This window comes from Dermacentor silvarum, chromosome 1 (assembly GCF_013339745.2).
Source record: "Dermacentor silvarum isolate Dsil-2018 chromosome 1, BIME_Dsil_1.4, whole genome shotgun sequence".
Taxonomy (NCBI): Eukaryota; Metazoa; Arthropoda; class Arachnida; order Ixodida; family Ixodidae; genus Dermacentor; species Dermacentor silvarum.
Window position 1 is genome coordinate 204,955,443 of NC_051154.1, and position 72,089 is coordinate 205,027,531.

General features: G+C 46.4%; 2 protein-coding genes across 3 annotated transcripts in view; one reads left to right on the top strand and one right to left on the bottom strand.

The window, feature by feature from the left end:
• The first annotated feature begins 6,689 nt into the window (after positions 1–6,689).
• Positions 6,690–49,707, top strand: LOC119436580 (cytochrome P450 4c3-like). Of its 2 annotated transcripts, none has more exons than XM_037703468.2 (10): positions 6,690–6,958; positions 9,195–9,280; positions 17,693–17,886; positions 20,813–20,882; positions 39,025–39,151; positions 43,466–43,660; positions 45,210–45,383; positions 45,485–45,551; positions 45,661–45,840; positions 48,634–49,707. In XM_037703468.2, the coding sequence occupies exons 1-10, from the start codon at positions 6,896–6,898 to the stop codon at positions 48,789–48,791; spliced, it is 1,314 nt and encodes a 437-aa protein (XP_037559396.2). In that variant the 5' UTR covers positions 6,690–6,895; the 3' UTR covers positions 48,792–49,707. The 2 variants fall into 2 exon arrangements, with proteins under 2 accessions (XP_037559396.2, XP_049515595.1); XM_049659638.1 differs by having other exon boundaries at positions 6,938–6,958; positions 17,698–17,886; positions 48,634–49,706.
• A 12,717-nt stretch (positions 49,708–62,424) lies between these two features.
• LOC119436678 (cytochrome P450 4c3-like) overlaps positions 62,425–72,089 on the bottom strand; it is a 12,300-nt gene continuing 2,635 nt past the window's right edge. The window contains exons 2-10 of the mRNA XM_037703640.2: positions 70,021–70,106; positions 67,760–67,950; positions 67,615–67,684; positions 67,171–67,297; positions 66,865–67,059; positions 66,115–66,288; positions 65,692–65,758; positions 65,393–65,572; positions 62,425–63,597 (exon numbers count right to left, since the gene is read on the bottom strand). Coding sequence (XP_037559568.2) covers positions 63,434–63,597; positions 65,393–65,572; positions 65,692–65,758; positions 66,115–66,288; positions 66,865–67,059; positions 67,171–67,297; positions 67,615–67,684; positions 67,760–67,950; positions 70,021–70,106 — 1,254 coding nt within the window. The 3' untranslated portion in view covers positions 62,425–63,433. The remainder of the gene's footprint in view (positions 63,598–65,392; positions 65,573–65,691; positions 65,759–66,114; positions 66,289–66,864; positions 67,060–67,170; positions 67,298–67,614; positions 67,685–67,759; positions 67,951–70,020; positions 70,107–72,089) is intronic.

A 72,089-nucleotide genomic window follows, 5' to 3' on the forward strand; every position in this document is an offset into this window, starting at 1 on the left:
CAAGCGATTAGGAGTACTGGGCGTCGATCTGCAATGCTGCATGCTATTTTTACCCCGATTCCCAAACCTCCAAGCGCGCACGTTATTTTCAGATGCCTGAACGGCTGAAAATTATGATAGAGAAAAAGTCCATAACAAAGCTGTAGCCATGGTGACGCAAAGTTTCCAACCACGTTCAGAAAGGCAAACTCTTAACCCGCATCCTACTTCTGTTCCCTCAATAGTGTTCACAGAGCAAGCAGTATTTTGTTTAGTTTTCTACCCTACCTTTGACGGTAAGTACTTCTGTATAAAACTTATAGTTAGCATATTCTTATCTCCGCCGAACAGCACCCTCGCCTCACGGGTCACGAGCATGTTTGGATGCACCATGTTTTCGGGAGGTTGCTTATAGCATTTGTTATCCCCATCATATATACTACTAAGAATATCAGTACAATCCCCGCGTTAGTGTAGTACACGATGCTTATTCTTCAGCACGCTTCGGAGGTGAAACGTGACAGTCCAAGGGGTCGCAAGGACTTCGTGGATTAATGCATGCAGCTAAGAATTAAAATAGGCAGCTCACCCTAGCAATTGCGGAAATAAATATCGGGCTGTGCCTTGCTTCGCCGTTTGACTCCCACGTTAAATAGTGCACTTTCTTCTAGTCAATAAACGAAAACAAGCAAATAAAGGCGGCAGGTGCGGTGGTCCCACGCGAGCATTGCGGACGGCTTAATCTTTAGGTTTAGTCAATGCCCCTATAAACAAAGCAATGGGGCAGGCTTCTACAATTGAAATGGCACGACAAGCGTTCATATTTGTAAACTGAGCCCACCGGACGAGCAAATGGCTTGTTCTAAATTATAGCAAACCGAAGGTGAGAGAAGGCCTGGTACGTGATAGCCTTTTCAACGTGAGGGTAAATATTTTGTGGTAAGGGAGGGTAAACTTTTTATATGTGAGTGCGAGGGAGGGCGGGCAATTTTTTTGAAGTGACGGTGAGGTGAGAACGGGACTTGCGTCGTGAGTATAACGGAGGAAAACAAAAATGAGGGCATTTGTGCACGTCTGATTCTAGCGCCACAAAATTGCCGACAAACCAAAACACTTTTACTACACGTGAGGTTTCTGCACACGTGCATGAAATTTGGTCCGTTTTTGCAAAGTAGAAGGCACTAAGCCTCTGTCCGTGTACCTAATACATTTTTAAACGAGTCTACTGCAATCCTTAATGTACGGAATGAACACAACATCCAGATTGCCGGCGTGCTCCTGACCGGCGCGGCCTTGACAAGACGCGTCTGGCATTATATGGCTGGACGTTTACGCATTCTACACTTTCCTTACCCGCGCACTGCGCCTTCGATTACACACCCGTTTTCGCTCTCGCTTGGCGCTCGCTCTCCGCGCACGTGACCGGCAACGGCTTCTTCAAGGCCGATAGAGGGTCCGCCGTCGCGGTCGGTTAACGCCGCCTGCGGAGGAGGTGCTGCCTTCGCTCGATGCTGAAAAAATCGTCGAGCTGTGTGCCCGCGACTACGGCGAGCCGAGCTGATAGCGTGGCCCCAGTCGCGCTACGTAACACGAAAAGGCAGAGACAATTCCTGGTACGAGGCTGCAGACTTTCTTTACGTTGGTGACTCACGGCGGTTCATTCAGCGCTACTGCACTGCGTCGTGTCGGAAAGGTAGGTGCGAATGTACGGGCTGAGAACCCGTCTTCACTCTCTCTATTCCCCCGACCCCCTGTATTGCCCAACTATGTCAGTCGCCATCTACGATATGTGGCTGGCATGAGAGGCGCTCGCTTATGGCGAATTCCATTGGGAGAACAGGAGCACTCAATATCACGCTGAAAGTGCTCTTTCCAGAGGCGGCGTGTTTCAGTGGTCGAACAGGAGTGGGAGCGCCGTCATCCAGTGGTAGACCGTGAGCAGTTTCGCTGCGCCGGGAGCAGTCCGAACTGCTCTCGCCTGAAAAGCGGAGTACGGAGAAAGTCACGTGACTTAAACGTCATATTCTCATTTGCTTTTATTTTGCTTCAGCCGGCAAGCGCGGCGGCATTGGCGGCAGCCAAGCGTAGTTGGTGTTTTGGCCCGGTGATTTTGACGTCGGTGATACAAGCGAGCTTCGCAGCGATTCAGCAACATTGCCTAACATTTCTATAGTCCGCCTTGCTTCTCGTCGGATGCGCGGGGGACAGTGGAAGCAAAGCGTCTTCACCTTGCTGAAGTGCTTGAGACGCTCGACAGTGAGAGCAGCGAAAGCTGCTGGAGCTCAACTTCAGATTCAAGTTGCAGTTTCAGATAATCTTCGCAGGTGGAAACGTTGTGGGGTGCGTCGTCTTTGCACAAAAGTATGTAGTACGCCTGCAAATTTCCTAACTTCATCACTCCACCAAGTTGTCTGCAGTCCACGACTGCGCTTCCCTTCTCTTGGTATACATTTTGTAACTCTAATGGTCCACCTGTTATCCATCCTACGCATTACATGACTCCATTTTCTCCTCTTAATGTCAATCAGAATATCAGCTATCCCCGTTTGCTCTCTGATCCACACCGCTCTCTTCCTGTCTCTTAACGTTAGGTCTTATCAATTTTTGTTCTATCGCTCTTTGTGCGGTCCTTAATTTGTTGTCGAGCTTCTTTGTTAACCTCCAAGTTAATCTCCAAGGCGCAAGTTGGAATCAGCTAGCACAAGACACGGATGATTGGAGATCGCAGGGAGAGGCCTTCGTCCTGCAGTGGCCATAAATATAGGATGATGATGAAGATGATGATGTAATACGTGGCCGCAAACGGTGACAGCGTTCCGCCCGAAAGATCACAACACGATCACTCGTGTTTTGCCGCTCTGCCGAAGATATTGCTCGGACATCGGCTGCTTTAGTCACATGGTGCATTTCTTCTCGCACGTCCCCCTCCCACCTGCTCTCCGGATGCACCCCGCATTCCAGTGGCAGTTCGAGTGTCCCTGCTCTCACTGCGCTGCCATCCGACTCCGCACTGCGCGGCGCACTGCTCCTGTACTCCCAGTGGAATTCGCCATTAGTGTAAACGATTCGAGTAGCGGAGAAAGTAACTGTTACAGGTGGCTGCATGTGGAGCTGGCAGGCATGAGGTGGCTTACTAAATTATTATTGCCGTTGCAATGCAAGCGTATAAGAGCGCCCACGAGCATCCATAGCAACTTGGGCCTCGTTTCTCTAATCACTAAACGCTGCCAAACATGTAACTGCGTGCCCGTGCACACTTGTCTGAGAGGATTTCTTTCGGAAGAGTGTGACAGAAAGGGAAATGAAATTGCTCCGGGTGCATCTCCAGATTGTTTTAGCTTATAATGAAGGTCTCTGCAAAAATAAATTATGGAATGTGTGTGGCTACTACTTATGTGTTCTGCTTTCTTTTTTGATTCCGGAAATTAGAGTTACGACTTAAATTGGGTTACTAACCTTGGCCAGTATTTACAAAGCAGTTCGTAGCCTAGAACCGTTCGCAAAGACATGCACCGACCGGCAAAACATGGTAGCATACTCGAAGGCAGCCTGTCAATGACAAGCACTTCTTAGAAACAAACACTTCTTACGAACGGAAACCTTCCGGAATGCGGCCGGTAATTATCTAGGCGTCAATTCAAAAGTTGTCGGGTGCATTGAAAAACACCGAAGCCCATTTGACCTGTTAACATTGGCAAGGTGCTTGTTTTTTTTTTTTTTCAGCTTTTTATGCCAGCAAAGTAAGCAATACTTGATCATACATTAACCATTCGGAATAAGTTCATGGTGGCCGATCTTTTAGGCCATGCTGGTGCACTAGCTGCCAGTTCGGAAAGTTGCCTAGCACGTGGTGCATGAACCTGAGGTCCTGCTCTCCCTCTCTGCTTCCTGTCTGATGAGGAAAGGCAGACACTGGCGCCCATTTGTCGACGTGTTTGGAAGCAGAAGCCCCATAACATCCTGCATCCTAGGGGATGCAGGAGAACAGAAGCTTAGAACGACTGAAAGTTGAGCAAGTGGGTATTAAGGATTGATGTCACTGAAATTGACAGGCGTGCAGACACGGACACAAGTATAGAACGAAAAGGACAACGCGAACGCCGTTTTTGTTCCCTTATCGTTTCTCCTTGCGTACGTGTTTGCACGCCTGCCTTTCTGTACCATAAGATGTGCATAAACTTGCGCTGGCCAAACGTCAAAAATCTGGCTTCGTTTTAAGGTATGGTAGTAAGTATTCAAAGCCCTGAGAGGAATTTGATATTTCGTATGCGACCGCGGGCCGTCAGCGACTGACTACGTGAAGCGGTGCATTGTTGAGGGACTATAAACCTTTAGTAAGGTTATAAGCTGAGCAAGAAATGCATGTAAGATTAAAACTGTTGTTTCCAACAGCTTTGAAATGCGCGGGCTCTGTCTAGCTGCCATATGATGACTATGTTGCCCTTGACCCCTGCTTTTTATTTGTGTGAAAGGAATACCCAAGGCTGTTTTTTTTTTCTTACAGCACCTGTGACAACACCTACAAATGTCGTCTTCCGTGACGTATCACTCTTCTGGCTTCCTGAGCTTGAACGGTGTGGCTGGAGCGGCATCGTTCTTCGCTTTGGCTCTTGCATGGTGCATCTCACTAGTGGTCTCAGCAGTCGTGGCTGTCCTATTTATAGTGAAGTTGATTCAGTTGAGAAAGCTCCGCAACCTGAAGGGTGTACCATGCAGACGTGAACCTCTGCCTTACGTGAACCTGTTGTCGTTGTGCAAAAGCTGCTCACAAGGAGGACCAACAGTGGTTCAGCGCATGTGAGTGCACATGTCCTGCAAGTATTTTTTTTTTATATTGTGGGTGCCTAAACCGAATAATGCTTTCATTCTGTGACCACTTCATGCAGCGCAAAGACGCGGTACACGATCTGTGTTTTGGGTGATCGCGGGATAAGACAACCATTCGAAAACTGTGTTATTAACTGTTTTGTAAGAGGCTCCAAGTTGTACCCATAGGCTAGGTGCACTGGGAGCTTCCACCGTAAAACATCTGTTACCAGCTAAGTACGTCACCTATTCGAGACCAGTGGTTCTGGAGCACCAGTTGGTATCTCCACCACAATGCGTGTGCGTTGGAGGTTGTGAGTGACATCGACACCCGTTTATCCAACCGGCGGGAGTGCATGAACATACAGCACAATACGAGAAGCAGTTGTCGAAAAGTGGCGTGTTTCTGTCACTTGCATAAACAGACGAATCGAAAAAAAAATCTAAGCCCTTCTTTAAAGAAATATGGTTGAACGCGAAGCTTTCTCTCATGCAAACTGAATCAAAGTCCAAGTCCAAAGCCAACGACCACGCAACGAACCCAAGAAATGCTGAGCGACCCGATGCGATGCATATGTGATTTGATTGCTTTTTTAGGATTGTATTTTTTGAACGTTGAAGTTGTATGAAGACACATTTCGTTAAGTTGCATAGCCTTTATTTTATATCATGTAGCCGTGGATTACACGCACACACTGACACTTTCACGGACGACTCTACCCTAGCACAGTATTACGTTGTGATCGCTATGGTAGACGGTCAGAGGCTCTGCCGTTGGCGATACACGGAATCAGCCTTACGGGCACCATCGCGCTCGCGCTTATGTTCGCGTTCCGCAGGCTGTACTGCCGTGCGCTGCACTCGCGGCCTATCCGTGGTGACGGCCGGGAATGCATTGCGTGACGCGTGTAATGCAATGCATATATATACAGTTCGTCTGGGTTGCGGGGCGTTGCAGTTCTTATTGTTCTTATCGGTACAACTGCGAATGTAAACTGTAGCGTTCTGCGATACGTATGTCGTGCGCCGTTGTTCTATTGTGTGCGCAGATGCGCAAATAGTTCCATTGTGTAAGTTGGCTTTCCTGCAGTGCGTTTTCGGCGCTCACGGGTGAATCTGTGAGACATAGAAAGCTTCTCTTTAATAAAATGCGGTACATCAAGTACCAATATACTACCTTAATGTAAAGCAAGCCCTACTGGTTTAATACAACAATTTGTGGAAGCTTACGCCGACGCAGTTTCTATCACGCTATCAGCTTATCTGGTTAAAAACCCGAGATTATCTTTTTGCATCAGCAGGACTTCAACAACCTCATGGTTATCTGTGAGGTATTATCACATTATGATATACTGCTGTCTACCTGCTGCTCCCTACGATCCTACGTCATCTACGGTTAACAAAAACACTACAGCACTATGACTGCTTTTTTGTTGTTGTTGCACTTAAACACGATGTATACGTACACCTCACAGCTATCGCTATATAGTATAACATAACATGCTGGCATCCCTGTAGATCTTACTAAACACTGACCGTACCTATCGTTACATAACCACGCGAACATACATATAGGTATACTCATGCGGACCAAAGGTGCCGCTTTATTACAACCACCTTGACAGAGCCGCAGTTCGGTGGAAAGCTTAACGAAATCAAGCTCACCGGCCGCTCCTCCATTTACCTGCCGTTCTAAGTCACACCATTCTGTTCCTCCTACCGCTCCCCGCCCCATCGCTCTCACCACGCTAGTTGCTTTGCCGGGGACATACCTACATCGCCGATGATCGCGTTATCCTGTATACTGCTATCGCATTAGAACCCTTGCAACGACGCATATCGTGCACTGATATCAGTTTCGACCTACCCTCGCCTTTGAACACACTGCGTCCGAGTTTGGCCTGTGTTACAAACCCGGGTAGAATGCTTCATCTTTGTAATATACTGTTGCATTAAAACGGAATTTATTCTTAGAGCGTATCAATGCAAACATTGAGTGTGCAAGGTGCTCCCAATTTATGTTGCATCTTTAGCTCCCTATCTCGCTTTTATCTTTCCAGCTCTGTTTTCTGCTGTCGTTGGTTTCCACCATGTTTATAGAAAGCACGGGATGCATATGTTTTTTATTGGGACCACGCCATCAGTTAGCCTCCAGAAAGCAGAGTTTGTAGAGGTATGTGCCATTTCTCACTTATTCAGATAGCCACTATTCGCTAAAAATTGTGCAAACAATTGCTTGATGCTTAGCGCTAAACACAATTCTGGGTAGTCCGCGCCATCTGCTACATAATTTACCGTGCAAGTAGCATTTTCCAGGATACAAACATTTAAACGTGTATAGTCCAGATTTGCAGAGCGGGGTCCTCCATTCCATTCCCACTCCATTTCGGAGAATAGAGATCCCTCGCAATTTCATTCCGTGTAACTCCGTAATGGTGAGAGTTGGGCCACTAACACTCTTGGAGTGAATGAGCTAGCCTATTCCGTTCTCCCGGTTCCAGGAAATGAAACGCTGGCTTTAAATTTTTTACGACTTGCGCTTGCGTGCCTAACAATTAAAACATATTTGCGAAGTCTTAACAAAATTCCAAATAGTGTTAAATATACTTATTTTCCACACAAGAACAAACCTGTACGATTTGTGGGATCTTATCTCCGCATTGCCTTTTGCCTGTAACCTCTCCAATATCTACTGTTCTTCTATCCTTTTCTCAAACTTAGTTTTGGCAAATATCTCTCTGCCTAAAACTTTAGGAGAAACCCTTAAAAGAAGCGTTGCACGAACACTCAGATGGTGGGCACATGAATTTTTCGAGTAGAGCACATGCCTAGTTAATACATGACCCATAATTTAGGGACTTTGCTTCAATAACACGTATATAAGATAAGTACTTCACTTTTCATGAAGTTTTCGCTCTACAGGATGTGTAATTTATTTTTCCATGAAGTCTTCTAGTTACATCTGACACTCCTACTGCCTTGACCATCAAATAGCATAAACAAACATGTCTTAGCGGCATGCTTTAGAAATCACGAATGTATGACGAAATTGCAAACTATGAATTTTTATTCAGTTTTTGCCATAAAAAAATCTACGTGATGTGTCAATTTGGGGTAGGTAGCAGCCTGTCATGTGGTCCCATCTTCTGAATCTCCTCTCTAGTCCTTACATGCATAAAAGCGAAGAGATAGAGGAAGGACTCAGTTACGCGCTTGGCTTCTTTAACATCATATTGAGGCGAAAAAAGGTCTTTAATGGTTGGTGCTTTCATATGCGAAATTTCACCTCATCGTGTTTACGCAATCTTGCTTCAATATAAGGATAGGTCTGTTTATTTTTTATTGTATTTTTTACACCCAAACGTGACGCTAATACCAGTCAGCAGAATGCACCGATTTTGGAAATACTATAGCCTACAGCTGCCCGCTCGTAACCATTGAAATTGGGTTCACTTTAGCTGCACAAGTGTTAGGCTATGCAAGACCAAATCGCCCACGGCGATACAAGCTTGCCCCTTTCTAAAAAAAAAAACTTCACAATTTCTGAAATATGCAATTCTTGCGTAACTATTTTTATTCGCGTATAGCAAAGGGGAAAATAATATAGAATTGTGCATGTGATGCATGCAGCTGGAATATTCTGTCACTTTGATGACGAATATAGATGCGAAATGCTTTGACACGCTTTGCAAAATCGTCTTTTGTTTTACTTTTAGTGGTATATTAAAGCGCACAATTTTTTTTCAACACACCTCTCTGACAACTTTTTATCGCTTATTGATACTCCACAGTGTTCGAAAAAACATGGCGCTCGTTTTAAATCACTGTGGGCTCTTGCAAGGTGCAGCCGTTTGCAAAGTCGTTTTGGCCCCCATCCTTGTATCGTAAAGCACGTTCTCGCCAAACAGAATCATTCTTAATGACTAAAAGTTTCTCTCTTGACATGCACTTGAACTTTGTAGCTCATGAATGTTTACCGGACTTCAAAAGCATAAAGGGGTAGCATACCCTGTTGTAGTCGCATGTAGGTATATACTGAAACAGCCAGGATTGAATAAAATTTGAGAAATACATGTAATACATTAGCCAAATCTAATTTATTCCAATTGGAAATTTTACCGGTTTTGTAGACTCGCTTAAAATAACCATTAACTGCTCCAGGACTATGTGCCCATTCCATTCCAACTCCATTCCGGAAATTTGGGTTCCTATTCCATTCCGCAAGTTTAAAATTGTGGAATGATTCCGAAATCATTCCAACTCCGGAGTTGCCACTCCGCAACTATGGTATACTCCACACGCCCAACATCGTTGTCTTAGAAAATATGATTATATGGAGAACTTACGAGATCCTAAATAATACAACACTAAGGAAAAAAAAGTCATTCGTGCATCTTTTTTCATCGTAGGAAGTGCTCTCGAGCCATTCACTTCTTGCAAAGGGGTCGGAGTACGGACTACTGCACAACTGGTTGGGAACTGGCCTACTTACAAGGTGTGTAATACTACCACTCAGCACATTGCATGAATACGTATATCTGACGTAGAGGTTTACATACTCGTATCCTTGTAATAGGCAATGCATTCTCTCGTTTAGATGGTCATGCAGCTTGTACATTAATTTATGCTGTAGTTTTGAAGAGAATTAACTAGCAACTAGTCGATCAAACACAACAGCTTCATCACTGTTGTGTTTCAATATTTATTTTTTTGGCTATAGTTATCAGCGAAAGAAAACCACAGCGCGAATTCATTAAACTTTTTTTTTACGTAACAGCGTTTTCTTATTCACCAGAAATAGGGCGCTCGCAACTCATGAGCGCGATCGGTGTGATAACCACGCGACCGCGTCGGCGATGACCAATCATGCACGGGTCTTGTACGAAAGAGAGGTTTTGCAAATACGGGGCCCTGTTTTGCATAACCCTCTTAAAAGATTAGACCTTGAAATGTGGCAATCAAGTTTGAACCACACAGTAAAATTACTAATGTTGAAGTTTTAGGCTCCTACATCAACATTGCTTTTGTTGGCTTCGAGGAAAGCTTTTGTACGCGTGTGTGTGCGCGCGTTTAGGTGGCGAGGAAGGGGGGGGGGGGGGGGCTGGAGATAAGTGCGGTAGACTGTTTTTCTTGTGACAGTCGTGACAAATGTATATATAGTGGCGGAAGTGCTTTTTATGCTTAAAGAGAAAAATGAGCTAGGCTGTTAAGGGACCTCTTTTCTGAGGTTCCTTAACAGCTATATAATCGTACAAAAATTAGGACGTCACAGCCGAGAAACATGTTGGGCAGGCTCCTGCATATGACTTTCAGTGAAGCACTGGAGCATACAGTCAGAACAATACAAGGTAATGTGGATGTGTTTAAAGCCCGCAGGGTTTTATCTATATTATCTGCTTTCGTTAAAAGCATGTGATTCCATAAAGTCAGTGCTCCGTCACTGCAGTTAATTATAATGTGAGAGGACAATAAATAACGAGCTAGCTGGTATGCGCAGACCTTGAGTCCGACGCGATGCCCAGCTGCAGGCCCATGAACGAAGTTGCTACCTCACCCTTTCAAAGGACTTTGCTACCTACAAACATTTTTATCGGGCGAGGAGATAAGGGAGCGCGGCGAGCCTTTCCTCCTCTCTGGCTTGTGCTAGCCGGCGCTATCGGCGCGGCGCTTCTTGAATGTGTTGCAGTCGCGTCCTGCGGAACGATTTGGAGATGCTTTAGCTCGTTCTCCGTGAAACTTACGGGATGTCGGTTCATACAAGACTGTCGAAGAACTAGTGTGAAGAATTTCGGTGCAGCGGTAACTACAGTATGCGGAAATTTCTCTTAGCTGCGCAAACGTGCGACGTGCATCATCAGCCGCGGTGTGTGCATGGGTTTGTCAGATGTCTTGGCTGTATCTTTGTTCACTCGTTGAAAAGAACCGACGTCTGTGAATTGCGAGCGTACGTGTACGGCCAACCCAATACAACCCCGAAACATCTAAGCGAAAATCGCTATAATACATTTGCGTTACCCATCAGTATCGTTCTCACACATTCCAAGTCTAGTATACTTGAAATCGCTACGCTAGGTCTACGTTAACTTTCTGTATGAGGCCGATGGCGTTGCTCAACACAGCTATCATTGCAGCTGGTAAACCAGCATGATACATATAAGGTTTGTACTTTGGCATTGTTTTTTTATCCTTTAAAGCTGTAATATTCAAAGGGAAAGGTATCAAAAGAATCTGCGAATATTATTTATGAGGACACAAGTTCCGTAAGACGGTTGAGTGCGTCGTTGAGGATGGGACGAAAAAGACCGCACAAAAAAATAATTGGGCTAGAACCTCTCCTGTCGCGAAAAAAAAAAAAGACGGGCTAATGTCGCAGTAAGACCTCCCATGATCACGCCGCATGCTTGGACCATGCGATATAAAACACAAACAGGTCTATAAACCAACATCTACCACTGCTTCGGACGTTCGCGCAGTCCGCAGCCGTTCGCTCGCCCACTCGACAGGTGTGATTCACACTGTAGAGTAAGCTGTTATTGCTAACTAAAGCTATTTTATTCGTAGGCGACAACCTCGTCCAACAAACGAGGTATTCTCGCAATGCATGTGCAGGCAACAGCTTGCAAAAGTAAACAGCACAACTTATTCCAAAGCCGAACGGTACCCACGCTGTTAGGATCGTCATATGTTTCGTAACTACTCATTGGTGCTAAATAACAGCTTAGAGCTACAGTGAGAATGCTGCAGTAAGGTCGCATAAGTGAAAGAAATTTTCAGGAATACACAACTGATCTCCGAGGCTGATTGTATGCTCAAACATGCACGCACACATCGCACTGAGTGCTCCGTCCACCTCAACGCCACCAGAAACTCCAGCCATGCCGACTTGAATCACTTCAGTATGGTTTGTAGAACCGTTTCCAACCTATAGAAGACGCCAAGTCATGCTAAATAGACGACGCGAGCGCGAAAACAACCACCAGAAACTGCCGCCGAGCGTATACCTAGCATACAACTGGGAGCGCGTGCGCAAGCCAGCATGCCGACTGCCCATAGATGGTGCCACTGCCTACGCAATATGACGGCGCCCATGACAAAAAGAAGAAATCTCTTGCATATGAAATTGACCGCTATTCAGAATTAGCGCAAGACTTCCGCGACGCATATCGACATTAATGCTAACATTGTTCTAGCGAAAGAAGACACGGTCGAGGGAAGAGAGGAAAGGACAGACGTTCGTAATATGTAAGACAAAAGTATGTCTTCAGGGCGCGTGGCTCAACTTCCTCTGTGGGCTGCTCTGTACACGAGAATGAAAACCCTAACTGCGTCCTCCTTGAGCGCCCAGAATACTTTGCAGAAAGGGCATCAGAGACTAAACTAGAAAGATTTGACAAGTGATCATTATCTGTAACGAAATACTTGAACCATGGACTAGGAGTCAACTGCACCGAAAGGTTCAGGACCTTTTAAGAGATCCTTTAGCGGACACAGGTGTAGATAAGCTACTGTGATAGCTGATACCGTATATCGGTGTATGCTGTTGTGGCGTTTCCCTAAGAACAACCCCGCCTTAAACGCCCGTGTGCTGGGCGAAGCCAGCGATAAACCAACACTCTTTATTGCAGCTTGACAAGTATATTTACACAACAGGTACGTCACACATGCGGCCGGCATCACCGGAGTACATAAAATAAAAAGACGTTAAATAATAAAATAACACGCGGAATAACACTGCCACAACTGTTGCAAATTTTAATTTGTTGCTGTAAACGACATTTGAAATAGGCTAGTGTGTCGTTGGCATTTGATTGCGACTACAGTGGTACATCCTATACTCGTATTCGTCAGGTGCAATGCGGGCGTGCAGATGGTCTCTTATGTTTGCGTGGTACAGTGAATATAACTGCTTATTATTTTTGGAGCTATCTTTGTAGCGAGTTGTTTCTTTTCTCTTTTCTTTATCTTTCTTTTCTTTTTTCTTTTGCTGTTGAAGGAAGACCGCGGAAGTAGTAGAGTTTTTGTTTCCGCCCCAGTTTCTACAATTCATATATTTAATCAGAACAGTACTGTTAGGGCACCATTATAGAATCCAAAATTTAAATAAAGAGCGATGTGACACCACACGGACATGGCTGGCCGTGGTTGTATTTATATAGCAGGATACATGCGTGCACAACTTTGCTTAGACTACGCTCGCTGCACGAAGATCCGAGGCGATGAATATACATCTAATTTAATTCAAAACTGTAGCAAGACCGGCTACGCAAGGCTCATATTATACAATTGATGGCTCTCGAAATGTGCCTGGTGCCCTGAAGGTGAATTCACAATAATATAAAAATTATCGCGAACGTTGTCATCGAGGACACGGTGAAGTGCTGAAAATACGAAGCTCCTCGTTCCAAAAGCAGCGACAACGGTCGCGTGAGCGGCGATGGGCGTGTGGGCGAAAAACCCATATCTGGCACATGCGAGAGAGGTGCGCCTTGTTGGAACGCCTGGGCGACGGAAGCACTTATCACAGCGTAGATGAATACCCTTCCGTCACCACGGTCGTTCTCATCAACGCATCGTCCTTGGAGCCAGTGCTGACGACGAGGCCGCGAAAGGAACGCGTTCTCCTGTCGTCGCGTACGTGATCAATCGCGCACCACTGCGGCCCTCATCGTTGCAGGACAATGACATCTTTTGACGGCCGCGCGCCGAGTTAACTCTCGAACCATCGATGTCTCCTCTACAAGCCACAAATACCCACAGAGGCAAACCATTAGGGACCTAGCACCACTCCTGCGCTGTAGGCCACCGTCACGGGGGAGGCGCAATACAAAGTCTTTAGCGTGAAAGTTTTGAGGTAAACGCAAGTGGACTGGGCGTCATACCGGATTAGCGGAGGCGCAAAAGCCAATGGCCTGCACGGTGCAACCATCTAGTGGGGCAGAGCTCAACCAGACAAACACAGCTAATATTGCAGTAACCAAGTGTATTTTACTATGCTGCTGGTATGTAGGTTCAGCAGGAGCACGATTACGTCGCTGCCGAAAATTTACATCAGCAGCAAAGTAAAAATACCTCGCAATGTGAGCTGTGTCGGTCTGGTTGAGCTCTGCGCCACTAGGTGGCTGGGCACCGTGCTCTGCCATTCACATTTACGCCTCCGATCATCCGGTAAAGCGCCCAGTCCGCTTGCGTTTACCCGAATATTGGACACTCTAAAACTCTCGGAATCCACACTACACCGGACTCGCTCGTTTTAGCTATGGACGGATGGATGGATAAGGCAGAACCCTTTGAAATCAGGCGGCGGCTCAGGCCACCTAGCTGTGACTAGTAATATATTTGTACTTATCGGAGGGTGAAATTTCACTCTTGCCTTGATTTTAGCCACCAATCAGATAATCTCCGTTTGGTTACTTATACCCGCCTAAAGTCTATATCGCCTCCACTGTCCCTAAACCCCGGAGTGAAAGATTCAGCAACGACCAACGCCACCTGGTGGACTGCGTCCACCCGCGGTGGTGGCGTAGTGGCTTTGGCGTTGCGATGCTAAGCCCGAGGGAGTGGGATCAAATCGCGGCCACGGGGGCCACATTTCCATGGGCGCAAAATGCACAAACGCCCCTGTACTGTGCATTGGGTGCACTTTATAAAACCCCAGGTGGTAAGATTGAATCCTGAGTCCCCAACAATGGCGTGTCTCATAATCGTATCGTGATTTTTGCACGTAAATCCCCAGAGATTAATTTGGTGGACTAGGTCCAGAAGTGCCTGGAAAAATTCATCGGCGGAGCTCAGGACTGAGGGGTAATGTCATCTTGGGGAGAAAAGGGCATGAAAATAGTTCCCACTAGAAAAATACTTGCGTGTGCAGTTCAGCTTTTCTATTCAGGTAAAAAAAAAAAATCACATATCACATATGCCAAGAAGTAGAATCGAATTAGGGAAGCTTACGAATAGGCAAAAATGTATAAAACGCATGAAACAATAGTCGTAGATGGAAAAAGAACAGAATAACTGGAGTTCAGCGTTCAGCAACAAAGAAAATAAAAACATGAGAAATGTTTTCTCCCCGGAATTCGGTTTCAGCTGAAAATAGCACGTGAAAGCAAATTTACCAGACTGCAATTGGTGCACATGCACGCGCTTTGATGCAAAGAGCCGAAGTAACGCGTCAGCGTGCTTCTCAAGCGATCTCTACCTTTTTGCGTTCGTTTTTTCTACCACTGCGATGAAAGCGAAAAGCGTGGAGGGAATGTACGCAGAGGAGTTGGGGGAGCCCCGGTGCTTGTAGCCTTCGCGTAGCGCACAGAGCGGCGAATGAACTGAACTAGTTGATTTATGCTAACGTGTGGTCTTATATACCTGGTATTTTTTTTTCTGTGTTATTCGTTGGAGTTTTGTACCCGCCCGCCGTGATGTTACTACGAAAGTCTTATTCTATTTGTTCGATATCAAATGCACTCACTCTTGATTCCTGCATCGTCACATCGCCATATGGCGTTGTGCCTGCTTAAGACTGCTTCTCAAAAGCATGGTTATTCTATGCACTCGATAAAACTACAGTGGTAAAGAGCAGAATCTACAGTCATATAGCTCGTTTCAGAGTTAAATAAGATTAGTGAACTAGACATATTCAAAAAAGAATAACCAGTAAGTTTACCGCGAGGAAATTATCCACCGAAATAAGCCGGTGAAAGTCCTTGTGAAAACATGTATAGCCGAAAAAACAGAATTTTTAGGTGGAAATAAAATTTGAAAAGTATTAAGCGATGTTTTTTGTTTTCTTTAGGCTTAATTATACTGGTATTTATTTATTTATTTATTTATTTATTTATTTATTTATTTATTTATTTATTTATTCATTGTGCCTTCGGGGCACACAATGCGTGAGGTATACTGATACGAATAACTGTTAACTGTCGCTGATAAGCGAAAGCAATGAAACAAACTATGGCCATTGCGGAAGCGTGTAAAGCGTAATATGCACTGGATGTGAAGTTCCGTCTGACATAAATTATATACCAATTAGCCCTCACTTTCAATAATGTATATATTATGCTAGATATGTGTCAGCGCGTGTAGTAGTTTGTGTAGAAGTGTTTTACACACGCCTCAGAACAAAATATCGTAACCAGCAAATATGAATGAAGCCTCGTCGTAATATTGCACAGCCCAACAAAACCATACATCGACAGCAGAACAATATTGACACAAATTTACTCAAAAGGACAGCGGCTGTTAAACGCTTGTGGGCATTATTTTCAGATGCCACCTTGCTTTTGCATCTCGTTTCTGTCGAAACACTGAGGTGAAATTAATTCCCGTGGCTAGTAAAAGAAAGAAACCTGGTGCGGTTGTTTCTACATGACCTCCAAGCGCATCAGGAAAGGCGGCCTGATACTATAATCGTAATTGATAACGGTGCAACGCCATCCCTTCAAAAGGAAACTATTAAGTTAATAAACAGCATTTACATTTGCCTAATTAATTCATTGCTGTTAATTTTCAATTTGTTTAAACAGAAGTATGACCCGATGTTCCGTATTTTTTTATTGAACAAGTATTCTATGCACATTGATGTGCAATATATGCTACATTTACACCTCATCTTTTCAAATCCACCCGTAATATTAAATTAGACATCTGATTATCAGACTCAAGCCTTCCAGCAACATGCATACAATGTTTAGGTATGAGTACTTAAAAACATGATTAGGAAAGAAATGTGCAATGGGAAATAAAATCCAGGAACGATGACACACTTCTCAATGACCTCAAATTATTTGGTGAGCTTGATGCGTGCCTGATGAGCAAACCGAAATCAAGTGCGGCCTGTACTATTTGGATCTCCATCTGCTAATAATTCCCTCTGATAACACTGCCAGGAGAAATACAGGCAATGCTTGGAAGTTGTAGTGCTTAGGAGTAAGGCTGAAAGCGCCAGACTGTTTTTTTTTTTTGCAATATTACAAATTAAATGAAATTCTGTGGCTTTGCGTGCTAAATCTACGATATGATCGATTATGAAGCACGCCGTAGTGGGAGACTCCGGACCACCTGTGGTTCTTTACCGTCCAGCCAATAAACGGTACAAGGGCATTTTTGCATTTCGCCCACGTCGAAATGCGGCCGCTGTGGCCGGGATTCGATCCCGCGTGCAACGACTTTAGCAGGGCAAATACTTTTGTAAAATAAAGCACGCTTTCTTGATTTGCAGTTCGGACATGGAGACAATCATCCCGCCCACTGAAATTCGAAACCGTTAAGAGCTACAGCACAAAACAATACGATACAGTTTGTATCGCTCGAATGATTCGGCTAAACCAGAGCTGAGACCCTTGTCGTGAAGCACTATGTCAAGCTGCATATACATATATATATATATATATATATATATATATATATATATATATATGTACTACCAAATAAAGGAAAATAATGGTTCAAGCAAGCGTCTGCTCAGGTGATTTATCTTTATTTCTTGCTTTCGCGTTTCATATATCGCACACAATCATGATTAGAGTGATTGCCCTTCGGAGCCGGGCAACTTAGAGATGAGTTCAGTTTAAAAGAGAAGAGAAGTCAATTGGATTCCTTCTATAAAAATAACATCACAAGACTCAGAAGTTAGAACATGTGTCAGAGGCAGCTGTTTTGATCGAAAGGCCTAATCCTAAAACGAGCGAGTTTCGTTTATTGAGTGTCCATTGCAATTTCGTTTCAGTTTTTTATTTCAATCACAGCGCGATTGAAATAACTAGGTCTTATCGAATCACGGAACAACATTCTAGCAGTGGTACTGTCCGGGGGTTAATAGTGTAAGTTGTAAATGATACCTATTGAAACGCGGAAGAGCGCATTTTATGAATTAATACTTTCACAGCACACGAATGTTTTATGTGTTTCCCAGTGCAGGTAACAAGTGGAGAGCAAGGAGGCGAATGTTTACTCCAGCATTCCATTTTCGCATTCTCGAAGATTTCAGCTCGACCATAAACACTCAGTCAACTGTACTTGCCGACAAGCTTGGGAAAATGTGTTCACCTGGCAAGCGCACCGACATCGTACCGTTGGTCACGCTGTGCACCTTAGACATCATTTGCGGTAAGGTTCCAGATATTATTCCTTCCTTCAGTAAAGGCCTAACCATGCCCACAATAAAAACAGCCTGTGACCCGAATTCACCGAAGCTTGTGCCCAAGTATAGTTCCTGAGAACGTCAATTGGCTAATGGCAAGCAGTTTCTACAAATACAAAGCTTTGATTTCAGTCCTATATTTTCTAGACTGCTGTCATACTATATAATGCGGCTGTCTGAACTACTGTCTCATTCTTGCTTCATTCACCGTCGCGTTTACCGGTCACTCACAACTGACCTCCAGTGTAGCATAAGGTCCAGGTTATTTGTCTGGGTGTCCTAGGTGGGCAAACCAGCTTGCCTTTTCGTAAAGTCGTTGCCGACGATGCAAGAGAGAGCCGGAAACCACTCAGACATGATGTCCTCCCCTGTTACCAGTCTACTTGATGTATTCGTTTTCAGAAGCCCCAGATTTTTTTTTCTGTCTCTAAAGGTACAATTCTCAGGAAATTATTTCGTGTTGAAGTTGGTATACAGAGTCACCTATTGTCATCCAGAAATCGTTTCTAGATACTTGTAATGATAAACACAATTATTCTGTTCAGCCTTAACATCAAAACTGGATTTGGTTTGTCCTTCCGTCCGTCCATTTTCTTACGCTGACGACAAACACTGTTGTCATCTATGTTATTATCTCGTTGTCAGGCCGCCTTCTCATCTCCGCCTTCATCATGGGTGAAGAAGAAAAAAAAAGCTTTGTCTTCCACCGGTACTACATTAATCGAGCTGCAGACGATGCAAGCTCCAATACGGTGGCTTGTATAGATCAGGAGTTCGAGCTACACAGTGGTTCCAGTGATCGCATGTCTGTTCTGTGTATTCAAACAATACACCATGACATAATCCAGCGTGATTGATAGTCAGGTCATAGGGATCTCTAAAGCACACACACAGAGATAGGAAGGAGAGGAAAGGCAGGGAGGGCAACGAGACGAGCGTCCGGTTTGCTACCCTACAGTGGGGGTAAAGGAAATGGGAAATAGAGCAAAAGGGGGAGAGGCAACATTGTGGGCACGCGGGAGGATTCAAAGAACTATATTAAACGGTCTTTCAAGCCAGTGAAGGACTGCACCAGTGCACGAATAGCGTTTTGTGTCACCGATGGTTGTGGCCACGGTCTGAGTATCTTTGAGTCAGAAAACGATCTCGACTCGAACTGGTTTAATGTTGTCTGGAGGAAACGGCGTTGGACGTCCTGACAAGGCAGATACACAACAGGCCCTCAGTCGTCTCCTCACACTTACAGGAGTCTCACGTCGGGCTATAATCCATTCTAAAACGGTAAGGGTAAGTCTTCGTAAACGCCACTACCAGTACTAAGCGGTACAACATGCAGCGTTCCTAAGCAGCAGGAAAGGGTAACACTTTTAGCAGTAGCAAGGTGGTTTAACTGTCCACAGTTAAAGACTCCTTTTGTCGCAGTAATAGGGTTCAGTACTAGAGGAGCCGCTTAAGTCTTATTTTTTATAAGGTTGTGCAGGCTGCACCATGGCCAAGGCATGACCATTGTGGTAGCGGCAGAGACGCACGGGCTCGAGCTGCGGTGCGTTCGCGCAGGTGTTGGCCGGCGCTCCGGGCACCTGCTGACGTAACGATAAAAAAAGAAGCAAAAAATATCTGCTCGTTTTGGTTTGAGATTGACGCCTCTTGTGTACGTCCATGGCCCTACAAGGTCATTATCATTAAAACAAAGGAAGATATACCGTGTGCTTCAGGTAAATCGAACCAAACTTCAAAAATAAAGTAGTACACTTTAGACGAATGAGTCCTGAGTTACTCGGACTATTTGTGAAGTGAGATTAGTTAGCTAATTATTACGTTTAATTATGCAAGATTTTTTTTATATTTGATTCAGGGCATAATTCTTGTTTGAAAAGTGGTAGAGCGTGCTGAGAAGCAACTAATTAAGTTGTTTCCAACTTTCCACTGCGTTATCAATACGTGGCTCTTTCTGGACTCTGAAGAAAGCCGACGAATAATTAAAGAAATGACGTCCCTGCGGGCTTGCTGGTCTGGATTGCAGCGTACTCAATCGGAGCTTCAAAAGGACGAAGCCCACATGCCTATCGAAATTTGACGACTCTCTTTACATTAGTGTTTAGCAGTGGCTCACCGCTAATCATTTAGGACCGTGGCAGAGTTCTATCTTCACAACGAGAGTGGGGAGTACGTTGAACGTCGTGGCCGGTCGCTTTCTTACTTTTTAAATTGGCGTGCAAGCTTCGTTCTTTGGAAACCCGAATCCACGGGCGCAAGCGCGCAGTAACGCTTTTGTTGTCGCCTTTTCCAGGCTTTCCTCATTGCCTGGAAAAAATAACCATGTAAACGATAACGACATGGAAACAAATTTATAAAGTGTTTCTGAGCACGCTCTGTAACTTTTCAAACCCGACTTATGCCCTTAAATGAATATTTAGAATTTGACATAAATAACCGTCACAAATCAGCTGACTAATCGCGCGTCAAAACAATTTTGGTAACTCAAGACGACTACAAACAATATGCTGTTGCTCGGATCCGTCTAAAGTGTACCCCTTGTTGCGGCTCGAGGTGGCGGTTGGGCCAGGAATCCACCAAGCCCATTGATGAATACATCCAGTAGTAGGAAATAGGAAAATTGTTTAATTTACATTATTTACACTGGCCCCTGGTTAGGAAGCCCACTCCATCAGGAGCATATTCAACGTCTCAGTTCGTATCAGGTCACGTCAGCACCCACCCCCACTGCACCACCGGTCTCCGCTTTTAATCCCTTGGTCTTCCCTAGGAGACTCGACTGGGGAATTAGAACATCTGAACCATACGCAATAAAACTAATTTATAATTAAACTCTCATCTACGCGTATTAACTTGAAATGCGCGACATACTTTAATAGATTTCTCCCGTTTCAGAGACTATAATGGGGACATCAATTCGTGCGCAACATGATGAGCATTCTCCGTACGTAAAGGCCGTGAACAGGTGGGTTTTGCTTTGTTTATTCTTTGGCGGCGCATGTTGCTACTAGTCTTCGTCTGTATCCCACTGCTTACGTGAGTCTTGAGTAGTCACACGCAACGTCTTCTTTTCTTCACATCTGGTCTGCCGGTCTTAAGCTGGTAAATTTAAGTGGTGGCGCTCAGGCGAAGCAGCGGTTGCACGACTAGGACCATTACCAACTGGCAGCCTCTTCAGCTCCTCTCAAATCTTTGTTTAGTGTAACACTGACGTACGTATTTTCTGGGCTAAATGAAATGCGGCTGTCTAAAGAGCACACTGTTTAAAGTCCCAGATGCTAGGGAAGGTGTGTCGAGAGTCGATATATCCGTAACTTGTTCATAGCCATGAAGAGATGCTATGGCTGTTCCCTTCGCCACGTGTTGTGCCTCATTGCCAAAGTTAGTCAAGAGGACAGCCGCACATCCGTTACGCAGGTGAACAAGGCCCCTTGCCACACATATTTGCTTTTCCAGTAGCAGCCCGATATTTCCGTCTACAAGTCCCTCATAGTCTCGAAATGCGTCGCTCCTTACAGTCATCTGCACCTTGCCGGCACCGTCACGTGTTCATCCACAATACGCAGAGAGGCAACACGTGGATGTTCCACATCAGAAAAGGCGACAGCATTTTCCGTAGTAAACAACACGCGAGATTCTTGCAAGTCGATTATGGCACCGTTTGCTTGCAAAAAGTCCATGCCCAGGGTCAGATCACGGGAACACTCGGGTAGAACAATAAAGCTGCTGACGTACATAAAGCCACTAATTCTGATCCTTGCTGTGCACATTCCTACAGGCTCGACTAAGTGTCCCCCGGCTGTACGTATCGGAGATCCGGTCCAATGGGTCAATACCTTTTTCAATTTTCTGGCGAGTACACTACTATTAACTGAATAGTCAGCACCAGTGTCTATCAACGCGGTCATTTCGAAGTCGTCAATGATGACACGCAACTCGGAAGTAGCGTCGCCATCACTGCATTTGTTCGTCGCGGTGTCACTGCCGTCGTCTCGTCGGGTTAGCAATGGAGGGCCTTCGGTTTCCTGGGCGTCAGCGGCCTTGCCTCCACAGGTCGCTGGCTCTAGTTTTCCCGTCGCGGACTTGGTGAGCGACGCCTCAGTGACATGGAGGACGGACGCGGACTCGGCGACCGATAACGCATAGGCGCTGCCGATCGAGGCTCATGTTGCTGGGGGTACGGAATGTTTCGGCGTGTAGATAAATAAAAATGCTTCTATCTCGTAAGGGCGCTCACCGTTTCGAGGGCAAGGCGCATTCACGGAGAAGCCACGGAGTCCCACTCGGCGATACTGACATTCCCGATACAGGTGACCAGCCTCGCCACAGTGGTAGCAGAGGGGACACCGGTCTGGAGTACGCCATACATCGCTTTTACGTGGTCTTCCTTCCGGCATGGACGGCATACTGCGAGGAAGCATCTGGGGCGTAGCGGTAGTTCTGGCAGAGTCAGCGCGTCCAATGTCCTGCCGTAAAGCTTGTGCGTATGATATCCGTGCTAGGGGCCGTACCTGAGTCTCTGGTTCACAAATTACTTGTCGCACTTCTTCGCGTACGACATCTGCAAGTGATGACACCGTAGGAAGGCTTTGAACCAGCTTCAATTTCTGCAGCTCTTCCCTAACGACAGACCTCACCATTTCACGTAGGGCGTCGATGTTGCTGGGGAGGGCTCCTGACCCAACTTCAAATAATGCGACGCTTGCATCTCTGTTGTACTGTCTTGCACGCTGCTGCAATGTCTTCTCCATCGTCATCGCTTCTGATCTGAATTCGGCTACATTGCGGGGTGGATTACATACCAGGCCTGCAAATAGGTCCTGTTTAACACCGCGCATTAGGTGCCGTAATTTCTTGTCCTCAGCCATGTTTGGGACTTTGGGTCAGCTCGGCGGAAGAGGTGGGACATGTATTCAATGTACATAGTCACACTTTCATTGTTTCGTTGGTTTCTCACCTGAAGAGCACCCTCTGCCCTCTTCTGCGGTCCGTGCTCCGGTAAGTAGCGAGCAGCTCTCGTCGGAAGTCATCCCACGATGAAAACGACGCTTCGTGGTTTTGAAACCACGTGCGTGCAGATTCCTCCAGCGCGAAGTACACATACCGGAGTTTCCTCGTTGCGTCCCAGCCGTTGCATCTGGCGACACGCTCGAAGTTTTCGAGCCAGTCCTCGGCATCCTCAAATGTGTCTCCGTGAAATGATTCTGGCGTCTTGGGTGAGTCAAAGACGACGTGAGGAGGGGTCACTTGAGTAGCCATCGCACTGGCGCCTAGGCTGACCGCCGTCGCTTCCCTTAGTGATTCGGTGAGACGACCAAACTCGGGAGGCTCACCTCGTATGTGACGACTTGTGCGTTGGTGAACCGGCGTCAATTCCGCTGGCGGCAAACTTCGGGGGTCCGGGCTACCTTCCCTGACATGTGTGGGGCTTGGAATCATACCCCGCACCTCCACCAGAAATGTAACCAACAGTTACGACAACCGTTTCTAATAAAACTGATTTATTCTGGGCGAACCTGTGCCTGAGAATCCAGAGACTCAACACTCAACCAAAACGCCTGCGAGCGTCGCCTCTTTGAACGTTGTTCTCTCCTTTTTCACCTCCTGTCGCGTGCCATTCATCCGATCCTCGCGCACGAGCCACCGTTCTGTCACCACGTGGCGTGGGTACGTGCGGCGCAGCGTTGCCTTGCGGTGCCCTGCCTGACGCTTGTGTTGTGGCGGTTCTTTGAGACACAGCTATGATGCGGCGGGCGTCTTTTCGTTCTCAGTATGCTGGCGGCAATATATATATATATATATATATATATATATATATATATATGACGGCGTCCGGTGATGGCGTTAACTTGAATGTCCAGAAGATTTCGGCGCGTAGGTACAGTCAACAGAGGATTTGTATATCGGGTCACTGATGCAGCGTCACCTCCGGGAGCTGCACGGCTTAGTTTTCCGGAGCGCAGGTGCCAGGCCGTGCAGGGGACGATGACCGGTTTGGTCGCGGCGATCGAGATCGACGGCCTTGTGGGGACGGTGAGCGGCTAAACCTGGAGTGTGGAACGGTGGCATCGGAAGCATCGGAAGCATGTGGATCAGAGCGAGCGGAAAACCGTCGAATGTTGTCTCCAGGACGACGCCAAGATCCAGTGCTCCAGTTTGAAGGCGACGACCAGCTACTGCGGCAGTGACGGGCAATGTGTCCAACGCGAGAGCAGTTGAAACATATGGGTCGGTCGTCTGCCGTCCTCCAGTCAGCCGGGTTTCTGTAGCGCGAAGGGTAGACCTGGTTCTGGGTGACATTTGCAGGGGTACGTTCGGATGTACGGATGTAACAGACGGCCGATGATAATCCCATGTTCACAAACTCCTGGCGGACGACTGCTTGTATGATTGACACTGAGTATGAGTGAGTTGGCTGACTGAACGTCTGGAGGGACGGCCGTAGGAGCTAGAGCTTCGAGTTCGCGGCGGACAATACGCGTTACATCTTCTGACGCTGTAGCCGGTACAGGCGTCGATGGGTCTTCGCATGATGATGTGGCGGCGGTGTTAGGTAGCCGAAGGAACTGGCGGGTGATGCGGCGACTCTTCGCTTCTTCAAAGCGCTGTCATTCCTTAACTATGGCATCGACCGTCGTACAGTCCTTACACACCAGTAGATTAAACGCGTCGTCGGCTATTCCTTTCAAAATATCCGATATCTTGTCATCTTCGGCCATTTTTGCGTCAACTTTTCGACAAAGGCCCAGTACGTCTTGTACGTACGAAATGTACGATTCAGTGGTCGTCTGGATACGAGATCCCAACTCCTTTTTAGCGGCCTGCTGTCGGCCAAATGATCTGGCGAACAACTCACGCAGCTTCGCCTTGCAAGCGTCCCAACTTGTAAGATCTTCGTGCGTCCGGTACCACACGCGTGCCGTTCCTTTCAGACAGAATATCGCGTTGCCTAACATAACCGTGGGGTCCAACCTGTTGCGGTTGCTGACGCGTTCTTACATGTCGATCCAGTTCGACTTCCAAGCCATCTGTGCCAGAAAAGGTTCCCGGGTCTTGTGGGTGCAAAAGAATCACACGAGCCGGTGGCTGCTGCACCGTCGGCACTTCACTGGTCATCGCGGAGCAACCAAGACGGCGACCGCTTCGAAGTTCCGTGCTTGGTTGACGGAGCCGGCACGTTGACAGGTTTACCCAGCGCCTCCATCAAAAGATGTTACGGAGATAACGTTTATTGAGGGAGTATTGCTATATACAAGGTTTGGACAAGCAGCGGCGACGGATGCAAGGCTGTCGCGCGCCTCTGGCCACTTCGTCGCCGTCGTCTTCGTCCGACCGACAGTAGCAGCCCCTTCACTGTCTCGTGGCAATATATATATATATATATACCAACCTTATAATATTTGATCGGTAACTTTTTTAACTGCATTTTCACTAAAGAATATGTTTTAGCTATGAATTCAGTACCAGACAAAAGCTACAGGTGGCACGCGTCCTGTGTTAGTGCAGGTTAAAGTGTGGTTACTGTGAACTATTTCAATGTAATGTTTATTTTATTCTAACAACAAAATAACATATGTGTGTTGGTACTAAGAACGCATGCATGGTGGTACTTAGTACAAAATCAGTGTGAACCAATTGCTCTGAATTCATGCAAAACTCTCAAGGCTCACCGGTGTAATACCTGCCGTTATAGAATGAGGTCTATAAATATAGATGGGTGTACTCGTAAATCGATTGTGACGCGATATTATCAACAACCAAAAAGGTCACATTCTGTTGCGGCGTACGTTCTCACTTACGCTTCATTTGTACTGTTTGCTCTTTGTATGTGATCTGATGTGCGCTGGCGCAATAGACGACTATGCGCAACAAGCCTCAAACAACAAACGATGATTTTTTTTGCACCGAGAAATTGACCCCGCGAAATATAGATGGCATTGTCGTGCCTCCTCAATCCGCCACTGCAGGACGGAAGGGCTTCTATGGGAGCCTCGATATCATGCGTATATATACCTTGCTTCAGCACCTGATATTGGAGTGTCCCGCTTTAATTGCACAGCTCACGTCGCTAGTGAAAGACTACCGTCTCCTTGGCTTGCGGTACCCCGCTTTCATTGTGCAGCGTACGTCGCTATAGTGAGGGACTATCGTCTCCTTGTCTTGTGGTGTACGACACTCGAAGAATGTTTGTAACCCAGTGGTTATGCGTCTCGACAAGATCAGGCTCATCGCGCTCTCCTGACTTTCCTATAAGTGAGGTTCACGTTTGTAGCTTATTTCTGTTTTCAAATGACAAGACCTGAGACACTATTTGTTCAATTTTAACTTTCTTTAGTAGCGTAACCTCCAGTGACAAACCCTAGTGTGCGTGACCTGTACTGTGTGTGTTCTGCTTTATTCTTTGAGATTTGTCATCTTGCTCTTTCACCCTCTTCTTCCTATCTTCCATTTCTATGTTACTGTTTTGTTATGTCCACGGTAGCCGTAATAAAAGGCGTTCGCAACATGTAGCGGAGTTTATTTCAGAGGGTAGCGTGCAGAGCTGTCCGAAATCGTTTATCGTTGCTCTCTGTCTCGCGCCTGCTCGTGTGTCTCCCGGGAGCCGCCGACGGGGAGAGAGTCAGGAGACGGGGAGAGAGTGCGTCGTTTTCGGCTGGTGCGAGCGGAAGAAAGGGGATCTCGTAGACATAGCAATCTCGTAGACATATCAATTCCTCCCCCCTTAGTTTTGCGCTTGGTAGCGGTCCGGAGGGCGTCGCTGTCGTGTCGACTTTCGCTGGGCGGGCGCCAAGTTGTCTGGATCGCACCTGTGGCTGGTTTTCTCGGGCGAATCCGCTGGCGGCGTCGGGAGTGTCGGTTCAGGAGCGTCATGTTTCTTTGATAATAGCCAAGCCATGTTGAAAGAAGCCTGAGGGCGGCTGCCTTTGGCGGTGTCAGACGGCGGGGAATGTGCTCTTAAGCGGCGTAGCTGATTGAGGTGTCGGCGGGTAACCGTCCCGTTGACATCGAGGAAAGATCTCAGGCCCATGCGTTCCTTCACGATGACGGGGACCCACTCGGGCTTTCGTTGAAACTGGCGGGCAAGCACTTGTCCTTTCTCGAGTTTCCGGCAGCGCGGAGCGCCTTAGATTTCTCGTGCGGACTTTGAAGAACAGCCGAGATGTGTGTTCGCAGCTAGCGGGAAAACATGAGCTTTGCAGGGGTCTGGTCCGACGTATTCTGCACGGTTGTGTGCTGCTTGAACAGAAAGTGTGCGATGCGCCGCTGTACTGACCCTGTAGGGTCTTTTGCGAGAGCGCGTTTTAGCTCTCCAACGTAGCAGCGTTCAGCATGTCCGTTTGTGGCTGCGTGATACGGAGCAGGTGTTGCCGCCGAGATGCCGCTGTCACTATAGAATTTCTTGATTTCTGCCGACATGAATGGGGTTCCATTGTTTGATACCACTTTGTGGGGCAGTCCGAACGTTACAATGAACACAGGGCTTTGTTCATATGGTGAACTTCAACCCATTTACTGTAGGCGTCCACAACTACCAGAAATGTGGACCCGTCAACTGGGCCTGCGAAATCAAGGTGCAGGGTGTGCCAAGGTGTGCTCGGTCTGTCCCAATCCGGAACTGGGGCTCGTGGCGGAGCGCGTTGATTGGTCTGGCAAGCGGTGCACTCTGCCGCAAGTGTCTCGATATTGTTGCGCCCAGAATCGACAGGCGCATTCTTGGGTTGTTTCAACCGAGGCTGCTCGTTTCATCACCGTCGCAACCCTGCACTGTCACCGTCAACAAGCGCTCCAAATCGGCAGTGCGCATCCTTTGGTTGCTTCCCCCGATGCCACCCCCTTCATCAGCGGCCGCCTACCTGGCGACGTGGCCTGACACCGGCTGTGACGAGATGACAAAGAAGCTCACTTAGAAGCGACGACAACCGCCATCCTTCGTGGAAGCGGGGACCAACGCGAAGGTCACTCTCCCGACCCTGGCAAGATGACCGTCACGGAGAGCAAGAAACCAAGTCGACGACTTTCGTGGAAAGAGTGTGAACCCCCTGTTTACAAATTACCTCGTCCTTGCTTCGAAGGTTGGATATCAGAGGCGGAGTTCTGTGGACAATACGACCCCTCTGATTGGCCACATCAAGGCCATTGAATTCCCTTGTGTGGGGAACTGGGGAGGGCGACTGTTTTATAAGCGGACACATTTGGTTCAGTGGGTGTGTCCTGACGTGTTCTGATATGCCCAGACATGTAGTGAGCTGAGACATTCAAAGTTCTCCCCCATGGAGTGGGCTTCCATATCTGGAGCCACTGTAGATATGTAGAATAAATCCTTTTTCTCTCGCTCTTACTCCCGGACGTACTCATCCCTATGGAGCGATCACCGGCCCAAACGCGACCCCGAGTCCCAACAATATCCTTGTCTATTCCCGGCCACCACATGTAGCTGCGGGCGCAGTTCTTCATTGCGACCACGCCTCTGTGTCCGGCGTGGATGAGAGCCGTAGCTTGTGGGTTAAGTGGGCCTGGAATCGTCATCCCAGCGTGATGTAACCACGATGATAGCTCAACTCCGTAGCTCTCGCGAAAAGCGTTGAAGTTGTCTTCTTTGAGTTTTTGAACGCTGCCTTCCTGTAGAGCTTTGTACAGCTAGGTCAACGTCGGGTCATCTTGTGTGGTGGTTGCGACCATGTCGGCTGTTAGCGGAGGCCTTGGTAGCGCTTCGAGCATCAACACGCAGCCAACTTCAGGCGGGTCCTCAATGGTTTCGCTGAGGGGTAGGCGGCTCAGCGCGTCGACGTTTTGGTGCTTGTTTCCAGGGTGGTACACGAGTTCATAGTCATACGCCGACATCTTAATGCACCATCGGTTCATACGGGGCGACAGCGTTTGCGGAATCTGCTTTCCCAGGATGTCAAAAAGCGGCCTGCGATGAGTAAGTATGGTCACATGTCTGCCCGCGATATACTGATGAAAATCCGTGGCACCATAGACGATAGCCTGTCCTTCGCGATCGAGCTGAGAATAATCGCGCTCTGCGGGGGATAGTGTGCGGGAAGCGAAGGCGATCGCTGCTTCTCTGCCTTGATCGTCTCTTTGTGAGGGAACTGCACCCACGCCGTAGCAGCGTTCACATGCCAAGAGTAAGGGCAATGTCTCGTCGTAGTGTCTGAGCAATACCCTTTCACGTAGCAGCTCCTTCAAGGCTTCAAATGCTTTCTGATTTCGTTGCGACCAAGTCCAGGGAACGCCGTTTTTCAGCAGGTTGTAAAGGTCGTTGGCCACCGTTGCTCGGTGTTCTAGGAATCGGTCATAAAACGTTAGGAGCCCAAGAAAGGATTGCAGCTCCTGCTTGTTGGTTGGAGCGCGTGACTCCGTGATGGGCTGCACCTTGTCGCTGGTGGGGTGAATGCCTTCGGCATCGATCAGGTGACCTAAAAATTTCACTTCAGGCACCGAGAAGCAACACTTATTCATGCTTAAGCGGAGGTTCGCGCTAGAAAGCCTTTCCAGAACAAGCTCTAAGCGAGCTGCATGTTCCTCACTGGTTGTGCAGCTGATGATTACATTGTATAAGTAGACGCACACGCCAGGTAATTCCTTGAAGCTGGCATTCCATGTACTTTTCGGAAATTGCTGGGGCCGTCGCTACTCCAAATGATAGTCGCTTAACTCTGTACTGTCCTCTAGTGGTGTTAAGAGTGAGCACTTCTGACGTTTTCTCGCTCACCTTCAGCTGCTGGTACGCTTGTGTTAGGTCCAGTGTGCGGAAACGCTTTCTTCCACGTAGCGTACTGAAGACTTCCTGCGTTGTTGGCAGCGGGTACGAGGACGATTTTGTCTCCAAGTTTACAGAGATGCGGTAGTCCCCGCAAAGACGTAGGCTTCCGTTTTTCTTCCTCACTGTTACCAGCCGTATGGCGCAGTCGGAATGTTGCGTGGGCTCAATGATACCCTGTTGTTCCAGTATCTCGAGCTCCTTATCGTAGGCAGGTTGCAGGACAAACGGTTTAGGTCTGGCCTTCAGAAACATCGGACTGGCGTCCTGGTGGAGCTCGAGGTCAACCGGTGGCCCGTTATGTCCTAGAATTTCCCCAGAGGACCGCCTCGTACTTCTGCAGGCGCTCGACCAGCGTTTGTCGCTCGATCGGGCTTTCCTCTGCTGCCTGGGTGATGCCGCAGATCGCGATCTTGAGAGAGTCGAAGCAATTTCTGGCCAAGAGGCTGGATCCAGTACCCTTAACAATCACGAGAGGCAGTTTTGCAATAGTGCCGTTGTACGCAATTTCTACATTGGCACTACCAGAAGCGGCAGGTCTTGTCCTGACCATGTTTTCAGGTGTGTGTCCTCGTCGAAAAGTGCTGGTGCGTTCCATGGCCATGCATTGCTGTACGTACGCGTATCCTCGCTGATTAGCGTTCACGCTGCTCCCGAAACAACTTCAAATTGTATGGGCTGGTGGCGGACAGTAAGGTTAACCATAATCTTTGGTCGCGTGCCGAGGTTGACGACATAATGTAAGCCGTAGAGCGGTGTTGATGCTGGTGGACTGTGCTGCGTTTCGACTTGCGTTATCGTCTTTTGGGCGTTCACGCTTTTGTGTCGCTGTGGTGGCGCCTTCGCCTGTTTATTTCTTCATGATGCAGACATTCTCAATGTGACCGTGCTTGTGGCAAAAAGTGCACGTAGCTGCTTGGTGCTTGCATGACTGGGGGCTGTGCTGCTCATCGCAACGTCAGCAGAGTTGTGGCTTAGACGATCTCTTTACACTTGCCTGGTCACCACGAACTTGGTGAGTCACCTGGTGAACCGGTTGAATGTTTTTTCGGATGTCTCGTTGCTGTTGGCCAACGCTTTCCGCTCGAACTGCGGTGTCTTATGCCTTTGTGAACGTCAGGTCACTCTCAGCAAACAGTCTTTGTTGCAGGAGATCATCCCGTAGTCCACACACGAATCGGTCACGCAGCATAATGTCCAAGGGAAGCATTGTTGCGTTGGCAGGTGATGCTGTTGACGCCGTCTGCTGTCCGGTAGCTGCTGGTGTAATAACCGTTGCGCGTAGCGTCCCGAAGCTGCAGTCGGCGGCCAGTCTTTAGCGCCGCGACGTCGGCGCTTAACCTCTCTCACTCCAACAGGTCATGTCGTTGGCAGCGAGCTCGGCTGAAGACCTCGGATGGCCTCGAGTCGTAGTGTTTCTGAAGTGCCGCAACAATGTCGTCGTAGGCCACTTCAGTTAGGCTGCTTGGCTGCACCAAGGCGCAGACGGTGTCTTACGTCTGCTCACCACACAGCGTCAGCAGGTGTGCCCTCTTTTTGTTGGGGTCCGTGATGCTGCTAGCCACGAAGTAAAACTGGAGGCGTCCAAACCAAGATGTCCACGATGCGCCATTAAACTCCCGAAATCGGCCCGATGCGTACAATGCCATTGCGTAGCACAGGTGTAGGTCAACGTGAGCCTTAAATCCACTTACTAGTCGCCACCGTTACGTCCGCGGTAGCCGTAATAAAAGGCATTCGGAACATAGAACGCAGTTTATTTCAGAGGGACTTGCGCGCAGCGCAGTCCGAAGTCGTCTCTGGTTGCTCTTTGTCTCGCACCTGCTCTTGTGTCTCTCGGGAGCCGCCGACGGGGAGAGAGTCAGGAGACGGGGAGAGAGTGCGTGAGTAGTTTCTCTCTGCTGCTGTCAATGTGCTCCACCGGAAACCTATCGGGTAATCTTTACTGCTGATGCGATGAGACAGCACTGCACCCAAAGCGTACATTAACCAGTCACATTCAAGCATATGTGGCTTAATCGGGTCAAAATGAATGAGAGAGTTCGCCTTTTTCATAGCATTCTTTGCTTCTTGAAATTCGCTTTATTGCGCCTCTCCGCATTTCCAGGCCACTCCCTTCGTCAACAGGGCATACAGTGGTGCTATCATAGTTGAGAGGTTGTGCAAGAATTTAGAGTAATACGTGATAAAACCAAGAAAAGATTTCAACTGGCTCACCGACGTTGGCGCCGGTGTACCTAGTATGGCACCGAGGTTGTCTTGCAAAGGATGCAAACCTTTTCGTCGATTCGGTGCCCGAAAAATGTCACTTGCTTTTAACCGAACTTACATTTGGCTTTCTTTAGCTTCAGGCCATTGTCATGCAGTCGCTGGAACACTTGTCGTACTACAGACATATCGCGCTTCTTTTCCGTGACAATAATATAATCTAGGTAGACTTTCACCTCTGCAGAACAGATTACATACGCCTTTAGAACAGAGCTGCTGCTGAAGGGATTCCAAATACGAGGCGATTACAGCAGTACAGGTACTTATACGTGTTCAGCACAGCTAGTCTTTTTAGCTTCTGCGTCTAGAGAAAGCTGGTTGTATGCGTTTCATAGATCCAGCGTACTAAAAACTTCACCTCCTGCTAGCGCTGCGAAGATATCGTCGACTTTCGGCACAGGATACTGTTCTAAGTAAGTAGTTGGGTTCATCGTTAACTGCCTTATGTCGCCGTTCTTTTTCGCCACTGGGACTACCAGTGTCGCCAATTCAGAGACGCTGATCTGGGAAAGCACTTCTTGCTCCAGGCGATCAATCTCTGCTGAGACTTGCGCACGCATTGCATAGGGCACGGTTCGTGCTTTGCAGAAACGAGGTCTAGCACCTTCCTTGATGTACAGCTTCACGGGCGGCCCTTTGCAGCAACCCAGCTTGTTGTCAAACAGCTGCGAAAACTCGTCAAGTAGTGTTCTCACCTGCACGTCCTCTTGAACGTAAATTACACCCGTAGCAGTTTTGGCATCTAAGAGAGACACACCGGCCTTGCAAAATTCCTCTATGGTACGCCGACTGCAGAGAAGTGGTCCTGGACAGTCCACGACCACTAACGTGCTGCTCACGGTTGTCTCCCCGGACTTCACGTCCGTAGTTAATTTGCCGACGACGGGCAGGGGGCCAAGGTAACACAATAGCCGCAGGGAAGTTTTTTCCAGAGTTGGCCACCACCTCTGGTCTTTCCTGAATACACTGGATATCACGCTCACCGGCGAGCCAGTGTCGACCAGCTTCCGCCCTCCCCACGTCAAATCTTGTTCGAGAGGCCGCGACATGGCTCTGTCAGTCGTGTTGTGCGCTACCACGGCAAGCATAAATTCTTCTGCGTTCTTGCTTTCATCTTCCTCCACGGCGTAAGTACCTGACGTTCGGAAACGGCCCTGTGGCACACTCTAGCCAGGTGTTCTTTCCGGCCGCACTGACGGCATTTGGTGCTTGAATGTCGGCGCACGTGTGTATTGCGCGGCCCGTTGCAACGTTCGCACAGAGGGCGACTGCTTTCCTAGTTGCTAATTGGTGTCCGTGGCTTCCAGCGTCGCTGTGGATGCAGAACATTAATGGTGCCGCTTTCGTTCCCCATGCCATTCTCCTGCATGTCTAGGAAGTTTTCTTGCGCTTTCTCGGAAGCCCTGGCGAACTCTTCAGCCTCGTCCAAAGTCAGCTTGTTACGCGTCAACAAGGAACGCCGTGCGTCGTCATCCAGTATACCGCAAACACGATGCGGTCTCGCAACATACGGTTCATCATGCTACCGAAATTGCAGCTTTCGGCAAGCCTCCTGAGTTCGGCGATGAAGTCTCGGACGCTCTCCCCTTCCTTTCGCTTCCGTATAAAAAACGCGTAACTGACTGCAATTTCATTAGCCTGCGGGTTGTACTGATCTTCCAAACATTTCACAACATCGTCGTAGCTTAAGCTATTGACCGAGGTATTAGAATGACGTCCTCGCAGTACACGCACGACGCTGTCGCTCAGTGAAGATATCAGCAAGGCGCGGCGCCTCGCGGGATCTGTTACTTCATGTCCCTTCGAAGTAGGCTTTCAGGCGTATGCGGTCCGTACCCCAACTTCCCGCCGTTACATCGAAAACTGGTGGGGAGATGTCATGCCTTGGTGTTGTCCGTCTTCAGCAGAAGGTTATGTCGGAGTAGTATCCCATGCTCGTCGTCACTGAAGTATTGTCCAGGGGTACTATGCAGGATGCGCCGAGTTTGGCGAAACTCGGGATCTTCACGAGCTCTGGCGGCACCCAAAGATGAAAGAACTAATGGTAACAAGACAATGTTTGTCCGTCTGCACGCCTCCAGTTTCACTCTGGGTGGCTATCATCCCTTGGGCGTTGCCATATGGGTGGTCGACAAACTGGGGCTCACGTGATCATACAGTCGGTGCATGGTCGTGCCTTTTTTCACCTGTTTGTCGTTCCTCCGAGTGCATTACAGGCACACGCAAGTTTTTATATAAATGCATTTAGTACAATAATATTAGTCACATTAACGTGGGTTATAAGCATTTTAACGTTTACAAGATTTACACTGATTGCGTATTAGACTAATTCGTAGTTTAATACGTTTCGCGTTATACCATGAGGGGATGCTCGTCCTCTTTTTTTTCCTCTGGATTGGATTGGCGCGGCTCATTACGTGCTTGCGCTAGCATTTCCGAGCACAGATTGGTTTGCGCTTGGTTTTCGCACTATGCTTTCAAGAGATCGCTCGTTGCTCCTTTCTTTCCTCTGGATTCAATTGGTGCCACTTGCTACGTGCTTGCGCTCCCATTTCTGAGCACAGATTGGTGTGCGCCTGGTTTTCACACTGGGCTTTCAACAGATCACTCGTTGCTCGTGCTAAAATAAGGCTGCGAGACGAAGGGAGCGTCGGCTAGCGCAGAAGTAGTTTGCCGCGCGCTTACCGTGTAAGCATTCAGGGATGCCGGAAAGCACTCATACAAGGGTCAGAAAACTACGCTTTATTTTCTTTTACTTTGTGATGCACCTTCGTACTGACTAGCGCCGAGCGATGGCTTCTAAAAACCGCAGGAAAGAGTCTTTATACTGGGTAGCCCGAGCGATCCGTGGCTTCTAACAAATGCAAGAAAGGGTCTTTGCAGCGCACGTGGCTGTTGACTGCCACCACATCCATCCCAGGTGGGAATCCAGCATTGGTGCAGTTACGCTGTACCCACCACTGACGAGGTGTCGCTTCACTTTTTGACAATAACTTTCCATTTTTTGCGTGTGAACGCCCGTGATGGGGTCCATAATGTTCCCGCTGTGGTTAATTGTCTCCTAATGCAGACTGATGCATAACCCCGTTAGCATCCACTAAATTTGGGATACAGATGTATGCGGCCAATTCGTCACTATGAATAATGATTCCCTGTTTAATATTGCGTGCAATAATGGCGCCTAGCGTCACCCCCTCTCGTCGGTCGACCTTGAAAAGTCGCAGCACCCCTTTGGTCGCACAGACCATGCCGAAGATGGGCAACCATCTTTAACACCACCGTAATTTTGGCGGCTCGGCGGAACGTTGTCGCCCGTCATTATGCGGCCTCGATTGTACTTTTGCTCGCCGCGAAGGCACTCGTCAATTTGCGCTATCTTCCCGGGGCCACCGCGTAGAGGTCGCACCCGCAGCTCGTCCCTCGCGACCTCACGGGGGTAGTTCCTCCAGTCGGCGATGGCGTGCTCCGATAGAGGAAACAAGTCGCCGGTCATCTCCTTCAACAGCCATATATCTATGCTTTTGCTCACGCAGTACGTGAGCCACATCATTCGCTGCCTGGAGACGTTGTCGTTCGGACGGCCGAGGCGGTCCGTGTTGGCGAAGTAACTGCCTTCTCCTCTCTGCCCGTGCTGTGCAGTGGCACCATGTAACTGCGAAAACTGCTTTCGGAACCTTTTTCACCGGAAGGCAGCCCGGCGTCCATTCTGAGTCTTCCTATATAATGGGAATACTTCGCCTTCGCAGGTTGGTTGGTCCGGGTTGAAACCGAGGTGCTCGCTGCAGGTGCGCCAGTACTCCGATGACGCCGCCGGACCTGGCCTGGGGCGGGGGCGCGGTGGGCGAACAGCGCTTGAAGCCGGGGAGAGCTGAAGCGATCGCACGAACTTTTCCTTCGCAGCCTAGTCCCACCAGCCTGTGCTCGGAAAGCATAATTTGCCCGCCACGCTGTCTCCGCAGACGAGGGCCTTCGCCTAACTCGTCATACAGCCAGCGCACTGACGTTTTGGAAAGGCAAAAATGACGCTGAAACTCTACGTCGGTCATGTTGGTGAACGGGTCCAGACGGTCATATTGACGCTTGCTGCCGCTGGATGCGATGACACAGGCAGCTGCTCCCCGCCGCTGTGTTCGCGAGTTCAACTCGAGGTGGGTTTCTCGATGTACGAGTTTGGCACGAGTTCGCCTGTCAATCAAAACCATAGGTCACCCCCCGCGCGGGGCATGTAACTCTTGTGCTCGTGCCCACCGCGGTTGGGCCATGCCCAGCTTATTTTTGGGTAACAGCGATGGGGTGTGGAACTGAGAGACCATCAACAATCTTGACCGCCGAAATAAAACACGCACAACGCATTGTCATCGGTGATGTACTGAGCACCCCTATCAAAAACAACGCTCCGACTTTCGCTGGCTTATGCATATATCTTCTTGGGTTTCAGTGCTTGCATTGTGGCGACGCAGTGCACAGCAAATAATTACCGGCACGTCACTGTAGCTGCTTGCAATGTGTCGATGCGCCGCGGTGGACGACGATGCTGAGCAGTGCATAGTGTTTTCCAACGACAACGTATCGCAGCTGTCGTTTGAGATGGCTGTTCTGTCATCGGTGATGTATCGGAGCCGCAGTGTCGCAAACACGGTCAGCGTCGAGAAACGCTCGCTTTTCTAGACCCAGTGCGATGGCATTTCTTCATCAAAAGCACGGCACACTAAACAGTTGCAACACCTTCCTGCTTTCGAAGTCTAATTTACTAACTGCACTCAAGAGCCCTCACCCGCCAAAATGCGACTGCTGCGCTGTCGTTACGATATCCATTCGCGATCGCTGTTAGCTCAGCAGCAGAGGCAATCGGCAAGCACATTGGAGTGAACAACACACTCAAATACTGCGTACATGCGCACGGAGGCACCTTCACTGGGCAAGCGATGACAAACGATGAATTCTGATGTATCTGAGCAGAACGCTGTTCATCGCAATGCATCGCGGAGGCTGAACTGGATAAACTAGTGCATTTTCACTGTGCTGCGTCATTAGGGATCTAAAACGGCGGTCGCTGCAAAATGGCACAGAGACAGCCCAAGGTATATGTAAACTGGTAGCGTAGCTTCCATAGAAGCCCACAAGTCAAGAAAATGGCGGCTCCTTGCAATCGTCGCCATCTACGTATCGGGGGGACAACTATAACAGCAAGCAAAAAAAAAAAAATAGTGACATCACAACCGGAAATGGCAGTGACGTCAAGATTTTATGCTGCGTGGCGCGAATGTTTGAATTTATTCAGCGTCCGGCATTGCGACCGCTACGCCAGCAGCTATTTTTCTTTTGAGGCTGAGGCGAGCTTGCGACTCGCCTCAGCTGAAGCGCCAGCGTGTCATTAAACTATTGGAGTGGCGTATCTCTTAATGAGATCATAATTAGGGTGTTATTCACGGCAATTGCTCCAGTAGGTTTTTTAGGAAGATCAGCGAATAGGATGGCAAAAAATGACAATGCCTCAGGGGTTTCAAAGGCAACTTCACTTTTATTCGTCTGGAATGATGCAACAACTATGCTAGACCAAACAAAACGTATGTTGAACGGATGAAAAGTACTATGGCCAACACACAGTCGTAATGTATTGCAACATATGCGAAGCTTTTCGCAGAATCATTCACAATTCCGGGCGACACCATGTATTCATATCCAACAGGACAACATTGCCCCACATTATCATTTAGAAAACATTTGACTTACTAATTTTGCTTCCCGTCGGACACTAAGAGACTGTGTTATGGATAGTGAACGAACATAGCGCAACGTTTCTTCCCGGAGCCTTCCGCATTTATGTCACAGCGCGTCAGATGCCGCAGCGTGAATTTGTACGATAACAAAAAACCTGCACTGACACCTTTCGCGAATGAATACCGTGCGCAAGGACACGCTACACTTGAAGAGAAGCGCATGCCACACTTTGAACAAACACGCAAGGAACAAAAAAAGAGCGGATGAAACCACCGCGTTCAAGTGAGCAATGCCATTCCGCACGGCATAATAGCTGGTTTGCACAGTATTGCCAAGTCTTGCGCCAGAATCACTGGTTGGTAGGGGTCACCAAGAACGAACTATAAATTGCGAAATAGAAACAAAATTAACATTTGTTGTTTTATTACAGCAAAAATATTTGCAACAGAATATTTACTTGTATGACAGTATTCTGATTAAAAATTTTTGAACATTTTTTTTTTCAGATAGGTTTCCTAGTTTCAGTGTTTGCTATCTCCGTTCACTGACTGCCATCGAGCAAACTCGGGTAAAACTCGTGCGAATGAGAAACTCGGCGCATCCTGCATAGCACCCCAGTACACGACACACGCCTGGGCTACAAGTAAAAACAGGTTTTATTCCAGATACATCTGGTCGTCGTCGTCTTCTTGAGTCATAGATGTCATGGATGCACGCGCCGGGCCGATGTGCCTATGCATAGTCTGAGTGGGCGCGATACGGCAAGAGAGTGCGTCCTTGGCGGCTGGTGCGAGCGGAAGAAGGGGATCTCGTAGGCATAGCATGTCACCTCCTTTCTGCAGTTTAGGCAGGCGTTGGGCCCCTTCCGGTGGCAGTTGACAGCCTGTTCCTCACTTTCCCTTTCCTGTCAATTGTATATCTGTTTTCAAACCAGATAATAATAATAATAATAATAATAATAATAATAATAATAATAATAATAATAATAATAATAATAATAATAATAATAATAATAGCTGTCTTTCTCGCCTCGATTGCCAGCACACCACATTCGAACTGGCATCCCTCATGCTGTCGTCGTCGTGTCGTTGTCACGACGCTGTCGTCATCACCATTACATTGTCGTCGTTGTTGTCGTCGTTGTTGTCGTCGTCACCATTGTCGTTATGCCTTTTCGCTTCTTACACGGATTAGCTTGGGTGGTCTGATAACACTTTGCGGAACACGCAACGAGTCTAAATAGCCTGCTACCTGCAACATGACTCCCATACTATTGCTTCCCAGAGTGTGTGATATCTGAACATATTTTATATGATGGCTTCGTTTGATTTTATCCTTCTTTTCTTTCCAGACTGGGAGAGTTGTTTATACTCCGAATGCTGAACCCATTTTTCAGTAGGGAATTCATCTTCAAGCACAGTTCCATGGGCAAGGAGTACTACGATTGCTTGAACACGCTCCATACATTCACAAGAAAGGTACAAATACGTTGATATCGCGCCTTAGCACCTCTGCATTTTGGCACCCGATCCCAGCCACTCGATGAAAAACCACTGTGCGTTTGTATTGAGTGACCCTAATATACGACCCTCAACATAAAATAGTGGATGTCTGTCTGAACAAGGAAATCGTCATAATAAATTAAGTAGGAGTAACAGTTGCATGACACACAAAACTTGGGATATCACGTTAGACACTACGTCGTGCATTCAGTTTAAACGCGCTGACAGTCCAAGTTTGTCCCTAATATCTTAGTCCAAGTTTATAGACTCTATTTATTGTCGCTGCAATGACTAGCCAATACGACTGCCGACCTTTTTGCTTCAACATATGATTAAAAACGTGATTACTTCGGAACTGCGCGAAGAAACGGACCATTCATGTGTAACAACACGCGCGCACGGGTTTACAGGGGTCCTAACTACGTTTTATCGAAGTGGAGAAATGCACTTGAAGTGAAAATAGGCTATTTCTGAAATACTTTGCCTCAAAAAGTACTTCAATGCGTTCAGCAGAAGCGAAGTTATTGGCAATCAAACACGGATCCCGCGGTGCTTCCACTCCTTCTTCAATGCTTTGCACGGCGAAGGCTACGGAGGAGCGTAGGGTACCCACAATGCTTCGCCTACTAAATATCACCGTAGCGCGCAGTTCAAATTTGATTTTGGATGTTAGCGACGACGCCACTTCCGATTTTGACAAACGTAAGCCAAACGTGGTTGTCCTCAGGGAGCCGTAGTGCGCTTAGCCAGTGTACTCATCGCGGCACCCCGCGGCGGCCACGGCACCTACGCTACATAGCAGACCTACGCTACATGCAACCGTAGTACGCATGCGCAGCGTTTGCTTTATGCACGACAAGCCTTGAGTGCGTGCTTGCCCTCATATTCAGCAGTCGGACCATGCTACATGGTGCGGACCGGCTTTTTCATTCACCAGCTTGACCGACAGATAGTAGCCACATCAAACTTGCGCATTTTTGAAGCGCTATCAATTAGTCTGCCAAGGCGTCTACCCGACGCGGCCATGAGTGAGCGCGTGCTGGCAAGCGTGAGTATGGTCTGATCTTAACGGCCTCGCGGCCTCCCAACCTGTCCCGGGCCTGACAGGCCCGGAACAACACTCCTGCAGTCTCTGCAGCACCCTCAGGCCTACCATCTCGGTCTGATACGTGCCGCCTCAGCCTGCCGGTTTGCCCCGCCCAGCCATGGTGACGACTCCACACTATCCTCTTTCTCTCCCACCTTCCCCTCCCTGTTGGCGCTGAGCCGTGCTCCCTCAAGGGCTGCAGAAGATAGCGTCAACCTTTCCTTTTCCATACGAACCACTTACTACTACTGATCTTAAGTTTCGCGTGGATCGAGGCTAGTTGACGTTCAGAACTAGTGGAAATTGGCGAGACCCGACGACTGATAAGCATGGTGGCTAAAATTTATTTCCTACGCGGGCTACCGCGGTCCAGCGTGAGCAGAGGATAGTCGTCTTCTTCCTGAAGTAGGTAGTTATTATCGAAGTTCGAAAGCATATTCTCGCTTACTTCAGCCGGTTTATTGAACTTCGTCAATGAATATACACAGTAACAGTAGGAAGAAGCGCGCAGATCCAAACACACTTTTTGATTGACGCCAACTATTCGCCAATAGCAGCCGCGTATGGAAATCCGCTATATGACGAAATAAAGCATCCAGAAGAGAGCGAGGAGCAGGCTTGTGTTGAAATGAGAGCGTCTGAGAGAAAGGTGACCTCTCGCTCCGCTTGCGAGCTCCACGCGCCTCGCACGACTGTAAAACTTGGCTGAGATATTTACGTAGCGGATGTCATCCACGGACTACGCGTATGTTTTTTCACCAAGCCCGAGGAATGATTCAGAGCCCTTTTAAAGGAACACTAAGGAGGAATATTAGATTAAACTGTATCAGATAACTACATTTCAAAAATGCCCAGAAGCTCGCTCTTACCGCGAGCGGAGGCTTTATTAGACAGTTTTAGTTTAGCGTTAGCGTAATAGCGGGGTTACGGGAAATAGCGTTACCGTTCCGCAAACGAACTTTGCAGAAAGAGAGTTTTAGTATAGCGTGATAGCGTAGTTTACGTGCGGGACGCTATTCCATTACGCTTTGAATTTCGCATACATAGGGCACCTAAGATATGTTTGTGTGCGTCCGGAAAGCGCGAGAGGCAGCGCAATGGCAGCCAGGAGCGCGTTGTATTTTTACTTGCCATGTGCGCCGATCTGCAGCGAAACAGACAAGCAGTACAAGCTGTCTACCATAGCCTCCGAAATCCTCCAATCTCAGAGGCCATATGCCGTTGTCGCGCCTATCTCCCGACTTTAGCGACAGATGGCGCTCGGATCTCAGAAAAAAATTTCTCTCGTTAGGCTTAGGCGCGTTCGAAACGAGAAGCGATCTCGAAAATTCCTCAAGATTAGCCATAACACTCTCTCGGCGAAGCGACATGAGACTAAGCAAAAGCCGTTTACGCAGTCATTTGCTACGAACAAAGTGAATTCTACAAAAACAACGCCAAATTCAGTTCGAAGCGGGCGGCCGGGACCGCCGCCATGTTTTACGTACACTACGTAAACACGCTAATACGGTAACGTTAACTCTGAGAAATAGCGTGCGCACGGTAAACGGTATGGGTCGGTTAGCGTTCTGCGCATGCGCACTTCGATCCCGCTATTCCGGTACGCCCGCTATTCCGGTAACCACGCTAAACTAAAACTGTCTATTGGTATGCCAGAAAACATGCAAAACTCAAAGACAAGCAGCCAAGTTCTCGCATAAAAGCCTTCTGTGAAGTCACAAATTTTGTCAGCGTGTCCTCTTACCTAATTAATTGTTTATCGATAGAGAAGAAGTACATTGCATTCTAAATGATCGAAAGATTCAACCTAGTGCGCATTGATTACTTTTCTTCTGCGCGAAAAGGACCAGAAGGATCAGAAACGAAACGTACAGGCGCGGCGGTTGGGGCGCCAAATTTTAGAAATGGAAGTATGGCCTTTATTTTTTCCTGTTGGTAATCAACATGATTAATTCCACCGTATGAATAAAAATATACTTTTTGAAATAATAATTTGCCCGTCTAAACTGACTTAGCGTTTCACTTTATCTTCCCTTTAAAAATTAACAGGACAACAATAACAAGATTGACATGAATAATAATAACTATTTTATTGCGATAGCAATTATATGGACACTTCAAGCGGATTTCTGCCATCGGCGTCGCTATCGTCGTCATCGTCGTCGCCGTGAGGTTCCGTATAAAGTCCAAGGGCGATAAAATCGACGCCGCGCGGCGCCGTATGTGCGAGCGCCCCACGCTCTTTCACGGAGAGCGAACGCACAGCGGAAAGAAAACGTGACTTCTTCTGTCGCGCGAAAGGCCGGGGGGGTATGGGAGGGAGGGAGGGGGGTCGACGCTGTGCTGCGGCACCAAATGCGTAGTTTGCAAACGGACGCAAGGGCAACTGGCGACTCAATCTCCCACGCGAAAGGAAGAAAGCGGGAAGGCATCGCGAGAGGGAGAGGGGGGCGGCGTCTACTCTGCCAACAACTGCGTACTTGTGCTTTGCGCCGACAGTCCGAAAGCACAGCGCATACAAAGGTCAGAGCCGTGTGGAGATCGCTTTCAAGATACGGCGCGCGCGACAGTCCGCAGACTGTCGCGCGCGCCGTATCTTGAAAGCGATCTCCACACGGCTCTGACCTTTGTATGCACTGTGCTTTCGCCGCTCAGTTTCCGTTGAAGCGATACACCGCACGAACCTTCCCTCGCTGCTTGCTGACGCCAACGTTTTGACAGTGGTTGTCTGCGGTCATCGGATGCGATCTATTCATGCTTGCTTGTGCGTGCTGACACCACACTTGTTAATTCAGTTAGTAAGCGAATGTGTTCAAGTTTATGTAGCCGATAAAACGACTATCCCTACTCCCTATCTCTCTACTAATTTGCTATCGCAATTGATGCTTCGCCTTTCAGGTGAAACTGCGACGTTTTTTCATATGATTAATGGTCTTCTATGTCTCACAAAGTGCAGTTCACTTGGCACGTCTTTGCGCAGATATTGATATATATTATGGTCTTCTATGTCTCACAAAGTGCAGTTCACTTGGCACGTCTTTGCGCAGATATTGATATATATACAAATTGTACGCAGTTGATTTTTACGATTTATGTGCAAGCAATTGTATGCAATTCATTTTTATTTAAGGTAGTCTTTATATTTTTTACAGTCATGAAGAAAAATCTTTAGATACAAAACAGTGTTTTTTTTTTTCTACCAGGTGATAGCGGAAAGAAAGAAACTGTTGCAAAAGCAAAATCACCTAGCAGATCAGACGGATGTCAATGGCGACAATGTAGAACAACAGAAAGGGAAAAGACCGTTTCTGGACCTTCTCCTTACTGAACACTTGAAAGACTCAGCGAGTATCAACGAAGAAGACATACGAGAGGAAGTGGACACGTTCATGTTCGAGGTAAACCAGCATGCAGCTGTCGATCTAGTCGCTTATCAATCAATGTACGATACGAAAAATATGGTTGGAGAAAAAAAAGAAGTCGTTTAAGGCTTGCATTCGTATCAGTTACTTTTTTTTTATTGCATGGTTTCCCTACACTCATGTCGTTGCCCATATTACGCATTGCTCCTGGTCTCATGTGTATTGATCGGAGCATTTCGGTCTAATCACAAACAATGTGAGAGCGGCAAGAACTTTAGCTTAGAGCCACAGGGTAATACCCAGTCCACCTAATATATCTAATCTTTCTTGAGGCGAAAAAAAAAGCACACCTCGTTTTTCTTTCGTTCTCGACCACTAGACCACTCCAGCACATTGTCACAACTGTACCTGTGTCTGACCCAAGGAAATGCGTTTTAAAGCAACAAACAACAAAGTGCGTTATCACAAATTATTTAGTTTTGTTTATCAAAACAATTTATTTATTTATTTATTTATTTATTTATTTATTTACTCATTTATTTATTTATCTCATTCGTAAGAGCTTTCCCGTTGGCCGGCGCTCCGGCGCCACCATTCATATAGCGTAACGGTGACAAGACGATCGCAGCAACGGCAACGAATCGCGCGAGTCACCTATGCGTTTAGACAGAGAGCGAGATAGAGAGAGAATATACTTTATTCGGAGTGTGAGAGGCCTTTGTTCCAGGGCCTCTTTACTGCTTCGCCTACTACGTCGTCGTCCTTCACGACTTTGCAGATGTCGCCCCATAAACACGTCGAGGGGCTTCTTGGATGTACGAGGTCAGGAATAGACGCTTTTTCCGAGCATCAACCAAAATATTTGCCTTTTATAGCTGTTCCTAGGACTCTCTCTGCAGCGTGCTCTACTTATTTAACACTTTGTCTTTGACAAGATGAGTAAAACATGCATTAGCGCCTGACTAACGGGAGCAGGTTTAGCGAAAGCATAATAACTGAAGGTAATGTGCCGATATCAAATTACTACTTCACGTTCCTCCCTGCCTTCTGCCTTTCTCTTGCTTCCTTCCTTCATTGGAGCTGTTTAGTACTATAAAATCCTCAGTCAAATGGGTCCTTTAATTGTGTGCAGAATATTTTTTTCTCATCTAAAGTTACCTGACGCCATCCAGTTTCACAAAACCAGACTGCACACATAGTGCTGTATCCTGGTCACAAAAGGCGAAATAATATAAAATAACACAAACGATACACATTGTACGATATGACCAAGGCTTGAGCAGAGTCTTACCAAGAGCAGCCGCGTTAGCAGAGCTTTAGCTCAACTATTGAACACAAAATATAAAGATTTAAAGACGTCGGCTAAAGCAAACACTCTAATGCAAAAATGTCTGAGTATTTCTCTATCATGATTCGTTCTTTCTCTAAATATCAATTTTAGTGCAATTATTAGTGGCAGTTAGAGCTGACTTAATCGCTTGCTATTACAACGCAATTTTCTATGCTTCGTTACGAAACGATGTAGAATGCTCGCCGAACTGAAACTTGTACATAAAATAAAAGCGTTGCCCTCGTCATGACGCAGGGACACGACACAACGGCAATGGGAATCAGCTGGGCTTTGTTTTTAATTGGCCACCATCCAGCTGAGCAACAGAAAATACACGACGAATTAGACGCAATATTCGGAAGTGAAAAGCATCGACCGGTCACGTCCGAAGACTTGAGAGAAATGAGGTACCTTGAAAGCTGCATAAAGGTACATGTATTGTGCTTTCGAACATATTGCGTTCATGCCTTGAACAACTTGTTGCAATATAGCATATGAATGTGACGTGCTTTACTTCCACTGTTTTCTAGGAAGCGCAGAGACTGTACCCATCTGTCAGTTTCATTACGAGAACTTGCGAGGAGCCATTTCAGATTGGTATAGTATTTTAAATTCTGCTTATATTTGCAGGTCACTAGTGAACTCGTTTTTACAGGCACAGAATTTGTCTCAGGTTCTGCTTATGATCTCCTTTTCCCTCTACCAGGAGCCGTAACGTTCCCAGTGGGCACCGTTGTGAGACTGTCCGTGTACTGCCTTCACCGAGATGAGAATGTGTTTCCAAAACCGGAGGAGTTTCACCCCGAAAGGTTTTTCCCGGAAAATGCGAAAGGCAGACATCCTTTCGCTTACATTCCTTTCTCTGCTGGTCCTCGCAACTGCATCGGTAAGAGTTATGCTATACATACAATACTTAATGTTCGAACCCAAGGGTTAGATTATGTCAGAGTAAATATAAATAATCTTATTATTTTAATGTAGGCTATCAACGTTGGCCGAAGCTGCCCAATTGTCGAAGCGGTTGAGCAAAAACAACAATAAGAGCAGAAACGTAGCAAAGCTGTTCGAAGCAATATATCTGCCCTGCCGTACTGCACAAGCGGTGCAGCAGCGAAGGGGAGGTGAGTGACAAAAGAAAAAAGAGAGCTAAACGGAAAGGTTACTGCTACAGAAGTAGGCGAACAAAAAAGGTAACTTACGAAGTCACTGGTACCAGCAGAATCCCATCGACCGCTAGAAGTGGCATTACACTGTCACACATTTGGTGTGACATTGTGATCGTCTCAGTACCCGGCGGCGCAAAACGTGGAGGAAGTCGATTAAGGGATAAGGTTTAATGTCTCACAGCAACACAAGGGCTGCGCCAGAAGCCGTATCGAGGAGGGCTGTTGATTCATTAAGCCACCTGAGGTTCTTCAATGTGCACCCAAAGCTCAGTACATAAGCTTTTTTATTTGCATTCCGCCTTGATCAGAATGCGACCGGTGTGGCCGGAAATGGTACGGTAAAGCTTTATTGAGATAGGGATGGCTCATCGGCCTATTAAGGGTAATGGAGTTGGGGAATTGGGACTTGAGGACAAGGCCAGCCGCCGAGGAATGCTTCCCCGTATAATTACACCATGCGGAGAATTCCCGATTCCGCAGCAAATGCGAACAGCGCTCGCAGGACACTGTCGGCCTCCGCCGAGGGACGGATTCACTCCTCGAAGCTCCCGCACTGCCGCAGCCTTGTGCTCAGCAGCGCTATTTCACAGCAACTGAATTACGGCGGTGTTTCATTGGAGAAGACAGTCTGCATTCATCTCGAATCAGCTGATAGGTGGATGTGTGGACATTGTCAGTGTGCAAGCTGAAATCAGATGCGTGATTTATAACTTTATTTATAGCCCTATTCAGTCACGCTCTTGATATCTGCATGTGCTCGGGTCTTTCGTCTCGCCGTCATTTCATTTATGTATATAGTAAACGGCTTTGGTGGCAAACGTAGATAATCGGTACGACACTATAGATGAGGCCCCTCTCACCAAAACTCTTCAACTTACAATCGAAGTTAAAAGAACGAATGCAGACAATGAAGCCGCACCTGTGTGAACTTTCATGGATTATTGGTATTATTATTTAGCGGACTCGGGAACGTGAACCCGTGTAAGCCAGCAATATCGTATCGGACTTACTATCTGGCCACCTCTGTACCCATAGACATGTAGAGGATCATTTGTATGTGTTCATAGAGCGCTTTGATCGGCATGTTTGTCACTCTATGAGGGCAAAGCACTTCCCGGCAGCTACAGCTATACTAGCAGCGTCCCCACGTAATATTCGGTTCAGAATGGTTTGTATACCTTTGCACGCAATGCAACCTAAAGCTTGCCAGCGAAGTACAAATGCAACCTTATGCTTGTGAAGTGCTCTTACCTGGCATCTCTGCCACTTTACAGATATCCTTTCCACGTTTAGTTGATAGCTTAGTACAAAAAGCCTGACAAAACTTGACATCTAGAAACGCTGTACTAACAGTATATTATGCAGAGCGTGGTTGGCCAGGCTCTGAAATGGCAGAGATGCCAGGCGATGCTGCTTGTCTGCGTTCCGATGGAAATCTCGCTGGTTTCGTTTTATCGAAGCCGCTGAGGCTTCATCGTTCGCGTTCAGCGCCGATACGTAGAACAGGGCGTCAACAGTTTGTTGCACATGTTCTTTGGCGTTACCAAAGTCATTTTCAGAGACGTTGTTAATTGTGAAACGAAGGAATCCGACATCGTTACACGTTCGAATACGTTTCATAAAGCAGGACGCCTTGAAATTGAGTTTGTAACATCTGCAAATGATCTTCGCCCTGTTCGGCATGACGAAGCCACGTCCTCTTTGTCAGGCATCGGGTCTGACGAGGGGTGAATCTACCGTCCCTTCAATGCCACTAAGGTAAACTGCTCAAGAAGAAGCGATGACAGGTGATCAGTCATTTGAATTTTGCACATAACCAAGTACACAGTAGTGTGCTGTGCTCGCTCAGTAGCTATACGACATTCTGCTGAGCACTAAATTAATTTGATACCCCGTCAATGACGGCCGCATTACGATGGAAGGCAGAATGCAAACAAGCTATCGCGCACTTATATTTATTATACGCATGCGCGGTAAAGAACCCCTGTTGGTCTGAATTAATATGATGTCATCATATACAGCGTCGCTAATAGCCTACTGTGCCAGCTTAGGGACTCAAAATTTTATCAATATGCAAAGGCGCTGCTGACGCTTGGCAAGAGACACAAAAATATGGTCGTGCCTTGGGTAGAAGTATGATGACGAATTAATAACCATATGTCCGCAAAATAAAGCCATCTTTTCTAATCGTGACACTTCAGGTTCAAGTCAATTGTTTTATTGTTGTTGCCCCGGTGTTGCCCTCATTAGTAACAAACGCACTATCTATATTTCTCCCTCAAATTACCTTTCTTTGAGTCAGTAATGCCTCTCCTTTGAAGGTCCCTAGTTTTCTTTACGAAAAAATTTATAGAAAAGAACGACTGGTCGATCCTTTGCAGCGGACGTTTATCAGGAGAATGCGGCGCTTTCTGAACCCAACAATTTTCTCATTTAACTCGCACTAAATGCTGTGGGCGACCTTAAAACTGTATCTAAAGCTGTACTTTGCTGCATTGTTTTTCTCCACACAGGTCAGAAGTTTGCTTTGTCAGAGGAGAAGATTGTCATCGCTAATATACTACGTCGTTTCAAGTTGAAATCACTCGATCAGCGGGATGAAGTCAACGTAGTTACCGAAATGGTCCTCAGGCCAAAGAGCGGCTTGAGAATACAATTCACACCCAGATGATGCCCATGACGAGTTCTCTAAAACACTCAATAGCCCATTTCTATTTAGCTTGTGTGCGTCTGTGTGTGTGCATGCGTGTGCGTGCGTGCCCGTGTACGTGCATGCGAGAGACAGAGAGAGAGATAAGGCCTTGAGATAAAATACTCGTGGCATGGGCGACTACACTGCACAGGTATATGCTCGGGCCTTCGGTCTACATGCATCTGCTTTGCAATGTAAAATTAACAGGTCTTGTGCTGAAGGCGGATAATGACAAATTATATTTAAAAGCACAGGACTTGCATAAACGCCCCTAACACAAGGCTCAAAACTTATCGTAATCCGTCGCCTCATACTGCAACAAACTATTCTGCGGGTATCCGAAATACAAATTGCATGACATCTGCAGCTTGTTTCAGGTGGTATCTAAATGAACACCTGGGCTCGTATTTACAAAAATCTCTTACGCTAGCATTGTTTTCAAGAGAACGTTTCAGTCAAACCTGATGTTGGAGTTACTATTAGCGAAGGTGGCCGCCGATGGCAGAGAGCACTTATGAACGAAAAGCTTTGGGAATTCGGCCCCTGATTATCCAGATATTGTTGACAATATTCGGCTACGTCACTGCCCAGCTTATTTTCTTCCTTAATCGGCGATCTCTTCCAACGTGCACGTGCTCCTTTTGTGCACCTCTTGTCCGAACGTCGCTGGAGGTTTCAATATTATGCATGCATGAGTGCGTGGCCCCAACGCATCCTCAGGTGTATATCGAATAAAAAGGTTTCACAACTACGTTCATAGCTTATCTTATATATGTAAGAGCGAAATTTTATATCCACATACTTTAGTCCTTATATTGAACGCAGGAGAAGAAACTTTGAGTGTAAAGTGTTCAGCTAAACCGTGTGTTCACATGGTAGAGGAGCCTGGCCCTTTCTGCACTGCAGACTGCTGTTAAGAAAGTTCTCGTAACTGCTGATGAACGTAACTCTCCAGCCGAGGACAAGCAAGTTTTCGCTTAGCCGTGACGTCACTGATATGCTAGAGAGCTCTGAGCAGCCGGCGCGCCAACAGATGTGTCGCCTTTCTCCTCTAGTGAACACGCGTTCACAGCTACCATGAGGCGGCCGAAGAGAGGCAAGACTCCCGAGGAAGAAGCCGCCTACAAGGAAAGCTCAGCGCGCGGCTCAGCGGGACTACGATCGACGAAGGAGAGCCGATCCTGCCCATCGCTGGCCCTGTATGACCTCGCAAGAACTTCGCGAAACTTAGCAAATCTTAACGACACTTAGTATGAGCATATAGTTAAGCACTACATAGCCTCGTGAGACTTACCAAAACCTAGCAACGCTTGGTATATATGAGCGTAACCAAGCCATGCATAACGTCTTCTTTCTGGAGTTTTACGTGCCAAAATCAGTTCTGCTTAGGAGGCACGCCGTAGTGGAGGGTTCCGGATTAATTTTGACCACCTGGGGTTCTTTAACGTGCACGCAAGCACACGGGCGTTTTTGCATTTCGCCTCCATCGAAATGCGGCCGCGTGGCCGGGATTCGATCCCGCGATCTCGTGCTTAGCAGCGCAATGCCTTAGCTGACTGAGCTACCGCGGCGGGTTGCATAGCATCGCAAAACTTAGCAAAACCTAGCAACACTTAGTATGAACCTAAGCGAGCCATGTATAACCTCGCAAAACTTAGCAAAACCTAGCAACACTTACCAAAAGCCGGAAGTAGCTCCGCTGTGACCCAGCCTTGCACCACCATATAGTGCAAACTGCCAACATTTTTTTTTTTACTTTGCCTTTTCCTTCTCCCGCTTCGGTACGCATCCCATACCTCTGTATAAAACTTCTTCTTGGGCAAGTTGGCGCGATTTGGAAAACATGATTTTAGGGCGCTAAAGAGACACACGCAAGGGAGAGACGCACGGACACACAGAGCGCTCTGTGTGTCTCTTTAGCGCCCTAAAATCATGTTTTCCATACCTCGGCAGTTTCTGCAGATAATTTGAGCTCCTCTTCTGCTTGATACTTTCGAGGGCCCATTCTTGTCTCGGCAAGTAGAGGCCTACGGGTCACATAGCGCAACCGAGCCACGTCTTTGTGTGCCACGCCGCCCGTACCGGCCAGTGGAGCAAGGAGAGGAGGCGCCGAGCCGGTGGTAGCGTGCCAGCAGGTGGCTGGGAGTGCGCGCCTATCGGCGACGAACTCAGTGACCTTGAATGGCCTTGGGTTTTACCTTGGCTCCGAATATCCAAAGAAATGCATTTAAAAATCTTCCTTGCATGGCGTCTTCCGTAACTTGTACACGAGTGTCCCAGGCAAAGGTATGTTCTCACTATCGAGGCACGGCGGAAGGACATCTCCATCTGTCGTAATGCAAACACCAATGGAGCCGCTAGGCCGTCGAACTCAGTCGCGTCTAACCCCTTGTCATGCACTCTCAGGGCTTACAGGTCTTAACAAAGGGCGCCGCCACTGGTGGTGTAACGAGCTACCGCCGCCTGTGTTGCCTGGTTCGCGCCTGCCTTGCGGTTGAGTAAGACGCACAGCAGGCGCACGGCAGGCGCGAGACACTTTAATCCGGACAATGCTGCCATGGTGGTCCGAAGGCACATATTCACGAGAACACCACTCCAAAGCAAGCTGTGACTCATGCCAAATATGCCGTACCACTTGCAACGTGGTGTTTACGAACGCCACGCATAAGAACCTGTTGGAACGTCCTCCTGCAACAGTACATCGTAGGAATGCAGGATCGCGCATCATGTCACTGCGCCCGTCAAAGGCCTTGTTAGGAAGGCTTACTCTGACATTCTGTAATTTGGAAATTTGCGAGAGCCTCAATCGCCGTCCTCAGATATGCAACCTCCACGCTCCCAGATTTATTACATCTGCGTTCTGGCATCTGTGAGGAAAGAAAACTGCTAATTACCTAGCTGGTATTGATAACACCAGTGTAAGGTAAAAAACAATAGTGGTACGTTAGGTTACGGGTGGCCCCGCATAATTATCCTTTTCGGAAACGAAGTGAGGGAGTCTTGAAATTAAAGATTTCGAAACGCGGTGTTGGGGACCTGACTATATCTGAAGGTGACGCGTATATTAAGTGCATACTTAGAAGTTACGTCGGTGAGTGCTCCGTTTCCGGAGGATTGCGCACCAATAAAATGTGCAACATTATCGGGCGGCTTGATTTATTTAAGCACGGATTCCTTTCTGATGAATACGAATGTAGTGGTGGGACTTCGAGTGCATAAACGGGAGCACACGCCTTTGTTTTCTTGGGTCTCTCCGGTGAGTGTACGAAGGTGAGGCAATCAAGAAGTATTAAAAACGTAAATTTTTAAAATAGAAATTTTGGCGACTGATTAAGCGTTATGATGTGAATAAAGAGCTAAATGAACACGACACAAAGACGACAGTTGTTTGGAAAAATTATTTTGTACACTTTTTCAACCTGTGTAATTGTTTCGATTGTTGTCGCGGCGTTCGCACTTTGTCGCGGCGATAGCACATTTAATGCATGTGACGGATAATAAGACACAAAGAGAATCAAGGTAAAGACTAATTCAAACGTTTGGCCCCCACGAGACAAGACGCAATTCTTATATGTGGTGGTCTTCCTTCTAAGCCTATACTCCGTCAGATATGTTTTCATTGTGGCCCTGCAAACATTTATCCTCTCTTTAACACATGCGTAAGCCTATACTTATCAAAAGCTATCTGCCTTAGTGGTAAAGCGATGATGATTACTTGTACCTTGTTGCTTTTATTTCCGCTGTTCTCTCTCAAGCGAGTTGGCTGGCAATCCGAAAGGTCAGCGTACGACGCTAAGCACTGATTGAGTATAAGCGGCTGGGAAGTTATCATGCGCAGGTCTAATAAATAGACGTTTTGCAAGATTTGCACAGCGTATTCGGTTGTTTTCTAGTCGCGCCATGACACATGTTGTGTTTGCCACCTGCTCGCTTACCTGCTCGCTTACCTGCTCACTGCGACTTTCAAACAGCTCAAGAGCTCAAACTTACCTCTCTTCGCTTACCCGAGTTATCAACACAGAAAGGTTTAATGGAGTGGGGTTACTAGATAATCGCTTTCAAAGAGCACAGTCAACTACATGAATGGTTTGCTACATGATACATAAAGCATGACCCACCGTGGTTGCTTAGTGGTTATGGTGTTGGGCTGCTAAGCACGAGGTCACGGGATTAAATACCGGCCACGGGGGCCGCATTTCGATCGGGCGAAATGGAGAAAACACCCGTGTACATAGATTTAGGTGCACGTCAAAGCACCCCAGGTGGTCCAAATTAATCCGGAGTCCCCCACTAAGGCGTGCCTCATAATGAGATGCAGGGTGGTTTTAGCGCCTAAAACCCCATGTTAAAATATGAAGCATGCGTTGGGGGGCTTAATGTGAAACAAACTCCGCACCGAAACTTTTCGCATGGAAATACGCACGGAACAAACCTTCACACCGCCTAAATGTACTTAAAGCGTTTACCTCCAAACGAGCTGCCACAGTACACCGGTTTACCTTGACTACTTTTCGCAAGGCCTGAAATTTGCTTTTAATTGGTTATCGAGGCGTAAATAAATCAGCCTTGCCGAGAAGTTGTTATGCTGCTGTGACTACTGCACTGTGACTACTCTTCAACCCGACGTTAGGGTGCCTGCTTGGAGGACTGCTTCAGTGTTTCCGACAGGGATTATTCTCCACCTTTAGCAACTCCCCATATATGCCCCCTAAAAAAAGGGTATTATATGAGGATCATGTGTGAAAGGCAGTCTCTAGACGCAGGACGTCATAACACTGAGTTGAAAAGCAGCTACTGTAATGCCATTGCGCTATTCATTGGTGTCATGTTCGCTTGACGTGCATAAGACAATGTGCACTGTTATCTGCAATAAAATACCTAATGATTTCAGCTCATCACATCATTGCAACTTTTTCGCATCGCTGTTCGGCTCGTTACGATGCAAGGGGGATAAAAACAATCTTATCTGAAGCAACCTCATGATCCTCCTAACGTCCTGCGACTCACCGTGCATTGGATTACATAACTGAACTCAATAACGGTGTGCATTTCACAGTCAACAACAACAACAACAAAAAAAAGGAAACGGAGGTGTATGCGTACAGTTGGTGTTGTAAAGTTCCCGTTAACTTGCTATTTTACCTTCGTTGTACAGTAATACAGACTTTTTTTAAACCAGTGCAGTGTTTGCAAAAGTTAGGTATTAATGAACTTGTGCAACAATATTAACAAAGCAGGCAGAACAGAAGCGAAGCATGCACAAAAAGCCCCGAGAAAGTGCCGAAACAGAGACTGTGTGGCTGAGTGCCAGTACCGGGCCCACTGAATGACAGTTTGCGCTTCTTTCAAGTAAATATAAGCTTTCCGCCTATTTCCAGCAAAAATGTGCAATTGGAGGGCGATATAAGATTAGATCGTAATAAGCGATATAAGCCAGCGCGTTCCATTACCTGAAAATCGGGGCAAATCGTTCGCAGCGGTACGCCGCGGTGTAAGTAGATTTCAATGCGAGCCGTCGACAGCCTATCCACACTAACGCGGTGCCAACTGTGCTGCTACCTGCAGTTCGATCTCGTGGCGGGTAGTGGGCCTCGCTAGCAGCGCGTTCCTGTTCTCGTCGGTTTTTCACGCGGCATGACCGCGAGCTACCAGTTTCCCGAAATATATCCCGTTACCAGGAAGGCGTCGTTTCCGCGCTTATCTGATTGCCACAAGCACTCCAGTTCGTCGAAAGCCTTCCTTCGAGCCTGTGCTGGCATCGCAACGCTCCCTACGGTACTACCTAGGTCTTATACGAGTGTTTAATGAGCTGCAGATAGTCTTTCTTCTTTTGCCTGCCTCGAATAATCGGGGTTGGCATTGTTTATCAGCAGTCTTGTCATGGAACATATTTCAGAGGCAGAAGCAAAGCATGCGTGGTACCGTGAGCGTTAAAGGTATATTCCAGACCTGCCGTGTCAGCGGCACATGACAAACGGACGCTTACTTCAAGACAAACATTGTGCAAAATGACGTTTGACATACATTTCATTGTAATTTATATACTGGGTTATAGAAGCCAAGAATAACCACAAAATTCTTTTCCGTGGGTTGGAATTGCAAGGAATCAGATAATTATTGCTTGTGGCGCTGATGATAATGTGCATAATTACAAACGTGCTCATACAAACGCGCGAGCGTTCGTTCATTTCGATAATATAGCAGGAACGTCGGATCGCATCCGTGTGGTGTTGCCCTGGACTGCACTCATCAAGGGCCAACTACCTATCCAGAGGGGAACTATACATCCAAGCCACCCATGAGCTAATGATATAATGTGCATCAGTTTCTTGCGGTGCTTCTTCAAGCGAAAGTTTCTTTGCTTACTCTGCTGGAATTCGCGTCCTTCCGTGCTGTCTAGCCGAGTAGGACACAGTAAACCGGCTTATATAGCACGTCACTGACTCCCGAAATAATGCTAGTGAGCGCACCTGTGTTGGCGACGTAATAAATCATTAAATTACGACATAAAAGCTGGTCATCTAACGTCTCCTCAGGTATAGCTAAAGCACACAACTGTTATTGAAACAGCTAGCACATCATGCTCAGCAACGTGTTGTGAACCACGCTTCAACGACAAATAAAACAAAAAAATCTACATCATCCTGCGTGGCCTTCGCCTTGACCCTACGCTTGGCGCTACGCGCAACTTTCTCGTTCGAATACTTTGCGACACGACATAACCCAGCATGAACGTTAATAAGAAGTCACGTACTGTCGAAATAAATCACCGCAGCCGTTAAATAATTGAAAAAAACAACGTTTTTTAATAAGTGAATTGTTTTGGAACTTACGTCACATGTGCATTTATCAAGCAGTATTTTATGATCTGCGCCTATTTGAGAACCTGCGTTCAGTTTTACTTTCACCAGAAAAAAAAACAAGAATCTTAAAAACTGGAGTATATTCTCAGGTAATGTTCTGCCAAATACAGTAGCAGAAATTAACATGATTATCTTTTGTGTATGCTAACACAGCACAAGGCCTAATAAGTAATTATCGGTTTATTTTGAAAATCATGCTCTCTTGTATGGCTGTAACGAACAGGCCCCAAAAGCAAAATTACCTGTTAACTAATTTCTAAAACTCAAGCGAATGTTTCTGTTTAGCACATTTCCTATCGATAGAGCTTATCGTGCTGTTCTTTCTTATTCTTCGATCACAGCTCATGCTGCTGCCTACCAGTCACAGAAAAAAAAACTGATTTAAAAAGATAGCGTTGCCGTTTTCAAATCTGTATGTCCCGTTTTGTTTAGTTTTTTTTTTTTTCCTGACATCACTCGTACTGGTTGTGTCGTTTTAGTGACTGCATTGGGATAACTGTAAAGATAACATACTGTGTTGGACCAACGCGGAGATATTCCTGAACTCTTTCGTGCCATAAAAGTGTATTTACCTCTCTGATTTCTGCACAGTAAGTTCACGCTGACTTTTACTTTCTCGCCACTGGGGCGCGATAACGTAAAATGATTCCAAACTGTTTTGATTCCAATTTCTGCAATCAGCCTCCACGATTGGTCAAAACATTTTCGGGCCGCTCCCAACTTCGTCTGTCTGTCACGCAACGTCACGAAAACCGCGATAGCTCCCCATCTGATATAACGTGTACTCAGTTATTATGCATGATTAAACCGCACAAAAGAAAAATAATCATTCCTGATTCGATGTCTTTTCATCATTAGCCCTCTGCTATTGGTCCAATGTTTTCTGGCTACGCCCACTTCGCCTGTCTGTCACGCGACGTCACAAAACCGCGAAAACTCACCACGTCAAAGTGACGTGTACGCGAAACAAATGCATTAATATGCCGAACAAAACTGAAAATTTTTCTGAATAGCCACAGACTGCCCAGTTCCGAAAGGAATCAAAGATGGCTGCCTGCCGATCGCTCAGGCCCTCGCTACTCGCACCTGCTGGTGAGCATGTATCTATTTGCGCATGATAGACCTTTTTGCGTGGCAGTAAAACGTTATCGAGCCCTTTCGACACGCATACGACATCACTCTGCCAACTCTTCCTTGTTGGGGATCCGTTTTAGCGGCATTCTTATCCTTCCGCAGCACGCCGCCGCGATTTTTGACCAGCCACCGCAAGCTAAGTAAGGCGAAGGGGACCAATCGGAGAAGCGGGCCCCACCCTATTCATGCGGTTATCTATTTTCACTGTGCTGGCTCGGCCCCATCGAAACCCTCTCCACTAGAGCTTGCTCCTCGCCTCTTGTCAGCCAATTAGATTAGAAAAACCGCTGAGTCTAGACAATGTTATTGGTTTTGAAAGTGAACAAAGGTGACCTCCTATAAACAAGGAGAGAGTTTGATTGGGTTGTTCAGACAACGCTGCGGGTCACCGCCAGATGCTTGCGTCGGTGGTTACGTAAATTTGACGTCAGGAGTTTGGAATCAAAATAGTTTGGAATCATTTTACGTTATAACGCCCCTGGTAAATTAGGAAGGCAGCGTATTCTACAACTTCGTTTTGGTCTCCATACTAACAGCAGCTGTTACAGGACTACAAAATAAGAAGACCGGTCCGGAGGACGGCAGTCTTTTCTTAACCTCGATGGAAGCTGTCTCATTAAACAACGGATAGCGAGCTCGGAGATTGCCCACCTCAGCTTGAGCTCGTGCGGTAAAGAAGAACCTTTACCTCACGAGCTTCTGCATATTAAATACAAGATGACGAAAAAAAAAGGTTTTCTCAGCACTGACTGCATGGAACTTGATTAGTTTTGTTCCATTAAAAAAACGTAATATCGATCAACTGTAGTGACTATAGATTCTTTATTATAGCCCTTATTTCTTAAAAACAATTTCGGGAATTAGAAAATTTAATAACTCAGACATCAACTTTGCAACTCTGTAACTTAGAATCATATTCGGTAAACTGCACCACCTATTGCTAAATCTAAAGCGGACAACATTGATATACATTACACCACTCTGAAGTATACCACTAATATATCAGCGAGACTTTGGCGAAACACGCAGTAACATTGTAATAATTTCACGGCAGATGAAAATTTATCGATCACATTCGTCCGCTTGAGATTCTCTTGCAGAAGCAGTTTGCAGAACTGTGATATACGTTCTTAACGCAGAGTTATGTATTTGTAAAATTTGAGCTTCAAATATTTTTACCTTACCATTTTTTTTTTCAATTTTTGTAGAAGGTATGAGGCCTGGATCACATTCTACACCCTACAATAGGTAGAATTTAATTTTATGTCTTAAATGCAACGAAGTACGTTTGAATCAGTCCCGCAGTTGTCTATAGTGAGAACATTTCTGCGTTTCACATGAATTTTAACAGAGAAATCGGAGTTGGCCGTGAGCTAAAGCTCCCTCTTAATGCACGTGTCTATGCATCACTTACAGCATTCGCCTAAAAGCAAACGTCTTCCAATAGCCGCAAAACTTGTGCGTCTATAAGATCAGTGTCACTCATAACCGGATAAAGTTATACAGGAGGAATCATATGCGCCTCTGATTCTGCTAATTCCTGGGTAGGTCAACCAAAAAGATCTTATTTTTATTTTGAGCAGGTATGATTCGTCATATTATGTGCGTTTTCTGAGGTTACCCAGGGTTTACTTCCGAGATCATTAAAATGCCAGGCTAGGGGAATGAATGCGAAAACCCTACGCGGCATTTTGTCGAAAAATTGTCGGACGGCCCTACGGCCCTAACAAGCAGCGAAAATGTGGCAAAAATTATATTGTAGGGTAATTACTCTAAGTTGGCAACAGCCATTTAACGGCGATTCTCCAAATATTTTTTTATATATGGGCTACCCTATTCTTATCTCATTGGGTATGTACCCCTGGGTATGTGCCCACTTTTGGCCACTCCTCCAGAATGAGTACGTGTCACTGTCAAACAAGGAGTACAGGATGCTTATGTGCATTTCTTCAGCTAAGACAAACATCATAGATCGCCTTAGTCCTCGTGACATCACAGAATGAACGTCTCAGTGTGCATCTGCCAGATTCGATCTTCGTATTTCGGCATACCGTGGGAACTGTGTAATCCATAAATATATCTTAGCATTGCATGCGACAACACGTTACATAGGATGAAAGTAGACAAAGTTGTACGCATTGTATTTAGTTCTATAGCGTTTAATTAACAACTTCACCAAAGCTTCGCTTCACATAGATTCCAACATGTGCGTTGGATCTGCGTAAATGTTTCTACACAGCTTCAGCATAACAAATGTCGAGCATGAAATGTTTATGGGAAGTTTGTTCGTGGCCTCTACCAAACCACGTCGCGGCATTCACTGCCTCGTCCAGAAACCGACCGTTAGCGACGTTCGTCTGAAAACGCGAACTCGGCAAATCAATTCATCAACCTTTTGATCACGAGAACGGCGATCCATTGGCTGATCCATAAATTTATCAGCGTCGGCACGCGCTCCGAGTTGCAAGTGACGGCTAAACGCTAGGCGCATGCCAGTGGATGAACAAATATCACGACGACGACAAGGAACTGAGTGAACTGCACGGTGGTGGTTAAGGAGCACTCTGAATTCAGTAGTAGCGACATACGCACGAAAAAAAATTCAAGGGGCACTTAGTTATCTCAAGGTGGATGAATGCGACAGCATTGCGGCCACGTCAGCAGAAGTGCCGCGACGTGACTTGACCAACGCTGTTTGTCACGAGGTTCGCACCTCGTGAGTTCGACTCTCACAAAAGGTCGAGGGTTCGACTTCCAACGAATGTCACGGGTTCGACTGCCTAATTAACTACCTTAATTAACTGTGCCTTACTTAACGTCGCCTTAACACCAAAGGTCGTGGTTTTGACTCCCACCAAATATCGTAGGTTTGACTCCCACCAAAAGTTGAGGGTTCGACTCCCACCAAAGGTCGTGATTTTGAGTGCCTTAATTAACTTTAATTTGTCCAAATTAACATCAAAGGTCGTGGGTTCGAGTGCCTTAATTAACTATATCTTAATTAACTGTGCCTTAATTAACCCACCACTCCCACCAAAGGTCGGGGATCGTAGCCTTTTTGGACCTTCGTATGGTCACGCCAACGCCGGATTTTCCGCCCAATGAGCCATATAATGCTTTCGCATTAGTGACCAGAGGAGGAGTAAGTGGGTTCACTTGTTGCTGGGAATGAACGCCATGAATCAGGTCAGTATTTCGTTGCATTGATGAGTGGGAAATTTTCCTGGTGGTGAGAACACTAGCGGAAAGCCTAGAATCGAAGTTTGCTACGATTGGGCCGGAAAAGAGGCCAGTATGCTGCTTCAATGCAATGAGAGCCGCTTATACTGAAGTGTACCTAAGCCACTGCCCAGCAAGCCTCCAAAGTTCGCCGACCACACGTGCACCTGCACCATCGAAAGCTTACGCGACTGCCTCGATCTCGACCAGCCTTTCTGTCTCTTAAACGTAGATACGATGACGAAAAGATGATATAATATAATTATACTCATGGAGAAGCATACCAAGCTTACATCTGCCTCCGGTTGCAGGTATACTTGCCTCCGGTTGCAGCTATAAGTTGCGGCCTAAGAATCGCCTGGCCAATACTTCGTAAAAACTCATTTCAAACACGTCACATGGCTACGGCTTTTCTGGCACTTACAGCATATATCTGTTCAAATTCGGGCACGTTTCATATGATGATACATCGGATGTATGCACCATGTTTTTCACAAACTTATATACAAAAATATTTTTTCTCTCTCTCTGGTAGTACTATGGACGTACTCTTTAGTTCATAAAATATAATCACCGTATGCGGCCGGTTTAACTGTACACTATCAAAGTACTCGACTTCAAAGCGAAAGCACACGACCTTCGGCTAACTGAGATATTTTATAGTGCCTGTATAACCTCAGAGAAATGAACGTCAACGAGAGCTGTACGACGGAGTCGGCTGTCGCAAGGTACCAGAAAGCTGGACTCTGTGGGCCCGATGAGTGCGCCTGGAAACAGCCGCCATAAATGGCGGTCAGTGCATGGCGGAGCGCACGAACTATTAAGGAAGGGCCTAATTCGTGCTTGTTTCAAGCCATCTCGGCTGTCTGTCCAAATACCTTTAGGTGCTTGTAAAGGATGACAGCCCACGGGATGACACGAGCAAACTGTCCTAATTATCGTCTGATAAACTCTTCTTAAGACACTGATAAGGTGTAACACCGGAGCAGTATCGCGGGGTCGGAGAGAGTATCAGCACTGAGCTACAAATGTGAGCTACCATTCTTGCCGATCCTCCACTGGCGCTCGAGTACCATGCCACTATCCAGTTAAATGTTCCAGTTAGTGTACCGTGTCACTACCTACTATCCAGGTAAATATTAGATATCCGAGTACACGTCGTACCTCCTTCAACATGTGTTGCCGTGGGTATAGCTTCCCTGGGAAAACAAATTAAGACCATTCTAATGAATCACCAAAGTGCGCCGGTTGTCTCTTTAATCAATGTATGTCGGAAATCAGTTAATTTTCTAAGAGGCACCTTCTTGGAGACCGCAGCTATACGCGTGTATTGCGACGGAGCCAACCGTGAACCAAAGCGGAGCTAAAAGCAGAAAAAAAAAAGAAAATTTAAACGTAAAAGTATTACACTCAGTGCACCGCCAAAGGCGGGAAATGGATTTGTCTAGTGCAAAACAAGTAATTATAACTACAGCGAAATTCTCTCGCTGTGAAACGCGGCCGCTGTCTATCTGTTTCAGAGATGGGTTGAATAGTGGTCGCCGCTCAGCTGGATGAGGAAGTCGCGGTCGCAAAGCAATGACCAGAAGGCGCCGGTTGTGCCTAAAGTGTTCTATAGTCGTTCTCTATTAAGATCTCGATGCCACTGGGCCTTTCCTCGCTGTGCCTCTGGACTGGCACGTTCCTCGTACCTTCGCAAGGACGATGGCGCTAGTGTGCCTGTATATGGCTCACAACGCACTCCAGCGGCCGTAGCCGTAGCACGGCATCTTTCTGTGCAGGACTCTTTCCTGGTGCGATTGTCCGAGGCAGCTACGGCTGCAAGGAAGGCTTCATCCGACTTTCCCAAGGTATTCCAGGCGCCCCAGAGCCCTAAACCTGGCTGGCTTCTCGTACGCACACCGCCTAATCCCCGCATCCATACTCGACAGGCTGCAGGTAGGTTAGAGTCACACCAGAGGTTCCTGAATGAGCTCTAGTTCGGAGAAGTCGCCGTGCCGAAGCCCTACCCCGCCCCGCCTGCAGGCCCAAATAACAGGAGCCCCTCAATTTGACCGAGAGCTAACACTAATGACTCACGTTGTGGTCCATGTAATTGTGACAAATGGTGCGCTATAAAATATCGCACAATGTTACCAGCACTAATGAATCTCACGTTCGTGCTGGCGGCAACTATACTACATTATTTTGCTAGAGAGAATACATACCGGCTTTTAACAGAGGAATGCAACCAGACATCTGGTAAACTTAATTGAGTAGAATTATCCCGTGCAGGTACCTCATTTGCCGTCGTTTTCGGTGAGCGAAATGATCTGACTATAGTAGAGAGATCCGTGAAGTCCCAATGACAGCAGTTGTATCTTGACAACTTCTGACTGCAGAAACATAGTTATTTCCTATCTTGAATATTACTAGCACAACAAAATGCACGAGCTTTATTTGCACAGTTGGTGTTTCATGCCCATCAAGGGATTCACGTACCAATTTATTAAAAATAGTTTTACATATCTACAATTCTGCATTAACAAGCGCGAGCAATGAGGACGCGTTGAACAGATTTGACGACATTTTGACAAGAGACAACTTTCGTAATCATTAAAAAAGACAGACAACCGCTTGGAACATGAATTGAGATAACCCCATGGATGGAAAGATCGTCTATCGTATTGGCTAGAACGGGCCCTGCTTGTCTCATTAAACGCGGATTTATATTTTTAATTCTTCATTAATAGTCGCGAAAAATGACCTTTGGCGCCCCATGCGGCAAAAACATGAACGTACTTAGGAGGTCTGCCACGTGACCTTCTACTAGAGTACGCTGTTCCTGGTCTTTTTATTATTATTGAAATGCAGTAACATTCTTTCTATTATAAGTTTTTTATAACTTACAATGTGCAGATAAGCCTTCGTTTGTAGTGAGTAGAAAAGTGGCGCTGCCTTCGCCTTCGTTTTCGATGACTTGGCTTGGCTCGTCTATCGACTGAATAATGACGTGGGGACCAGCCCGCCATGACGTAGTCGTGTACTTCGGAAAAAAACGCGGTACAAATATAAGAAAGGTCTGTAAAACAACGCCAACTTATTGTACCAATCTATTTACCTTTAAAAGTGATTGGAAAGGTGACAATATATGTGGTTAACCACATTTGCACTCCCTCAAGTGAAAGCAGGACGATGGGCGTCTTTCACAATTTGCGAAGCGGGCTATCGGCATCGCTATCACTTCTCAGCGTTGCTGGAGGAGGGACTCTTATTTTTTAGAGGCTGCTCAGATCGAAAAATTCTGCTTACAAAGTATCCACACACTTTTGGAAGTAACCGCGCTGCAGGTGTAAACACTACTGAGGGTGAGCTTTTCGTTGCGTCATAAAAAACTGGGTCCATAAATATCGGTTGTCAGTCCCTTTAAAGAAACCTTGGCGTAAAAGAAAGCCTCATTCCACCAGCTGCTCTCAACACAAGGTCACTGGAGAGCAGTAACTTGTCACGGTGATCCAATGACACCACGTTGAAGTTCCGTAAGATGGTGGCGAGAATAATCTTCAGCTCCATTGCTGCAAACCGCTGACCTGCATTTGAAGGTAGAAAGATGTCTCTAGAGCCTTCGGCGTGCCATCCGTTCGCCTTGTGAGCTGCAGACCACCGGTGGTTGAGGTAGTCGTATAAAGAAGCATAGCCTTTACAATATTCAGATTTTCCCGTAACCTTTATGACCTTAATATTTCAGTTTCTTCCATATGCAAGTAATAATGTTTTGCGAGAAAAATACTTAGGCTAGTGCTCTACGAAGAGAGAGTAAGAGAGGATCTGTGAATACTTTGTGCATAGAGTAATCGCACAGGATCGGGAAAAGAATGACATCCATTGGTTGCAAAGTTTCCTAAATGTTGTGTAAATATGCCGAGGATTTTGAGCACGCGCTTTCATTAATTTTAGACCACACGGGAAGAAGCAAAGGTGTGTGTGTGTGTGTGGGGGGGGGGGGGGGGGTGAGCATTACCGGCGTAGGTAGAACAAGCGACAAAAACTTAACAATGATATTGACCATTTCAAGATTGGTACCGCATATTCGCAAAATGCCTATGGCGTACCAGCCGAAGCAGCTGAGTGGCTACGACGTTAATTGCGCTACTGAGCACTGCTAAGCCGCGGCGGCCGCATTCCAGCGAGGCGGAATGCGAAATAGCTCGTGTACCACATATTGGTTGTACAATAAAAAGCACATTGGTCAAAACTAATCCGGAGTCTCCCACTACGCGATGCCTATAAGGTCGTGGTTTTCAGATGTGAAACCTTAGAATAAAAAGAATACCTATGGTTATAATAGGGCCACTGTGTATATAATTAGGCCTCCAACTCTGACAAAAGAAAACTTAGCGGCGGCTTCACGTGTGCCTAGCGTGCTTTTGGTTCATACTTGCAATCATTACCCACAGACAACACGCCGCTGCGTATGCTAAACACGACACAGGTGTAAAAACGCAAACAAGTTGCCGCAACGCGCAGTTCGACCTAGCAATGCGATAGTGGTATCTCGCAGGCTTGCTGACGGATACGTCAGGCGGTTTATTTCACTCGTTCGAGCTGTGCGCTATGCATGGAAGACGCGGAAGACTGGCATGGTGCCCATACATAACACCTTGTATTTGTCATAGCACTCGTCTTCATGAACGGGCTGTATTCGTTAAGTGATTCACTAGAAGGAAACTTCTTTCACTTGAGCGATGATGCTTAAGCAGACAGTGAAGTTTTCAGCACCGAAAATTAATTATCTAAAAGAGGAATCGGGAGTGGCCCTTTATGTAAAATCCAATACTTATGACTTCACGTAGTTATATTCCAAGGAGGTGTGCTACACTAATGAACACGGTTCAATTTACCGTGATGCCACCACAGCTTGGTACCCTGTGTGAGAGGTATATAACGTGCACTTTGATCGGAGAAAGTACTAATTCTGGATCTCGAAGATACATAACGTATTGGAGGTACAACAGGCCACCGACACATTACCACATAACAAGTGAACGAACCAAAGAAATGCTAGTACATGTAAACCCGTACAAAATGTTTCTGGTTCCATCATAACACTGAGCCCTCTACTCTACTTGCCATATTCTGACTACAGGACCCCACAGGACCTGATCCAACTGCGTCTCGAGTTTTTTTTTTTTTCTCTTTCAGTTAAACATTCGAGTAAGTCATAGGTCCTAGCATTTGCCAATAATTGTCCATTGAAAGCTTAGGAGCATCGCCAGTTGCTACATGCTGCGTTTTCTTTCTTTTTTGCGTATTTCTTGTTATATTCTAGAAGTTTAGTGGAAGATACTGGAAATAAACTTTTTTTTGTCATCGAACAGCAATTACCAATGCAGTTTCTTGAGCCAGCCGAGAACGGGATGAAAGCGTGTGAATGACGGTTGCTGATATTCTCCGGCAGGAAGCGACTGGGGTCAAACCGCTCTGGGTCTGGGAAAACTTCTGGATCTCGATGAAGCGCGTAAATAAAAACGTCGATCGTTGTGCCTTTTGGAATTATATGGTCTCCTGAAATAGAAGGCACGCAAGTTGTGAGATGACATCCAACAGCATGCTTATTTTTCCCTTAAAGTGGAAGCTACTCGTAGGCTCATTCCACATTTTAAATTTGCCTTTTCGGTCATTACCTAGCTTGAAGTCTTCCAGGCTTTCTCGGCCAATAATTGGTACCGATGGGTAGAGTCGCTGACATTCCTAAACGAAAAAAAAAATTCAACTGTAAAACTTCTCTCGCCACCACATTTGAGTAAAGTACGAGTGCACACTGATACGGCAGAGAATGAATTACTGCAGACCGCTGGCAAAAATTCTCACATCATAGGATATATTCCCTTATCAAGGGCATATTACATAAAACAATACGACTAGTGCTGTATCATCTTCGAGAGAAAGCTCTAAAGCTGTATGTCAACACTGACATGATAATGCAGGAAAGTAGCGCCAACGCTGTCGATGCCCTTTTTCGATAGCAATAACGTTTTGCATAATTATTCTGTCAGTGATTGATAACAACATTTAGTGATATCGGAGAACAAAGTTATTTTTCGGACCTTCATGACGCAGTCCAAATACTTGAGCTCCTTGATGTGCTCAGTGGTGACGTCTTTTTCGGTGTCGTTGCCCAGAACAGAATCCAATTCCTTGTGAATGTTTCTCTGGTGGTCCTGATGCAGTCCAATCATATAGAGTGACCAGCATATTGCCACAGCCGTTGTATCGTGACCCTTAAAGAGTTATAGGGAAAAAAAGAAATTTGAGATGGTTGGGTCTTAGTTTCGCTCAAAGAAATGTCCACAAGCATGTTTTAACAATCCTTACCATCGCTTGCTGAAATAAGAATTACCTGCAAGCTTAAAAAGGATTATAGCAAGAAATATATACAGCTTCATTTTCAATACAAGCATTAGACACAGGCTGTTAAAAAATGTGCTTTATTTTGCTATTCGGAAAACAATACTTTAACTACTGAGCAAATATTATCAACAATGTTTACTTATTCTCTCTCCCAAGGTAAGAATGGGTTGACTGCACACGACTAGTCGCTACAAGTCACCCTAGTAAATATACGAAATTTGTATGCCAGAAACTTGGTATCAGAGACAGAGAACGCTTTCGGCTATGAACTTGTCCTTGCTCCTTCAGGCGAGTGTTATCCTGTGTTGCTGTCGTTCTCCCCGGTTATTTCAAGTATGCATCCAATGCAACTAGCCCAATTTTATAACTTACCGCATTCCTGAATATTATTCGGTGCCTTATCACTTGCGTCCCTGCCCCTTTTTGCGCCGAGTAGTAGTAGTTACCTCGAACATGAACGTGTCCACTTCTTCTCTGATGTCATCATCGCTAATTGAGCCATCGTTTTCGATACTGTAGCGCAGAAGAATATCTAAGAACGTAAGCAGACGCTTTCTGTTGTAGACCCCTTCGTGCTCCTCTTCTACCACAGTGTCTTCTTCATAGTTTTTCATGAGCTCTTTCCGACGTTCCCTGATGACCTGAAATAAATATAAGAGCAATGCAGTACCAAATCGAAGCGCTTATGAACATTTGATACGAGGACCAACGTATAGCGTTTGTTGCCATGGCAAATAAATTGTGTTTCTTACCCCTGCTGTGAAGTTGTGAACGATTTCTGTGTTTTTCTGGTATGCTTTTCCGTAGGAGGTTCGGAAATAAATGGCATCTACGAGTAACCACGGTGACTGCACCCGAAAAGTAATCTGACTGGACAAACTGTAGAAATGAAAAGGAAGTCATTCACAGGAACATTAAGGTTGCAGGTACACGAACACGTTTCAGAAAAGTAAAATAAGAGCTAGGAATGACTTTTTTTTTCTTTTTTTATTGAGGCTGCTGGGTGGGAGAGTCTCAATGTGGCATCTTGGTATAAGCAGATAACTTACATTACCGATCGTATTTTGATACGTACAGATCATTACGTTATCCCCCATAAAATGATCTCTGAAGTGTTCACCAGTCTTCATTTTCATTGGTTCGAGAATATCGCCGCCATTTCGGTTGAAGAGAATTAATAATGTTGATATACTTACTAATGAACCGCTTGAATGTAAGAATGACAGAAGTTCTCTTTTTCTTCTGGAATCACCCCCATGATGGTCTCTAAATATTGATAAAAAAATTTAATGGCAGTATTGGCCTTTGTGTTGAACCTATGAACAAACACGACGCACGTACCCAACAGGATGTTCAGCGTGCACTCAGCCACCAGTGGCACAATGTTTATCCAAGGTTCTCCGCAGCGTCGTCGCAGCTTCTCCACAGTATTTCGAGCACGCGCATTCATTGGCTGAACGAATGATTCGAGAATACGGAAGTGAAACGAGGGTGTCAACAAGCGCCTCCTCGTCTTCCATTTTGTACCAGCGCTGAAAAAAAAAATGGTTTGCGCTAATGAAGCCTTGGTTATTGCGTATCGAACACGCATTACTCCCTATTGAAAAAAATAAAAACTCTCTAGTGAGAACTTTCATAAGTATAGTATAACTCTTTTTTCGAAATAAAATTTTAACAGCAGTGAAACCTTTAGCGGTTGATCTTGTTTTGTGCTTCACACTTAGGCATATTTTGCGTGATGTTAACACAGCCGAGACTACGTTTTCGCACACCCGTCATGTATCATTGTTTTTATAAATTGATGTAGATTTAAATGCCAAACACTACCTACCTTATAAAGTCAGGGTGGACTTTGCGACCAATAAAGGTGTGTTCTATTCTCAGTATACCGCGTTCTTTATTGACCAGCTTATATTACAATGACAGGACTGCTATAGGAAGGAGTGGCCTTCGGAAGAATTCCAACTTACGTGAAATAATTGCTTCCGAAAGATCTGCTCACTCTCATTCGCCCTGTTTAATCTTACTTAAAGAAGAACCCTCTACATTTTCCTGACTCCGTTTCACGCTCACCTCTGACAGGTGAGTCGCAATCAACTTCTCGTTATCACTTTAGAATGCTGCACATCCAATTACGATACCGCTTGGTAGCTACAGGAATGACTGAGTCATGGGACTGAACGCTTAAAAGAAACACAGAAGGGCTACGAGAGCCGCCGCTGTACGGCTGTTCGGGTTAATTTCGGGTAATTTCGTTAAGTTTCTTTATGGTGCGCCTGAAGTTCGATACCCATCTTTTTACTGCGCTCTATACGCAGTTAGGATATCACTGTAAAATTACGACTACTTCTACCATCACAGTCGAAGCCATCCGAAACCAAAACAACGAAAAAATGTTCATGAATTCACATGGGATCGAACCAAAAAGCCCAGGTCTCTAGTGTTTACTACTACTACCACTACTACTACTGCTGCTACTACTACTACTACCACCACCACACAATTTGACTGCTCTTTCGGGGAAAAAAATTGCATTACAGGTTTAATATCCGTGTTTACAAAATGGTTTGAACAGTTCACATAACGACAGCATCTGAAAGCACAAAATCACAAACACAAACAAACCACAATCCCCTACGTCGTCGTCTCCCATTTTGGAAACAGAAAAAATTGCGTCGTAGCTTCACTCCGCTCAAAACATGTTTTTATTGGATCACATCAAAGGTAGCATTGGTAGCATAGAAATACGAAATTTCTTTATTTATTTACATTATACCTTCTGCCATTCGTCGACAGACGACGGTGCGCTCTGGCGCCATCTCGTAGCGGTCGTCGTAAGTCTTCCGCGGCCCGACGCTTTTCTTCTCACGATGCGCTCCGCGTTCGCTTTCATCTTTCGCTGTGCTCGTTCGCTCGGCTACGCTGCGCTCTAAAATATACCGCGGCTGTAACAGACCCTCGTGCGCGTTCCGTTGTCGAGGTGTACATCTTTGGAGGAGCTGCCCCCATATGTCTGCCGGGACGGAGAACTGCAAATTTCACCATGTCACGGATAACACGAGCCGTCACATAGAATGAATATGTTCGCTTGTAGGTGCAAAACTGACTACAGTTACTGAGCAGAGCACAGTGCCGTTCAAGTGGAAACCATTATTGAGCATTCATGATGCAAACATTCCTTCATTTGTATGTCTGGCGTTGCTAGGTCATGTGAAAGGAAGCATTGCAGTGGAGCTGCTCAGTGCAGACAATGACTCACTCTGCTGAGAGAATTTTTTAGCATTCGGCGCTGACAATAATGCAGTAGCCGCAGCTGTTAATCGAACCCATGACTTCTCGCCCAGCCGCAGTACACCATAACGCCGCGGCTGGTTGGAGCAACACGTTTCACCACGGTTATGGGGGCACAACAAAAAACATCACGTCTGCATGAGGAAACACCAAAGCCAACTTGTTTTATCTTTAAAACCATATGTGCTTGAAACATGGCTGATGTATATCTAAACATAATATGTACGACAATTTGGCTCAATCTCACTGTGTCCTGACAATTCACAGGAAACACAGCTTAAACGCCTTTTGCATCGTAGATGTCACTTCACCTTGTTAGAAGTCCAGTGCCTAGCCACGAATGAAGGACTTCGTAATCAATAGCCTTTTCGATTGTGCTTTGACCATTGAGCACTGTCTGGAAAATATAGACATAGCAGAATAAATACCAGGTAAAAGGCATTCATTGTTCAAAGTTCAAAGTTGCATTCATTCAAAGGCATTCAAAGGCATTCATTCATTCATTCATTCATTCATTCATTCATTCATTCAATGCATTCATTCAAAGGCATTCATTCAAAAGCATTCAAAGTTGCATTCATTATTATTCATTTCTCTGTGGATACTTTGGAACAACTTTGAGTTTTAGGAACGTTCTGTTAGGCAGAGAACAGTGTTGGTCTCTTCTGATCGTGATAGAGGCAGATAAGTTTTCGAGTTAATTTGATGTTTGCTTTCAGGAAAACGTGACAGCTGAACGCTCGAGAAAGGATAGCATCAGTGGTTTTTTTCGCAGAGATATGTAGATAGTTCGCGTGAGTTTCCGATAAACTAAGTCTTTTTTTTTCGGACTTCGTGAGTTCTGAAAATAACGCTGTATCAGGTTAGATACTGGTTATTCTGCAGTCTACTTCAGCTGATTTTAGAAATCGCCATTTGGTTGTTCCCGCACGTACGTAGAGAGTGCCGCGCCTTGGAAACGGGCTGCGCGGATCGCTTTTAATAATGGTATACTCTACAGATTTCTTTTCTCGTCGACGTATTATGTGAGAGTATGTCTAAGGCTATGGGTGTCTCGCACGTGTATTTAGAAGACCGCAGCATCTGAGTTTCATTTAGTGCGTGGAAGTACTTACAAATAAGCGCGAATCTTCTTGTAGTCTTGAACGCGTAATTTGCGCAAGTTTTTTTTTTTTGTTTCTTCAATGCGTGAGTCGCACGCAAGAGTTTTGATCGCAGAGTGAGAGCGAGTCTGATAGTACATCCATGAAGTCAACGAGGCTCTCAGTGGCACTACTGCGTGCTACTACGAACAGAAAGCTCATGGCGTTTGTGCCGCATATGATATTTCAATGACCATTTATTTAGGGTAATGTTCTGTTCGATTTTTTATATAGTATAGTAATCTGAAGGTCGTAAGTCCAAATTCTCCTCCAGTGAACTACATTTTCAGGCATGGAGTGACCCCTGACACCGACAAAAAAATATCGCCGAGAGCTAGTGGGGCTATACTAGTCAAGGTACTTGCAACCAAATTAGGAAGGCCCACTAAGCTTAAAAAAGTCACTCCCTCACCAGAACAGAAATTGGCCTCCCGGGTGCAGTATTCGGTCGCTACCTCCCTAATAATGACTCCTACAATTTACCCATGGCCCTCAGTCCCCAGCGGTTGCGGAGCACCTGACCAAGGCGTTGGTCAGACCTGCGACGCGGCAGAGGGAATCTCTGGGTCCGGGCAGGCGGCCAATGGAAACTGAACCTGGCAACGTTCACCACGCGGATTCTATCGAGTGAGGCTAGCTTAGCAGGGCTGTTTGAAGAATTATCAGGTATTGCCAGGGATATTATTGGCCTTAGTGAGGTGAGAAGAACTGGTGAGGCATATACATTGCTGACTAGCGGCCACGTCCTCTGCTACAGAGGTCTTCCTAATAGGAGAGAATTCGGAGTAGGATTTCTAGTTTATAAGGACATAGCGGGCGACATTGATGAATTTTACAGCATTAATGAGAGTGAGCAGTCGTCGTAATTAAGCTGAATGGGAGGTATAGAATGAAGGTTGTACAAGCCTACGCCCCAACCTCCAGTCACGATGATGAAGATATAGAACAGTTTCATGAAGATGTTGAATTAGCAATGAGAAAGGTGCAAACTCAGTTTACTTTAGTCATGGGTGATTTCAATGCAAACGTGGGGAAAAAGCAGGCTAGCGAACAAGCAATTGGCAACTACGGCATCGATTCTAGGAATGCAAGAGGAGAGATGTTGGTAGAATTCGCGGAAAGGAATACGCTCCGAATAATGAATACCTTCTTCAGGAAGCGCAGCAACAGGAAGTGGACCTGGAAAAGCCCTAATGAGAAAACAAGGAATGAAATAGATTTCATTCTCTCTGCCGATC

Excerpts from the sequence above, each read along its gene's own strand:
- LOC119436580 (XM_037703468.2), top strand. The coding sequence starts at position 6,896 with ATGCATATGTTTTTTATTGGGACCACGCCATCAGTTAGCCTCCAGAAA. Across the intron at positions 39,152-43,465 it reads TCCATACATTCACAAGAAAG|GTGATAGCGGAAAGAAAGAA; the intron begins GTACAAATACGT and ends TTTTTCTACCAG. Across the intron at positions 45,384-45,484 it reads ACCTTGAAAGCTGCATAAAG|GAAGCGCAGAGACTGTACCC; the intron begins GTACATGTATTG and ends ACTGTTTTCTAG.